This window comes from Cebidichthys violaceus, unplaced genomic scaffold (genome assembly GCF_023349555.1).
Source record: "Cebidichthys violaceus isolate CVI_PGR_0920_01 unplaced genomic scaffold, fCebVio1.0.p SCAF_138, whole genome shotgun sequence".
NCBI classification, from domain to species: Eukaryota; Metazoa; Chordata; class Actinopteri; order Perciformes; family Stichaeidae; genus Cebidichthys; species Cebidichthys violaceus.
Window position 1 is genome coordinate 249,823 of NW_027176305.1, and position 72,089 is coordinate 321,911.

Consider the following 72,089-nt stretch of genomic DNA (forward strand, 5'->3'; position numbering starts at 1 on the left):
ACCAAAAACATGTTGCAAGTAGCTCACACAACAGGAATTGTTTCCAGGGGTCAATAAAAAGTAATACACATGGCTGGGACACACTTGTTACCATGATTTTAGGATTATGAAGTTATTGACATTGTGATAGCATGATGATTGAATCTAGCGCTAGCCATTTGCTTGTTATTAACCATAGAATCTTACAAAATACACAACATGAATTGTGAAAAAGGCTAACATTATGTTCCTGTTAGCTGCTATAGTTACTTTCAGAATTGTCATCAAGTAACCTTCAAGGACAAAAAAAATGCAAATACTTTATTATTTGTTTAAAATAAGTCATAATAAGTTACAGTTTGACGACATGAATAATATTGTAAAATTCTTTATATTCCGAGCTCTTATAAAAAAACAAACCTAAGCTGATCACATTTCTAGCATCTTATGAATTATATCAAGGTTGTTTATTTCAAACGTGAGTCGGGCAGTCATTAATCTAACTGCCAGTTAATCAAAGGCTTAAGTAAAGACATTGTTCAAGGTTTGACCTTCTAGAGTCCAGGGTTCCTCCGAAATCACTATGCATTAAGCAGTTTTTTGGATGACTAACACTTGACCAATCCCAATGTTTCTCCTCAACAAGTGTCTCATTGGCTGTAGCTCCACTGTGTGTGGAGCTGAGCTTTACCCTTGGTGAAACACCGACACAGAGAGCAGAGTAGAGAATCAGGGGCCCAGATTTTTTTTTTAAACTGCATCAATATTCTGGAAAATTCCACGATATTCTACGTTACAGCTGATTCCATTTTTATCCTGAAGTTACAAAATTCACAATGTTGCCCTTCATTAAAAATGGCATAATCACACCTTGTCATCCGAGAAAAGGAGCTATTCGTCATTGTGAGAAGTTGAACACACTGGTTTTTGTGTTCATATTAGCCCAACAAATCTGCAAATATAGAATGGTGAGTATTTCAATGTAGTCCATGGTATTGCATGGAAGGCCTGTTCGGTATTTTCATATTAGGCCTCTACCGATCAGATGCCGTAAACCGACTCTTTCCAACAGCCGGTATTTATTTGTGAAGAACTACAGTAAGATGCTTCAATGCAAACAGATTAAGGTCATTGCTAGTGGTCCGCTGTGACTGTGAGTACACTGTGTATCAGGTCTGCCCCTATGCTGCACAGCTTTAAGAGAAGGCCATTGAATCATGGGACACCTGTGGGGGATTGCGAAAGGGCAGCTTCTGCATTGATTTTGACAGGAGCTGTGTTAGACATTTGCCTGCTGAGGCTCAGGTTTTCTGGCTGACAGACAGAAGATATCTATGCATTCTTCTGTAGATCACAAAACTATAAGTGCCAGCATGGCAGAACATTCCCAGGAGCATGTGAGCAAAGGACCACCATCCACCACTGCAGGAATTCACTCATGCCTTCTTTGGAGAGGACAGTATTGATAACTGTGGGGCTGGATCCTCTGAAGTCCACATTTCTAGACTGAAATGTCCCATTTCAAAGGCTGCTCCAAATGCAACTGATGAATATAGCCTTCTTTTGCCAGAATTGTCAGTTTATCCTTTGCAGGCTTCAGTATCCCACAATCCATTGTCACTGATTTAATTATTTTACTATCAAACACAGTTTCATAATACCTTACAAGCATGCTGTATTGGCCACATGTTTGCATTCAATTGGTAATCTGTCATCAGTAAATACATCATTTAAAGTAAACTAATGGAAAAGCAGGATGTCAATAATGGCATGCTTTAATATTTATTTTTGTTAAAGGCCTGGATATGCTGCTTATCTCACAGAGCATAAATGTAGTCTTCCAGGAGTCTTCAGTAAGTTGCCACAAACCAATTTATGGCAACTATCTAGCGATACACATTGAAATATTTCACTTTAAATGTTGAGGAAGGACATCACACTTAACACACTACTTGTGTTGGTCACTGCAGTTCCAGTGTAGACTTAGGGTCTTACAAAGGACCCACATATGGACTCAATTTTGTCTCCTGTGTCCATTGGAAGATCAAGTTCCTTTTGTTGTGACTCAGCATATGCAGCTTATCACAAGGGACATAAACAGCCAACTTTTTCTTCAAGGTTTTAGTCTTAATTGCATCTATAAAAGTATGACTGAAACAAAAGTGACATGCTGGAAACAAAGCACGTGAATATTTTAATCTTTTCCAAATCATAAAGCATTTGTCTTTTAGAGAGCTCTGCCTTTAAGGGGTGTCACTCGTAGACACAGTGACTGTCCTCTGAGATAGAGGCTACACAGCAACACTGTATGAATAAAAGACAGGACTTTATTCATACTTGATGAATACTATTTTGGAAAAATATGGTTTGATTCAATATTTCTACACTACATTTTTATACAATTATAAGTAATAGAAAAATGACACAAATTCTCCATAGCTATTTTCTCCATTGAAGGATAATTGGAATCGTATTGAGTTGAAGCCACAGAACCCAAAATGCACCAAAGCAGAGAAGTCACTGGACAAATTTTTTTCCCCAGGCGCAGCAACATGCCTCTAGCTGTATCTGATCCCTTCCAACTTGAATAAGCTGAGCTCAATAGTTATCTTTGCTGCTCCGTCAGACATTGAGAATGAATGATTGAATTGATGGAAGTGCTACCAAACAAGCCCCCTCAGGTTTATCAAACTCGAGAAAAAAAACAACAAACAGATCACCATCTGACTAGCTTTTATAATGAAACAGGACAGAGTGTCGTGCCAACCAGCAATGCAAGTTCATCTTGCCTGAAATCCATTTCCAAGCCAATAATTTGTCTCTAGTCCTAACAAACAAACTGGAAATGCTTGTTTTGCTGTTATTACTTTTGTCATAAAGAGGACTCAGTCGTTATTTCTTTATTTTTTTTTGTGCTGATCTATCTTGGCGGTGCACTGAATATGTGCTGTTGGCTTGTTTTGAAGGAACCAATTAAATAAATGTTAAATGTTTTTTTCAACATGCTAACGCCATTGGCTCTAGGGATGGCCATGTTGGTCAGTCCCCAGAAGATGAATCCTAATGACTTACCTAGTGAACCCCTGCCTGTTCCCCCAACACTACCCTGAGGTTGACATTTTGGGTTCAGAGTGAAATGTCTTGACAACAATAAGATGGATTGTCATGGAATTTACAACATATATTCATGGGCCCTAATTGATACATTCTGATACTTTAGTGAACCTCTGACTTTTCCTCTAGGGCCACCATGATTTTGACATTTTAGTCATTTATTGAAATATCTCTATAAGACGGTTTGCTGTGTAATTTGGTACACACATTCATGGTCCCCTGAGGATGACTTGTAAAAACTAGTTTTTGGTGCTAACAAGCTAAACAAACATGATGAGTATGGTAAGCATGATCTGCTAAACATCAACATGTTGCATTATCAATGTAGGAATGTTAACTTGCTGATGTTTGCATTTATATCAAGGACAGTCTCACAGAGCCGCAACCATGGCTGTAGACTCTTGGTTTAAACTTTAATTCACTGTTTGTGTATTCCTTATCAGGCATGAATTTTAATCTAAAATGTACATTAAAGTTATGTTTGGTAATCTTGAGAAACTGAAAAGAGTACTCTGAAAATAAATATTCAACTAAAAAAAAACGTTCCAATGAAAGTAGCTATCAGCACTAGCTTCAAAATCTGCTGAATGACAAAGTCACCAAATCGGCAAAGCCCACAGCCCGCCCCTTGAGGCCACCCTCCAAAGCCACTACCCAAAAATTATAGATAATATTTGATCCATTATGAACCCTGAAAATAAATATATTTAATGTGACATACAAGAAGAAATGGGTTCAAGCACAGGTATCTTAAGTATGATTAAATTGCAGGTACTTTTTCTAATTTTTAATCAAGCGGTATTAAAATCTGACATGCCTGAGGATGATCGACAATGTGCCCTTTGATTATTTTATTTTGCATTTTACTTTGTCAGAAACTGTTTGTTATGTCAGTGGGATTTTAATTGTTAATATAACAGCAAAAATAATACAGATTATTGTCACTGTTTGCACAGGAATATTGTGAAGAATTTAAGTTTAGAAACATGTTTAGTATGATTTAAAGCAAACCTTGAAGAACATGTTAAATATTACAATGTAGTAAAATATCACAAGGTATTGATTTATGGAATGTATTATATGTTTACAGTAGATTTACTTGAAGAAGATAGTATATGTGAAGAAGATAGTATATGTGATAGTATATGTTTGCCTATTGAATGTATTAAACTAAAGGTATAGTGTTGAGCTGTGATGGAGAGACAGGGATCTTTGAGATAGGCTTTTCAGATTCAAAAGCGACCATATGGTGATGACTTTGGAGCGGCCGGCTTCAGGAATGTGAGAAGGTGTGAACAGCGGGGGAAGGAGACGTATTGGACAAGCAGAGATGTTGGTGAATACAGCCCTATGGAACGAGGGGGGTTCACTCCAGATGAGGGGCGGACCAGGCCAAGGAGGTCAGCCGAGAATGGACACTGTCCGAAACCAGGAGGGGACAGTTAGATTTCAGCCAATCACAAAGCTATACATCTAAGTCTGTTTAAAAATGTACATATATGTCCCCAGAACCCTCTATGTGTCTTGAAATTATGCCTGAAATTATGTTCAGACGTGTTCCGTGGTCCATGATTAATGATACTGACAAATTATGCCACCAAAGACTGAACTAATTTAAATTTAGCAGGAGAGAAATCAGACAAGTGAAAAATATACAAGTTTAAGTATACGTTTTTTTTATGTATAAAATGTCACAAATAATTACTAGACAGCGGTATAAAGACATGTTTGCAATAACAACTTTAAATGTCCTATTAGCTATTACCTGTTACCTGTTGAGCTGATGAAGACAGGTGAAAGCAGGGCAAAACCTGTGGTCTGTCTGGAGTCTCTCGAAGCCCTTATGCTTCCATCTGGGATCCACCCGTGTGGCTGATGCTTTTACAGTGACTTTGACAGCAGAGCATGAACTGCAACCGGGCAGAGCCAGTCCTATAACTGTACAGATGGAAATGCATTTCAGTAGATAAGGCTAAGACTAGATCCAGTACAAGTCATTCTGCTATATAGTTTTGTACTTTGGATATTCACACATAGGTAGCCCAGACCATATGGCTGATGTTGTTTTGGTTGCTAGACTATAGAAGAACGGCAAGTTCACTGCAGCCACAAAGCTTTGTCCTCCAGTGGGAGCAGAAGAAATGGAGAGCTTTACTTCTCTCAATCAGACTTCCTGTTAAAAATTGTCAGTTGGCTAACAGGTCTGAGATCGCTGGCCTGTCGTTTCTAGGAGTCACACAGCACAAAGTTGGAGTACATTCTTGGGGATAGAAGCAGCAGAAGTTCTTGGTAGCAGCAGGTGAGAAAAGTCTATTACTTTGGCATGACCAGTTACTGTTTTCATCTGAAAGAGAATAACTAAATGTCCCCTGCTTGGTGGCACTATGAAAAGGTTAAACTGTTTTCATTATATGATCTCCTTACTGACTTTGGTCATAGTTTGCATCTCAAAGCAGGCATAATGTATTAAAACAAAGTAGCTTTAAATCCCATAAGAAATGTTTGTTTCAGTTTAAAGACAAAATATTAAGATTATATTCCAAGACATTCAGATAGATTTCTCTGCCGCGAAAGTCTCCCGGATGCCCCAAATAGAGTAAGGGTGCTTGAGTCTCACGTAAACAGAAACCTGTGTTTTTATAGTGTCTTTGCTGTTTCATCACATCTCAAGTTATTCTCTGTCATATTCATTTAAATGTTTCTGTTGAATAAGGTTGGGAGGTCAGGAAGCTAAATTCAAAAGAAAAGTCGAGCTAAGCATCATGCTACATGTAGGTTTACATATTGTCACCGAAATAGCATTGTAATATGGTAATGAGAATATGCACTCCAGCTCGTAAATTTCAACTGGTATACCATCAGTCAACTGCTGTACTGCTGTACTGCAGGTGCATACTGGCATTTTGTAATAACGCTAAGGCTCCTTGAACATTGTAAGACAAGGTCAGCAACCTTTTCTATGCTAAGAGACAATTTATTTAATATCAATGTATGCAATGATACTTTAGTTATCATTGGTAGTTTGACCTTGTATATAATATCAACAGAGTTGTAGGCCTATTATTTTTGCAGGATCTCCTCCGTCAGTTACTCATTCACACATGCAAAAACATGTTGCGATGTAAGCTACTAAAAATAAGTCAAATGTAAACTGGGGGTGCCAATTTTTGTACTCTGTGTCTCTGCCTTCTCCTGCATAGTTGCCCTATGTCTGGTCCGCTGATACTTTGATGATACTAGCGGCACACATGCCCCTGAATGGTCTGTTTGCAGCCAACTGCGAATTGTGGGATGTCATTGATGTCTACATACACTTTCATCCACAGCCATACTGAGCACTGGTGCATTTATCAGTTCAACAGTTTACTGGATGTGTACATTTCCCACCATTTCAGGAATGTGGCTCTCAACTTTTCTTGCAGACAAAGGCAAGTCTTTAATTCTGGTTATGATGATGTCTTTATTCAACAGTCCATCTAACACACCTGAGGAAAGCTGTTGAGAAGGGCCTCCTTTATATAATCATTGTCTGTGAATGGTTTCCCTCGTTTAGCTATGCAGGACAAAATGTTATTGCTGCTCTCTGTAGCCTGATTTTTGGAGGCACAGTGTTTTAAATGTGCTGAGCATATTTTGACACTGCCCTCAAGGACCACTCAGTATCAATTGTATGCTCTTTGTAAATGCAGATTGTACATATTATCATGTCAACATGAATTCATCATTATGATTTAATTAGTTTTATCCCAAAATGTATTTCGCAACTTGCACGTTTTGGACCACATTAATGCAATATCTAATAAGAGGTGACATACAATATTGCTCTTTATTATTTACTTTATAATGTGCCACTGAAATTGGCTTTTTGTGCCCACGCTGGCATGCGTGTCATAGGCTGCCAACCCCTGCTGTAGGATATTGCCAATGCCAGACTAAGGATAGAATTATGTTTGTTCATGTACAGATAAAAACCAACATGAGTTTGTCAACATCCATTGATAAGTGATTGTTAAAGGCTTTTGCACATACAATTTGAAGCAATCAGAAGGGGTGTAATATTACTGCCAGCTCCGTCAGCTAAATCATGTTACTCTTAAGTCTGCCTGGAATTAAGACTGATCTCCTTCCTGATAAAATTCCTATCAATATCAGATGATATGACATAATTCATTTTTTTTTGCATTAAAATAAGACATATGGTTACATCTAAAGGCGACATAGAGTAATAATGAATGTCTGTTACTAATTTGTGCAGATACTTTGTCACACAATGCAGTGATTTGTAATCAAATTAGATCAGAAAGTGGATATCATCTGTGTGCACAAACATCTGTGTCACTAATGTTCATCAATTTATCCATCAAACAATTAACCCCCATGGATCATATCTTTCGTAATCACCACTTAGATGCACACACTCTGTGACATTATCTCTATAATGTACCTTACTTCTTCAACAAGCCCTAGCAGTGTCCACATCATTGTTTCAATGATTCTTCTATGATGTATGATCAATGTTTGACATTGATCATACATCAAATACAACAGCGTAGGTAACAAAAAAGAGGATGCTAGGCATGTCCTACTTTATAAAATGAATCACAACCCATTATGTGACTTAGCTAAGCTTTGTACTGCTTGTGATTTGTATATGTCCTTTCCATTACTCATAAAATAATTAAAAGAGGAATGTCATTTGTGATTGCCTGGTTCCAGCTTATTGTGAATTAGTCCTATACGTTGGCTTAGATGAGCCCTGAAGTAAGATGTGAACCCTGTGTAGCTGGAGTGTGAAAGCGTACTTTAGCTCCAGTAGTAAACATAAAACTAGGCAATCATAGAGTCTTGCAGCTGTGTCCCATAATGCCATGTTTAATAAAGTGCTTCTGAATTCTCTGGACCCCCTGACCAAATGACAGAGGGACTTATACTGGCTGCTGGTCTCAACTAAAAAAAAGATTTTTGTTCCCTCTCTACCCTTTTGTTTGCAGTCAAATCTCCCCTTCCAGCTTATTACTTCTGGGCAATGTTGTCTGAAGTTTCTGTTCCACTTCATTTCTCTTCCAAGTATGTGCCTCTTCCAGTAATAATTGCCCCAGCCAAATCTTTTTAAATTCATAGATCAGTGAAAAGTGTAGAGATTAAGTCTGGTGTTGGTGCAGTCAAACCATGCATGATGCCTGGAAAAGCCATTTTACAGCATTTCTGTAAAAGCTATGATAACATATCATGTTCAAGCCCATCATTGTGGATGCTATTTCAAATCTTGCAGTTGTACATAGAAATGATAAAATAAACTAGAGACCATCTGGCGACTGGATCACACCAGACACAACGCCAAATCAGGCCAGGGGCATAATCGGGGGCCAATAGCCCATTCCCCACTTCCTGACCCTCTACCTCCGGCGCCCTTGCTCCGACCACACCTATCTTTAAAATCTTCCTTCATTTGATCCCAGCTACACACTTGTAAAGTTTCATGGTTGCATCTTGCACGGTTCTGGTGCTGTCACAGCGACAAAATCTGTCCAAAGACCAATAAAATAAACTTCTGGCAAAAAACCCAAAGCGGCTTTTATAGTAGTTTCCACCACAGTAGGTGTCTCCAGGATCATATACCACACAGGTGAAAACAGTACTAGCATCACTTTTAGTGACAAACTTGTGCTAAAAGTGTGCCCTCTGAATAAGTCAAAACTGGAGACGGCATGTATGACACAGTGACACAATGTCTGTATTAATGGGCAAGCTTAGTGATGCTTTCATGGACCTCATTGCCAGCTCAGCCTTTTCCATGTACTGTTACAACGCAGAGTGGTCAGGGTTTCAACGCTGGGGAGAGGAAAAGAAGCTAGAACTCCTGTCCTGTGAAGTTGGGTCTATTCTCTTTCCTTTGTGAGTGTGTCTCCCAAGCCTTTAGACAAGCTGGAAGTGACCATCTCACTGTGGTCTGTACATACTCCACACTCTGCATCATAGTGCCGGAGGCTTTGTTCAGTGTGGTGCTAAGGAGTTATGTACGTTGGGCTCCTTTTTAGGGTCTGTGCTCTCTGGAACAAGATAGGACTGGTGAAAATGATTGGGTGTGTATCAGTTGTGGTGCACCTAGATGACCCAGGTAATGTGGTGTGCAGTGTAGTTGGGTCCATTTTATGACGCGGCACGGCATGCATTCATTGGGCTCCACCCTGTGTAACCATAGAGTCCAGTATAGGGCTGAACCTGTTAGAATAAAGGTTACAATATTGTAACCCTAGTTTTAAAGCACAGGTAGAGCCCTATACCAAGGGGGACCTGCCGCTCCTACGCCGCTCGCTGAAGAGGGTGTAGGAATATCAGGTAGCAAGTTGTGCTGCCTCATATACGTTGGGGTCGGCATGTATTCAGGGCAAGTCCTAGTTGGCAGGCTACAAATTTTCAGTTGGCGAAGACGTGCACGTGATTCAAATAGAGTATTACCCATAGAGTCCAGTAGAGGGCTCTGCCTGTGCTTATAGAACTAGGGTTACAATTTCATAACCTTCACTGCAAGCCCCCTGTTTACATGTGTTAACGCTTTCACACAGCATCTCACTTCATTGGAAGAAATATAGGGATTTTAGCATATCAGACAAGTACACAGCTGAAGAAACATTCTGCAAGGGTTTGCCTCTACTTGGATGTGTTTTGCTGCCCAAGGCAACAATTTTAGTGCCCGGTGTTCATTTGCTGGAGAAAGATGGACACATTTGTATGCAGTGAATATCATAAGTGATTATGATAGTAGAGTTTTGTCTAAAATGTTTTCTTTATGTTTTTGACATTTTAAATATGGCTTTGAAAGATCTATTATGCCCTCATATTTTGTGCTCTCTTTTGACATGTGTACAAGTTTTCTTTTATGATGAAGCGTAATATCTTGTCATATTTGAAACATCTAAATAAAAACTACAAGACAAAGGATGATAGGGCAAAAATTTATTTTTGTCCTATCATCGCCTACAGTTGAAACCATAAGTTTACATACACTGTGCAAAAAGACACATAACACTTTTTTTCTCACTGTCTGAAGTTAAATCAGACTAAACCTCTCCTGTTTCAGGTCCGTTAGGATTACCAAAATTATTTAACTTTTGCTAAATGTCACAATAATGAGAATTTCTTAGAGAATTTTATATTACTTTCTTTGAGGTCAAAAGTTTACATACACCAAAAGTACTATGTCGTTAAACAACGTGGGCAAGCCCAGATGATGATGTCATGGCTTTTGAAGCTCCTGATAGGTTAACTGACAACATGTGAGTTAATTGAAGGCACACCTGGGGATGTATTTTAAGGCCACACCTCAAACACTCTGCTTCCTTGTTTGAAATCATGGGAAAGTCAAAAGAAATCAGCTAAGAAATCAGGGAGAGAATCGTGGAGCTCCACAAGTCTGGTTCATCCTTGGGTGCAATTTCCAGATGCTTGAAGGTGCCACGTTCATCTGGACAAACATCATGGGAATGTCCAGCCATCACACCGCTCAGGAAGGAGACGGGCTCTGTGTCCCAGAGATTAACGTGTTTTGGTCCGACATGTGCAAATCAACCCCAGAACAAAAGCTAAAGACCTTGTGAAGATGATGGCTGAAGCTGGTAAGAAAGTGTCATTATCCACAGTAAAACGAGTCCTGCACCGACATGGGCTGAAAGGCTACTCAGCAAGAAGGAAGCCATTACTCCTAAAGAAACATAAAAAAACCAGATTACAGTTTGCAAAAAGACACCAAGACAAAGACCTTAACTTCTGGAGACATGTCCTGTGGTCTGATGAAACTAAAGTGGAGCTGTTTGGCCATAATGACCACCGTTACATTTGGAGGAAAAAGGGGGAAGCTTGTAGACCTGAAAACACCATCCCAACTGTGAAGCATGGAGGTGGCAGCATCATGTTGTGGGGCTGTTTTTTGCTGCAGCAGGAACTGGAGCTCTTCATAAAATAGACGGCATCATGAAGAAAGAACATTACCTGGAAATATTAAGGCAACATCTCAGGACATCAGCCAGGAAGCTAAAACTTGGGCGCAAATGGGTCTTCCAAATGGACAATGACCCTAAGCATACTGCCAAAATAGTTAAAAAGTGGCTTGAGGACAACAAAGTCAATGTCTTGGAGTGGCCATCACAAAGCCCTGACCTGAATCCCATCGAAAATTTGTGGGCAGATCTGAAAAGGCGTGTGCGAGCGAGGCGGCCAACAAACCTGACTCAGTTACACCAGTTCTGTCAGGAGGAATGGGCCAGAATTCCAGCAGAGTACTGTAAGAAGCTTGTGGAAGGATACCCAAAACGTTTGACCCAAGTCATGCAGTTCAAAGGCAATGCTATTAAATACTAAGGAAATGTATGTAAACTTTTGACCTCAAAGAAAGTAATATAAAATTCTCTAAGAAATTCTCTTTCTCATTATTGTGACATTTAGCAAAAGTTAAATAATTTTGGTAATCCTAACGGACCTGAAACAGGAGAGGTTTAGTCTGATTTAACTTCAGACAGTGAGAAAAAAAGTGTTATGTGTCTTTTTGCACAGTGTATGTAAACTTCTGGTTTCAACAGTATATGTCATATTATGGTTGCATAAATTGAAGAAGCACCTGAACAATGATCAATGTGTGCCGGTGATAGTGCCTTGGATCTCTAAACAAACACACTGTTTCATTGTTTATTGAAACAATATCAATATTAGTCAATGCCCTAGGTTTCAGCTCAGGCCTACATCATGGGCATTAAAATGTGAGGGGTCTTATGTGTTTTTTGTGATAAAGGAAGGTATATATTTCATGGTTTCTGTGAATGAATGGACTGCATCAGCATACAAGCGAGAAAATAAAATAAAAGATACAAATCTTTTTCAAAAAACAGCGATACTCTTGGTGCTCTGACATTGCTTGGTTCCTCACAATGATACACAAATATAACATTGGCTTTGCTATGAAAAGTCTATCTGTAGAGCAAATTGTGGTCCTGCGTATTTTCATATAATTGCAAATTAAGTTTATATATATAATATACATTCTGAAAAAAAATATATATATTTTATATATATATATATATATATATATATATAATTTTTTTTCAGAATATACATCTTCATACTAGAGATGTATGGCTATAATACGCAACCTGGTTTTGTGTAAGCCTCATACATACCATCTGCTGTGGTTTTAACCTGCATGTCTGGAGAAGAGAGGTAGAAGTGTCTCACGTCTTTGATGGCATCTGTTGCAGGATTTCTGACACTCCCTGCATTACCCCTCTCCTCTAAATCCGCCAGTATACTGCTTTTCCTGTGCAAAAGTTGGAGAGAAATTGAGGAATAGTATCTTCAACTTTACATCCTCTTCTTGGCTGCCATGTGTTGTGGATGCCTCAGCAAGTGTTGAGTCCAAAGCAGAAACAATGAGGCAGAGTCAAGCTGCCAAGTATGTGCTCTTTTCTTGGATGAGAGTGTAGGATTCAAAGGCAGCTTAAAGGCATGTTCGGTCAGGGCTACAGAATAATGTCACCTGTCAGAGGGCTCAGTTGATTTAAGACGGCACAGTTGAGTCTTGATGATAGGTCAAAACATCATTAAACATAGGTGTGCTTTCACAACTTTGAGGCATTTCACTGTGTATTGCTAACCAACAAACAGACTATAATTTATGATTCATGATGGTGGCGGTCTCCAAACCGACAGCTTTGCTGCTGCTGCAAGACCTTCTTACTACATGTAGTTTGCCTTTCATAATGGCCAACATTTTTAATTTCACAATATGATTTATGTTTATTTCAAACAGAAAAAAATGGTGTGTGCTCATTTATAAATAATAATTTACAATTAAAAGCATGTAATTTATTGATGGTGCAAGTCAATGCATTTTCCACAACACTGTGCTTGAATGAAGGGCTTCCATTAACAGAAAGATGCTAGATGGCTTTATTTTGAACTGGAAAGAGGAAATGTTGAATTCAAAATGTCTACAAAATGGACAATAGAAGATTGGAAACATGTTGCCTGCTCTCTGGAGATGATGTGGTTGTTTTGGCTCTATCCTATTGTGACATTCAGTACTCACTGGGGCAGTTTGCAGCAGAGTGTGAAACAGTTGGAATGAGAGTCAGTACCTCCAAGTCAGAGGCCATAGGTTCTGCTGAAAAATGCTGGATTGCCCCCTGCGGGTTGTGAGTGAGTTACTGCTCAAAGTGATGTAGTTCAAATATCATAACGTCTCGTTCATGAGTGAGCGTAAAATGGATGAAGAGATGCACAAGTGCTTCGGTGTGACGTCAGCAGTGATGCAGGCATTGTACCGGACCTTTGTGGTGAAAAGGGAGTTGAGTCGGAAGACAAAGCTCTCGATTTACCAGTCCATCTACGTTCTGCCCCTTACCTATGGTCATGAGCTTTGGGTAGTGACCGAAACAGTTAGATCACAGTAACAAGCGACTAAAATGAGCCTCCTTCTTTGGGTTGCTGGACTCAGCCTTAGAGAAAAGGTGATGAGCTCAGACATCCAGAAGGAGCTCAGAATAGATCCGCTGCTCCTTTGTGTCAAGGGAGCAGAAGCCCCATCGAAAGAGCTGGAAAACATTGCTGGGGAGAGGGATGTCCTGAATACCATTCTAAGCCTGCTGCCTTGTGATGGTAGGGTCAAAGGTAGGCATAAACAACATGAAACCATGGAAAGATCCTGAATTGTTTCCGCGGTTCAGGCTGCTGCTTGTAGTGGTGGTGATGTAATGGTGTAAAATGTTATTTTCTTGGCCCACTTTGGGCCCCCTAGTACCAATTGAGCATCGTTTAAATGCTACAGCCTACCTGAGTATTGTCGGTTACCATTAATGTGCCATTTCACAGAGCTGAAATAATTTCAAATTGGTTTCCTGAACATGACATTGAGTTGACTGTACTCAAATGGCTTCTACCAGATCTCAATCCAATAGACTACCTTTGGATGTGGTTGAAAGGTGCTCAATTGGTACTAAAGGGCCAAAAGTGTTCTTTGATGTTGTTTATGATAACTTCTTACCTACCAGAAATGGAAACTCATCAGACCAGGCAACATTTTGTCTTTGTTGTAATGAGTGGTTATTTGAGTTACTGTTGCCTTTCTATCAGCTTGAACCAGTCTGGCCATTCTCATCTGACCTCTGCCATTAACCTTGTCACCTAGATAATTGCTATTTTCACTTTTTTGACCATGCTCTTCAAACCCTAGAGATGGTCGTGTGTGAAAATCCCATACTCAAACAAGCCCGTCTAGTACCGACAACCGTGCCACGTTCAAAGTCACTTAAATCACTTTTCTTCCCCATTCTGATGTTTGGTTTGAATTTTAGCTGATCGTCTAAAAATGTCTATGCATTTTCCATGAAAATTTGTAAAAACAATGATTGTTTATTTCAAATGATTACTAATGACACTCATCCAGTGGCTGATCAGCACCTGTAACAGATCAAGCACAACAGGGACACCTAGTGTATGGGAGGGTCATCACACCCTCAAAAAGAACAAAGAGGACTACCAGATATCCAATTCTGGTAGGCTGCAGTTTCACCATACTCACGAATTCTTAACCCTCCTGTCGTGTTCGTTTCTCCCCCATTACTTTAGTGTTCCCGGTCAAATTTGACCGGTCTGTTTTAACTGCTCTTACATTAACACAAAAACCATTAATCATCACCAAATTTTATTTAACACCTTTTTAAGCTGTAAACAATGTCTCAAACTAGTGGTTTACATGAATAACTGCTGTGAATATCCAAAGACTAGACACTAAAAATGTATCACTAAATTAAATGAAACTCTTGTAAGGACATTGTTGACCAGAATATAGGCCTCCGCATCCCACAGACGTTTTGTAGCCTCATTGTTTGACCGATATACTCCTGCTAGAATCAACAGACCCACGTAGGCTTGGAGGTCTACCTGGTCTAATGCTCTCCACGTGTTCAAAAATTAGGTCCAGAGCCTCTTTGACAGAAAATCTCCTAATCAGTCGCCTACTCATTGTGCTCACAGAGTAAAATGAGAGCAAGGCACAAATAAAGGTTTTTATAGGGGGAAAGTGAGAATGTATGAAACATTGTTTAGTCTGGAAGGTGTGGTTCATGTGGGGGGATGGGCACATAAGCGCGGGATAGAGATGGGTTCCCATAACAAACACCTTATTTTTTTGTTTGAAGTTTGAAATGTGTACAACTTTATATATGGGGCTGTGAACAGGTGTTCACACAAGTGCGTGTGCGCGCGTGTGTGCGTGCGTGCGTGTGTGTGTGTGGGAAGGGGGGGTTGTGGATGTGTGGGTGTGTATGGGGCTGTTTTTCATCTGATGAATGGACATAATCTAGTGTTTCCCATTCATTTCCTATGGCGGTCACTTTTGACCGGGAACACCATGGGTGTTACAAAGTTGACTAAACCACAAAACATTCAATGAAAGTGGTCATCAGCAATTTTATATGTTTTACATCTGATGCAATCAGATGTAAAACATAATATTTATTTGATTAATGTTGTAAATCGGTCAGATTTGACCCGAACACGACAGGAGGGTTGGACCCCCCCATCCCAGTCAGTTAACCAATCTCCAATCTCCATCCTGCAACCCAGCAACCACTGCATTTGTAGAAGTAACTTTAAGAGTAGCAGAGAAGAAAAACAGGAGACCAGGAACTACACAGAAAAAGCATGCCCACGTGAAGCTGACCAATGTAACCAAACAAATACAATGACAATCCCGAACTCTGACCACTCTGAATTCCCTCTGGAACTCCAGAGATGGTACTGAACCGCAAAGGGCATAAAGCCAGATACACCTTGCTCCGACACACCACTGAAAGCAAGTAACCATTTGTGACACTCTTCCCATCATCAATGGTTAGAACTCTCTCCATCTGCTGGCTCAGAGAGGGATCAGCTCTCTGCTCTCCCACCAGGTCACTGCCAGAAACTGACAGGATTTAGTCAGGAACAGCCACAGAGGACACCTCTCCCTCCTCTGCGCCATCTCTCTCAAGTGTGGACTCCGGCTTCAACTCTGCATCGTACTTAGCCTGCGTCTCCACACAAGGAACATCAGGGAAACACTGCACACTCAGGTATCACTGCAAAAGAGGGAGAAAATGTTACCACCGGAGGTGGTGGACTACCAGCCAACACGTGACTACCAGCCAGGTCGTTCTCTAGAATGATGTGCAGGTCTCTAATTGGCAATGCGGGACGCACGCCCATAGCAACCTCACCCTGAACCAAATCACAGTTAAGTTCCAATTTATGCACTGGAACAGGCAACACATTTAAACCCATCCCCTGGGTTTAGGGGGGATGCAATCTCCAGTATCAGTATACTCTGAGAAAGGCAACACAGAACTCACAATGAACGAATCAAAGGTCCCCACAAATCACCAGCATAACAGCTCGGCGACAAACACAAAACAAATCAGCCTACTTACCAGATTCAAATGTCTCCCAATCAACCCAATTGCGCAACGGATTGAAAACAAGGCATACAGCCTATCATGTTATAGCTGTTTCTGATATTACAGCTGATCTCTGACATCAATGCCGACACCGGGTCAACCAGGAATGGACGAGCCCCCATATGTCACTGCCCGGCTCAAAGACTGAGACAAAACAGGGAGACAACAAGCTGGCTGCTAAAAAGAAGCAATTTATTTTTAGCAAACATCAGCAAACCAATTTAAACAGCACTCAAACATCAACAGAAACAACTTTGTTTAGCCAGTGACACCAATGATCTTCCTCACCGAGAGCAAGCCTGCCAACTGAAGAGGGTATTTAAGGCAGAGCCACACCGGCTCAGGCTCATCCAGCTGACGACCCTCCAATGAGCAGCTGTAACAGATCATCAAACACAACAGGGACACCTAGTGTATGGGAGGACAAGGGTCGTCAGGATTTTACTATGGTTGCAAGGTGTTTTATATGAATAGATGCTTAGTTTATGCTCCTAATGACCTGAAGTGTCTTGTTTAGATTACCATTACAATCATACAGAAACAGGCTGAAAGTACAGATTAGCCCATCCATCTTATTACAAATCTATAGCTTTCACCATTAATAGGCTTAACTCAGTATAATCCTGATTTTTCATCTCTGCTTCTTAAAACATGCAAATCCTGTTTTTGACTGACGAAACAACTAGGGTGAAGTGAGGACCCTTGTAGACATGGAATACATTTTTGTTTTCCAAAGGTATAGGATAAAGTGACTACCGCTTTGTACTTTTTCTAGTGGAGTACAGACCTTACTGTGCTGCCATTTCAGATGTCCTCAACTGGCTTCAGCACAGATCAAGTTAAAGCGTTCTTCATAAAGCCAAATAATGATAATGACACTCTCCTTTGGTTTCAGGGAGAATATAAGGATAAACCTTTCTTTGCTTCTTTACTCATTGACACATTCCCAGCATTTCCCCTTGAGCTGTGTGGTTGAGCTGTTGGCTCACCGATAAGGAGTTGTGAAAAAATAAATTAATAAATGAATGAAAATTATCTATTCAGAGCCAGAGGCTCTCCAGGACTTTAATTTACACGAGTACTGTATTTTGTTTGTCCCCCAGAGTGTGATGGATGGATCCCCAGACCCTGATGAAATGGAATGCATCACTTAATTAGTTTTCCTTGGACAATGCCATGGACTCTACCGTAAACTCATCAGAACAAGATTCCATAGTGAGCATCTATAACACCTGTATTCACTGTCTGGTATGATACATGTATTATCAAAAGTGTGTCTACTACATGACACTTTAACATATACTGTATTGTATTAGCACTCATGCAGCCAATACCTGAACATCTAGCCTGAGCCATGGCAGAATCCCAGACCATTTGCGTTTTGATTAACAGCATACAATCTTTTACACAAACCTGACAGTAAATATTATTCACATACAGTAAAATATTGTCACCCATCTGTAGGTCTGTTTGGCCTCTAACTTGACATTGCACTGCAGCAAATAGGCAAACTAAAGGGAAGCACTTGCTGTGAGGAGGACATTTAGCAAATAAGTTAAGATCTTTGGGCAAAAGCAGTTTGCCCTCAGAAGGACATTTCAGAATAGCATTTACCTATTATTTCTGTGTCCACTGATATCTACTTTGATTACTAAATTGCAGTGTCTTACAGTTTCTTACATTCATGTGTAAAAAATGTTAATTTAACTCGCCAAACATCTGGTTTAATCAAAGGTCCTGCCTCTGACCAGGCAGACAGCCAATCATAGTTTAGAATAATGGGGTGGCACCTGGGGAGGCCAATCAGATTTCACGGGTAGTCCGTGCTTCTCTAGACTGCATGTCTTCGAGTCAAAGGACAAAAAACAATTGTGCTGTCTTTGCACATCCATGATAAATATAGTAAAACAATAACTTTTTCCTGAAGTGTGTAGTTGTCAGTGATGCAACCTCTTCAGGAGTTCTTTACTTTGGAAGTTTTTTTTTTCTTTCCTGGATTTCAAAGTTGTATTTACTTAAGGAAGTGCACTTGCACAGAGAAAAGGCAGTGTGCGGGTAGGGTGTGCATTCCCTGTTACATTTTTGGGAGCTTGTTGTGGCTGTGTGTTTGGATTTTGTAGTGTCTTGTATGATGTAATGTGTTATTACATGTATTGTGCAGTGTGTCTCTGTGGGTTGTATTATAAAAATGTAGACCCAGCTACAGCTAACAAGAATTTCTGCAAACTACAGTTATGGCAAAAAACGTGTTTCCCCAAGAAATGAGTAACTTACCGTATTTTCAGGGAGTAATCATTGAAGCCATTGGGGAAATATGTATTCCTACACTACACTTAGTGTCCATGTTCACAATTTGCAACGAGCCTGTGCGAGACGTCTCAAGTGTTGTGGGAACAATGTAATGTATCTCATTCAGTAATTGTAATCACTGCTGTGAAATGTATTTCTCATATGGTCTTGCGATAACTGTGCTGTCCAGCCTAAATGGCCAACAAAGTGTTTTAATCAAGCCTTACCTGAGAGCTTCACTATCAATCAAAATCAGAATAATGAAATTGAATATTAATGTCAGAACATGAATTCTTACAGAACTTTGTATAAAGAGCAGAAGAATACATTCCTTTGCTTTTATGATCAGTACAAAGTGTGATGTATTTCATACTATCAAACCCACTGTGAACACAGATACAGATAAGCAGGACCTTCTTAACTTAGCAATAATCCTTAGTGTCTCTAAACTCTTTGCTCAACTAGAGACTGAAGACAATTTCCGTGGATTTGTTGCTAAAACTAGGCAGAGTCTTTAGGGCAGCCCTTCATATTGGGGTGGTGACATGCATTAGTTGTGTACTTTTGAACACTGTCGTTGCAGAAACACATGCACAGACCTGTTGTTGGTACAGCTGCTCTGCTAACATGCGGCTGCAGAATGTGACTTGCGGTAGCGTGTTTTATTCCTGAATATCTGCGTCCCAGCTCTCTCCCACAGACCCGTCCGTCCAGCTGCTGAGCTGTAGCTCTTCCTCCCTCCCCCGCCTCGTGCAGTCATTGAAGAAAACGTCCTCAAAGTTGTGTTGATGTTTGTTGCGTATATGGTGAAACATATTCATCAAACAAAACCATCTTACTATGGAGGAAAATGGGGACAGAGGCATAAACTGCTGTGATTGGCCAGTGTGAATCCAGGACATGTAAGAGGCGTGGGTTGGTTAGTGTCTCTTTTGTTGCCAACGTTTCACTATCAACTTTGCATTGAGAAATCCAGAGACGATTGGTATGCAGAGATCTCTGTCTGGTATCGAGAGACTATCTGTTTGCTAACATGTTTGTCATTCAACTTTAACGCTGAAAATATGTCAACATCGTGGCAACAGCTTGTTTCCAATGCCCATAAACTCTGCAAAGTGTCTCCCCCACTGAGTTTTGAGACACTCAGTCATTAAACATTACATCTCCTGCAGCGCCCATATTGTAGTATTAATGAAGTTGACTCCATCAGTTATAATTGCATTGCATTTTGATGTTGACCAGTTATACAGTAGTGTGAAGGAACCCCCATGTGTTCAATTGAAACTTATTCTTTGGCCTCTTTTTGCCATTCCCTGGCTTTTCCTCTCACTCTTCCATCTAATGAAGGCAACATGCCAGGAGAATTATACATTCAGATTTAGGGCCTTTTGTGATATATGGATTATTCACATTTTTCTTTTGACTGTCCCAGCTGCCAGAAAACACATTTGTAACTATTCAAATGAGAGTACGTGTCATTCCTTTGCACCTGATATTTCATCTCTGTTGCCAATTCACAGAGATGCAAGACAATGGCTCTTGGGAATTTGAAGTTTCTCATTTGACAGTCATCATCATAGGCCATAAAATAAAATAAAAATCAACACAATCTCTTTGCTAGTATCCCACCTTAGTCTTGCATTGGCAATAAGCTCCAACAGTATCAAATCACTCAATGTGTATCATTATGCAAGAGCATTATGCACACATCTGAGAACCATTTAAGTTGAATTTATTATATTTGAATTATTCATCACTGTAAAATGGTCATTATATTTGGTGTACATTACTCAAAAGATTTCAATGACTAATTCATTCATATTTATCAGTCACATTAGTGGAGTATTCTAAAGACTGCATATTTTCTACCACACTTAACACAGCCCTACATATAATCCTGGAATTTCATGACTATCTAATAAAACAATCCGAAAATAAATTAGATATACTGAAAAAAAGCGCAAACACAGTAAGAATTTGTACACAAAGTAAATAGAATGAGTGTAATGGATAAAAGCAGATGCTTACTCACTCTAGCCAATGCTCTGTAAGCTGTCTGGGAATCCAATTCATTTATGTGATGCCTAATCAGTGCAATAATTGAATGATCCATGAGGGTGAGAGAGCACACCGATCTGTATGGGTGAGAGAGTAGGATGTCCAGTAGTTCTGTTTCACAAGCAGTGCATCCATGCCAAGCCATCCGTGTTTTTGTGTAAATTGATGGTCGTGTAAATTAATCTGTGTTCGCATACTTTTTCTTTTTCTTTTACTACATACTGCAGCAGATATTACATAGTGTGTGTTGTTGCATGCAGTATGCATGTAATTGGGACTACTTCGTCATAACATTGCACCTTGTTCTTTGACCCTCTTGCACATACAGTATATCCACTGTGCAGAGGACCCTGTGGACCAGAAGAGGGCCAACCCACATTTGTATCCAACGTGGGATAAGCAAGAATAATTTGATTTACTTTATTTGTTTCTAGGGTTTCATGCTCAAGCATCAACTACCCATTTAAGTTACATTTTGAATGTACATCTACATTTGCAAGCAATGATGAAGAATAAATCGCTTTGTTCATGGAACTACCAGGATGAGGATGACTGCCTTACCAGCCCTGCACATACACAGTATATTACACAGTAAACTAGGGAAGATGGGAGTTATTTGTATGGAATCTATGACTTTGCTGAAACCTCTTTTAACTGGATATGAGGTGGCACACATTTAGCCATCATTTTTTTGTGAATAACGATAAATTCATGTATACTAGTATATATAATTTCATTCAAAATATATCGATTTACATATATGACATTGCTGTGCAATAATGTTCTAACAGCGATTTTGCTATAGGCAGTGTATCTTGGCTTTGGTCAATGCTTCCCAGAAGGTATGGGTTATATTCAAGATCATGGTGCAGTCAGAAATTCCAAATATGAATAATCTGATTTAGCTTTAATTCAATATGTTTAATATCCACCTGACAGAATCAATGTTTTAACCATTCCTTTCCTGCAATGACCCATTTACACTACATGACTATCAATTTCTCAAGGTTTCCCCACAATACCTGCACATTTCCTCAAGAGGCCCTAGTAAATTCTAAATTCAGTGTGAACCCCATTTCGAAGAACAGGTCACTTTGAAAATGCACATATTTGCAAAACTGTGAATGTTGTTGTAAAGGGCCTCAAAGTAATTCACAGCCACCGTCTCCTTCATCAAACAGTCCTCTTGGTTGAATAAATACTGGATTTTTAGACATACATATCTGCAGGAAATGATTGGGAATGGTTTAGCCATGCTAGAGATTTTCTTGCCAAGGTATATTGCAATACAAGACGAAAACTATTTTTCAGTAGTGTAAAGGAGTGAGTCACTTCTATTATAACATCATTCACAACATAGTTACCCTGAGATTTGTGTGACAGAACAAAGATACCACCAACAAACTTATAATCACCTGATTAGTGACAGGGGTGTATTATAGCTCCCTCGCTGTGACCAGGGCATTGATTGATCAATGCAGCTGTGCATTTCCATACCACCCAAAGATGTCAACCCTAAGTGGTTTACTGCATTGATCACATCAACTTGTGAATGTCACAGAAGCTGCACAGAGGAAAGACACTAATTGTTTCAATAGCTGCAATCCAGAAAGAAATGTCCGTCTACAACATTTGGATACAAAGCTTGGAGCCTTGAAGCCAATTCTGAGTCTGATGAGTCTTGATGTGCACATAAGAGTTAACATCATTTCATCATCACTATTTTGGGAATGTTGCCAGAGTACACCATTAGCCCCTCCAAGCAGACTCTGAATGACTACATGCCTTCGTCACCGACAGACTTACTTACTGTAAGATAACTGCAATTTATCTAAAAACCATCCGCATGATTTACTATTGACCAAGACCAGAGGAGCACAAAGCACACCTGTTGCTTACTGGCTTATGGCTTCACTGGTTCCCAAAGCAGATCACAGCGGATGTGTCAGTACTCACTGGGCATATGAGCTGAGCATTTCACTCACACGGCAGGCACAGCTCTATGCTCCATTTTCTTTACACTAGCCCCCAGTTTTTATTACTGTTTATATTATTTCTAGTTTAGAATTTACTGTAAAATATCTATCAGACCAACTCCAAGGACTGTATTTCCTTTAATAATTCTATTCCCATTTTTATTGCCTTCATTATCTTTTGATTGGTTTCCTTTTTTATTGACCCACCTGTAAGTTTTTACATTACAGTAATTTTCCCTGAAAGGTGCGATTAATAAAATCAAGTTAAACAAATCTAAACAAGGTAGTTGGAGTTAAAGGTCGCAAGAGGTGCCAATTTTAAAGCAATGACTTTCGTGCATGGCTAACTCTTGGCATTCCAAACAGGGTCAGTCAGTGCATCCTACTATCACAGTTTCCACGGGAACACAGACACAGAGCACTGCAGCAGCCGACGCCGCCTCCAGTGATCGCCCACACAGAACAAAGCCCGGCCATTACCACGGTGTTTTGTGTATTTGTGGGTATATGAGGACAAAGACAGACAGTGGGTCCATGTTTATATGGCTGGTCGTCCACATTTACAGTATGCAGCTGTGTGGTTGCTTTACTGCATTGCTGGTAAGTTCAAACATGGTGAACACACCCCCAGGAAGTAACTCTCCTTATAAGGACGGGGAGCTCTATGATGGAGAGCGGGGTTTTTTAGATACTGCAGCACTCCTGGAGAGCAGGAGTATGACAGTGGGTGCACTGTGACTCTGCTCTACTATGTTATCCTCAAAGAGATGTGTCTTGGTTGTAGGACAGAAGCTGCTGTCAGACGTATCCATTGCCTGCCCTGGTCGCAATGTCTTAAGCTACTAAAAAGTTGTGAGGACCTCAGCTTTGCCTGCTATGCTGTCACACTGCCAGTGACACTGTCACACGTCTCAGTGTTCCAACCATATACTACTGAACTTACTACTACTACCACTAGTACTGAATACTTGCCATCTGACATAATAACGTGGGGTCTTGTAAAGTATGCTCTGCCCCTACTTTGCTCTCCTGTAGGCCAGCCACACTCTGGCAATGAGCTTGAAATTAAAGTTGTCTTAGGGCAACATAGTACTTTTCAATATACCATATTTAATCTAATCAAAAATCTCTCAGATGCTTTATCTTAGAGTAAGAAAAAAAGATAATTAAGTAGTTTTTTTCATTCAATTGTCTGGGCTTTGTGGATTTTAATTCGACAAATACATGTTAATGGATATTTCTCAGGGACATCTGGTACATTTTTTTCTCATGTTAATTTGGAATTGCATATACAGTTGTGGTCAAAAGTTTACATACGCTTGTAAAGAACATAATGTCATGGCTCTCTTGAGTTTCCAGTTATTTCTACAACTCTGATTTTTCTCTGATAGAGTGATTGGAACAGATACTTCTTTGTCACAAAAAACATTCATGAAGTTTGGTTCTTTCATGACTTTATTATGGGTTAACAGAAAAAGTGACAAAATCTGCTGGGTCAAAAATATACATACAGCAACATGAATTAGCAATTTTGGTGACTTAGAAAGTTGTGTCAATGAAATGAGCTTTATAGCATGGCCTCTTAACTTCTTGTGAGTGATTATGAGTGACTACAACTGGTGACTTCTCTGAGGCCATTTAAATAGGGCTCATTGGATACAAACGCCCACAAACGCTACAATGGGAAAGTCAAAGGAGCTCAGCATGGATCTGAAAAAGCAAATCATTGACTTGAACAAGTCAGGAAAGTCACTTGGAGCCATTTCAAAGCAGCTGCGGGTCCCAAGAGCAACAGTGCAAACAATTGTTTGTAAGTATAAAGTGCATGGCACTGTTTTGTCACTGCCACGATCAGGAAGAAAACGCAAGCTATCACCTGCTGCTGAGAGAAAATTGGTCAGGAGGGTGAAGAGTCAACCGAGAACCACCAAAAAGCAGATCTGCCAAGAATTAGAAGCTGCTGGAACACAGGTGTCAGTGTCCACAGTCAAGCGTGTTTTGCATCTCCATGGACTGAGAGGCTGCCGTGCAAGAAGGAAGCCCTTGCTCCAAAAGCGGCACCTTAAGGCTCGACTGAAGTTTGCTGCTGATCACATGGACAAAGATAAGACCTTCTGGAGGAAAGTTCTGTGGTCAGACGAAACAAAAATCGAGCTGTTTGGCCACAATGCCCAGCAATATGTTTGGAGGAGAAAAGGTGAGGCCTTTAACCCCAAGAACACCATGCCTACCGTCAAGCACGGTGGTGGTAGTATTATGCTGTGGGGCTGTTTTGCTGCCAATGGAACTGGTGCTTTACAGAGAGTAAATGGGATAATGAAGAAGGAGGATTACCTTCAAATTCTTCAAGATAACCTAAAATCATCAGCCCGAAAGTTGGGTCTTGGGCGCAGTTGGGTGTTCCAACAGGACAATGACCCCAAACACACATCAAAAGTGGTAATGGAATGGCTAAATCAGGCTAGAATTAGGGTTTTAGAATGGCCTTCCCAAAGTCCTGACTTAAAATCCCATTGAGAACATGTGGACAATGCTGAAGAAACAAGTCCATGTCAGAAAGCCATCAAATTGAACTGAACTGCACCAATTCTGTCAAGAGGAGTGGTCAAAGATTCAACGAGAAGCTTGCCAGAAGCTTGTGGATGGCTACCAAAAGCGCCTAATTGAAGTGAAAATGGCCAAGGGACATGTAACTAAATATTAGCACTGCTGTATGTATATTTTTGACCCAGCAGATTTGATCACTTTTTCTGTTAACCCATAATAAAGTCATGAAAGAACCAAACTTCATGAATGTTTTTTGTGACAAAGAAGTATCTGTTCCAATCACTCTATCAGAGAAAAATCAGAGTTGTAGAAATAACTGGAAACTCAAGAGAGCCATGACATTATGTTCTTTACAAGTGTATGTAAACTTTTGACCACAACTGTATCTATGCAGAATGGAACAGCATATTTGCCATTGCTTTCAGATGGTTAGGTCCTAGTAGTAAAGATCACTTGGCATAACCCACCAAAAATGTTACGACATACACAAGTACATTTCATTCATCCAGACATTACATCAAGTGAATTAAATTATTAAATTATTATGTATTAAATTATTCTTATGAATTTATTTTAATTTGACGCAAATTCTCCATCATTTTGATCCAATGACTGCAGTGTCATAGAGTTTAATACATACATTCTAATTTTAATGACGTTTTCCCTAATGTCATACCACTGTGTTAGTGAAAGATTACTTTTAGATCTACGATAGTGTTTCATATCTGAATCACTCTTTTTACTTCATGATTTGATATCTCAAATACAGGCATTGCTTTTTTTTACTGAACATTCTCTTTTGCAGTTTAATTTGCTCCTAAGTACAATGATGGCTGCTACCTTATGAGACTTGTACTGTGTATAAAAAAAATACAAAAACAAATTACACACATTTTATATCACACAGGCTTCAGGTGCTAACTGGCTCTGCAGACTTGCTCACTCACCCCTGTGGAGCAGTAACAACTGAAATGTGTACTGTATGTACTAATTAAGTCACAATGAAAACCCCTACAACTGTACAAGCTGTATAAATTGCCATAACGTGACATCCACTGTCTTTAAGTGACTTGAGTAAAGTGGTACAGATTGGAATAACCTGCTCACAAACAAGCCTTGTGCCCTTGTTCTCTGAAGTGATTCCACCCCTCTAGTCCCAGTCTCACTGCAGTGTTGGATCCTTTACTGCCACAAAGTAAAGCTTGCTGCCGACATCCAGCCTCCAGAATCCACTCCAGATTGCATCCCTCTCATGCCTTATCTGATGATCTAGGCTTGAGAATCCAGGAGTATGGGGCTCTCCCTCTCCTTAATTAAGTGGTGACCATTTCTACAGTGTGTGGGAGAACATTGTCATTAAGTGACTATGATGTCATCAGTCCATAGAGAATACGTAACATCTGATCTGCAAAAACTCCTCATCTGAATTTGTACAAAGATCAGACTCTTTTTCCACTTGATATGTTAATATTATCTTAGCCTCATATACTGGTTCAGGATACAACGTGTAACCTTCGCAGTACATGTTACTTTAGTTATTTAAAAGATAATAGAGAACACATTTTTCTTTCATCTTAATTTGAGCTTGTCTGCCATGATGCAGTACTTGAAGGAAAAGGGCAGTTACTGACCTCAAAAGAGGAACTGTCATCACAGGGCATATGGCTGCTTGAAGTCCCAGGGCAGCAGAGACTGTGAATAAGGGCACATCATCAAATAAATAAACTTTTTCTCTCTTTTTCTAGGTTTTGGCATATATGTTTAGAAATCTAGAGCTTGCCTCAGTGTAAAAAACTTACCAGCAAACTTGTAAAGCATTCTGGTCTCCTGTGAGATTTGTGCTTTTGGTTTACACATGCTTCCTTATTTCCTATTCAAGGTGATTTTCATTCCAATTATATGTTTGGGGCTAAACTTTCATATGTATCTGTACCTGCTGCTTGGTGACTTTAAAGTTGATTTCATCGTTTGTGAATATGTTGGACAAACTCAAGTCCTTAGGCTGGATGTCTGACCGTATGTTGAAGGTTGTCAGAAATATACAGCTGCTCAGGATCTGTGCAACATCTTTGCAAAAATATGTTTTTTTGCATGTCCTGCCAGCACTTGCAAGACAGCATCGATAGTCTGCCATTGCTAATATAGACTACTTTTGCTTTGTGGGTCTAAAGAAGACAAATTCTGACTTTAGGGCAGTAGTTTGAATACAACTGTGGGAAAGCAGTGAGGCAGCTTTTGGTGGTGATTTTTGAATATTTTTAAATGAGATCCCTGAATATATTCCGATTCACCTCAAGTGCTTTAGTAAAAAACTGCATGACCTGCTTTAAACTTGTGTTTTCATCTCCAGCATACTAAACTACAGATAGCAAATTACAGGGTTTTATACATCAAAATAATATTGTACTATGAGAAAAAAAGCATTTTATTTTATGACATATGTTAACTATGTTTGATGTTTGTGTAAAACACAGTGTTGAATGTACAAGTCTGACAATGATGTGAACAGAGGCAATAGTATAACTAAATATCTAATTACTCCTCAACCTTTTCATATATTGTCATACCTTTTCCTCACAATTTTATTATACACATAAGTAAAATACGAGCATACCGAACACTGTGCTGGAATTAAGCCCCCATTAATTTATCTGAGCCCCAGGAGCAGAATAAATAAGAAAATTAGGAGTTTAATGGTGCGTTAGTGAGAAGCCAGTGGAAGAGGCCCTGTGTTTTAAATAGGCAACTATAATAAAAACCAACCTGTCATTTGCTTGAAAGAGCAGACCAGTTGGCATTATACAATATAATGCAATGTTTCCTCAAAGACAAGACTGCATGCTTTAGTTAACAAAAATGCGCAGACATTAACCATCATCTCAGAAAATAGCAATGTCATCGTCAAACCTCCATGTTTGTTTGGAGAACTCTACTTTCCTTAAAACTCTGTAATATCTGTTAGCAGCAAATGGTGCACGTTCCTTCTGGTTTCTGCTGTTCAAAACAGTCTGACATTGGTGGCAGGATTCAATCCTGCGAGGGGAAAGCCCAATGGATTTCTAGTCCATTGTTGTAGCAGCTGGTATAGGCCCTTACAAGCCTCCAGACTAACTTTTTTCACCACCGTCACGGAATATAATTCAGGCTAACCTAGCAACAGAAGGTTGGTGACTGTTGTGCCCACATCTTTACAGAGACCTATCTTCATCCCGGCATCGCTAATCAAGCTGCACTTAACGGGCGGACAGAAGGAGAGCGCAAGACTTTGGTGGGACGAGAGAAGGCAGACTCTGTTCACAACATTGATGCTTGGTGATAAAACATAGTCAAAGTTGATGATGGACAGTGTTTCCCTGATTTCTGATTTTAAACTTTTGCACCCTAGCCCTATTTTTAGGCTTATGATATCGACTACTGTTTTTGTATTGTTGTTTGTAATGTTTTTCTTATTCATGACAATCATGATATCATTCATAACAATACATGATTTCTTGAAACCTTCATCCGAGCTGTATCTATTTAAGTTTCTCGCCATAGACAAAATGTTACAAGATTACATTTGAACACATCATGATGAATTTATAATTTACCTTTGTACAATATCCATTCTTACTGAATAGCGATTGAACGTATCATCATGTTACTCAATGTCATTTAGCCAAGCAGGACTGTGCTGACCACTGGCATGTTTTATTTTTTATTTAAGTTGTGTCATGCAAAGGTCATTATAGGTATTATAATTCATTGTAAAAAAATGTATTGTCTAGTATGCCATGAAAATGTCACAAAAGTAGTCATAACATAGTGTGTCATGAAAGTCATAGTATCGTAGAAATCATAGTGTAGATTGCCAGTTCATAGCATAAAATATCATACTATAACAGGCCATTAGAAATGTCTTAGTATGCTATGCAAAAAAAAAAAAATCATCATGACTTATACATAAATATTATACACCATAAAAATATCATGGTGTAGATTGCCATAAAAATGTCCAAGTCATATGGTATGCTATTATATATCATGAAAAAGTATAGTTTGACATACAATTCAATAAAAGAAGTTATAGTTTAGTCTCATGAAAAAAAGTGTTATCATATGTCATAATATAGTATATCACAGAAAACATCGTTAAAAAAATCATAAAAATGTCAAAGTATAGCATGCTATAAAAATTTCATAAAAGTATTATTGTAGTACTAAAAAACATTTTATAATATGTGATGCCATAAAAATGGCATGAAAAAATTATAGTTTATTTCATGAAATGATCATAAATAATGTCTTTCTATAGTGTGTCGTAAACAATGTTATAGTAAAGTATACCCAAAAAAAGTCAAACAAATGTCCTATATAGTATGTCCTATATATATATATATATATATATATATATATATATATTACATTCTTAACAATGTCTTTTTTACATACTATAGTATACCTTTTTTTTAACATGAATGACTCTTTATGATTTTTTTATTTTGACTTTTTAAAGGTACAAAACTATGATTTTTTTTCTACATACTATACTACACTATAGTATGACTTTTTTCTAAACATTTTTGACAAACTATACTGAGACTGTATACAACATACTACACTCTAACTTTTTTCCGACATACTTTCTTATGACTTTTTTTCAACATACCTACTATGACTTTTTATGACTTTTTTCAACAAACTATACAGACTTTTTTAGAAATACGATACTATGACTTTTGGATTACTTTTTAGAACACACTATTCTATGATTTTTTTCAACATAATATAGCATGGTTTTTATGACTTTTTTAACATAGTATAGTGTGACTTTTTTTGAGTACTATAACCTGTTTTTTCATCATGACAATCTATACTATGATTTTTTTGTTTCTTTTTTTGACTTACTTAAGAATTACTGTTTTCACCAAATCATTGAAATATCACACAGAACAAATGTGTCACCTATGATTTACTATACTATGACTTTTTTGACATACTAGACTTTGAATTTATTTAAAATATTCTATACCATCACTTTTGTAATGACTTGTTTCCACATATTAACTATGATTTTTTTTACGTACTTTCCAATGACTTTTCTTTCTACTTTTCAACATAAAATAGTATGTCTTTTTACGACATACATACTATGACTTTTTATTACTTTTTTCAACAAACTATAATATTTTAGAAATCCTATACAATGACTTTTTTCAACATAAAAACTCCAAACCAAGTACTATCATTATCATTTGAATTAAGTTGTAAGCCAGTCAGATCACCAAGTTATTTTCATAAAGATAAGAACACAACAAAATACAAGTGTATTTTCTGTATACCAATATGTGGGGTCTTGTATACTCTCATTGTAACACCCTGCAACGTCCCTGCAGCAATGGTATGTGTATGAATACCAGCTATGTTCTTTTACTTGCTAAACTGATTATGGTTTTACACTGATGCCATGTAACAACCTTTGAGATTGTGCGGCTATATTGATGTGAGCATTGTCACCATGAATCTACATTTTCATGAATACTGATGTAAAACATGACAGCCATGTATTCAAAATATAGATGAATCAAGCCCTCAAAGATCTGTATTTTTTCCCAATTTTGATGATGAGACAGTTGGAAATTAATAATTTTATTCAAATTTGTCAATAATAGTCAGTAGAAATTTAAATGAACAAATTACAGATTTAAAAGAGTTATCATTTTGATAAATATTGGCATTACAGATAAGTTAAAAATGTGTAAATGGAGGGGAAATACATGTTGGTACAACTTTACTTCAGCTTTGTATCTTAAAATATGAGACTTCCAATACTGTGTATATATATATATATATATATATATATATATATATATATATATATATATATCACACCTCTTATGGCACAGGATGAAAGCAAGAACCAGACAATACAGAAAAACAACAAGTTTATTTCACCATATTTTGTGTAACTACAAACTCTGGTCTCTATAATCAATCTTCATATCTTTTAAAGGTCTTGAAAGAATGCTTATATGAAAATCAATCTCTTATTCTTTTACAGCATGTTTCTCTTTTTCAATTTTAGAACAGGTTGTTGGCACATGTAAAATCAAAATGTATTTATTTTTTTATGTTTTATTCTGAAAATGTATTTTTATATAAATCTACCACTAGAACAGCATTCCCTCTCAGAAAAACGAATGTGGAAAAAAAAGAATATTGACCAAAAATATTTAGATATCTTACATACATGAGACAGCTTGACTAAAATGCAACAAATTTACCATTTAAATTTTCAGACGATTTACCTCCAACAAAAGGCAAAAGGGAGAATTGTTACACTCTCTTACGTAAACTGAGTAGAACTGTGATCATCCCACCACTAGGAACTTAAACACAGACAGATGGCACACACCCATGTCATTCTATGGTTTACAAATGTGCCAAACTCCACAGAAGTGCAATTATGGGATAAATTGTGTAAGGGGGTGACAAAAAAAAGCATGATATCAATCAATTATTTCATTCTGTCTGGACTAAAATTATCTGGCGACAGTGAATTCAAAGTGATAAATCAATTTACTTAACAACTTCAGAATTATCTTGATTATCAAATTATCAGATATAGATTCATTACTTTATTACATTTCAAAAAACGGAGCCCAGGTAATATTAGCCTCAGGGGATGGGGCTTTAGATTATTATCTTGTTGTAAAATTTGATTCTCTATTCATATCCTAGTCATCCTACTGTATCTCATTTATTTTCCCTTTTGGACAAATGCTGACATAATAGGTTATGGGAAGCAGCCTATTTGTCTTTTAGGTCACAAATCTGTCTTTTTTGAGAATAAAGCACACACCCCATCTATTGGCTTTAAAGGTGGCTGTAAAAGGTTTATTTTTACATCATTTTTTTTGTCTTTATTCTGGAATGTGGGTAGTGAACTCCTGGCAAATTTATATTGAGCTACTCTGCTTTGTTTAAGGAAGTTCAGAGGCTAGCTAATTTAGTTTAGAGTGAATTTGATCAGTGTAAGGGCAGGATGTGGGTGCTGTAACATGCATATACCTATACGCACAGCTTGTAAGCTTGAAATTGTTGTGTTTTAACCAAATGGTGAAATGTGACTGTTTAGAAAAACAGGAGCACACAGATGGACAGCAGAGATTTGGATTATGTAACAGTGGTGAAATCCAACCATTAATCCAAGCTGATCACAGTATCTGAAAAAAATGGCAAGTCATATACTTTTCACAGATACACCTCTGAAGTCTATAGAGGAGTGTTAGAAACTATTGCGAATTGTGGGCTTCAAGGTTAGGGGAGTGTATTGTGACTCCAAAGACAGTGCATGGCACTATCTGTAACAGTAGTTATTAATGATCCATTGTCCTTTCTATATTTCTTTACTGTAACACTTTGATATAATTAAACCACAAAACTGAATAAAGCAAGACAGTGGCCTAACTTTCATATATATTACCGTTAGGGGAGTGAAAATTGCCTTTATTTCCTAAAAATAAACTTGGGGGCATCTATCTAAGTGTTGGATCTGACAAATGTCTGCCTAACCACTGCATTTATGATGCCTGCTGCCATTTTTACAGCGGGGACTTTGAAATGGTTTCCAGGGTATGGCTGCCTGCAGAGCTGTGTTCATCCAAAGCTCATGAGCACATCAATTAAAATGGAAATTGAATTGTTTCAAAGGGAGAAGGAGAGAAGCAGGTGCAACCCAAACATCTGGTTGATGCCCGATCCCACACATTCACCCCTAAAGCCTCTCGCAGCATAATCCCCGGCACTCAGGGCCAAGTCCTGTGGTTGGCAGGGGCAGGGTGTGAATCAGGAGTTGCCAGGCACTGCCCATGTGGAAGTGTGGCACACAGATGACAGGCAATGTGCTCAGACAGCTGTATAAAGGGTTTAAGCTCTTTCTTCCGCTCATCAGTCTGCTTCTGACAGCACTCAGTCCTGCAGTATTGCAGATGAGGTAAGGGGTCCCAGCATGAAAAAGGTGGCTTCAAAGCAATCACCTTCATATGCCACACTACAAAGCCCTGTAAGGTAAAAGTGAGGTCGTGATACATTGGAAACATTTGGAGGCAGTGGACTTTTGCCATAATTTAAGATCATCTACATTCTTCACAAGACTCTCCTACATTTTCATTCACAATTATGCAGATTCTAAAGTACCCATTAATGCTGCTCCTGTATCATGACCCTCAGAATCTAAATTGGTCTTAATGCAATTAATGGAATGTTCTCTATAATAATTAGAAGACATCCCAGAGAAGCTGGTAACTTGAGTCAAAACAAGTGGAGATTAGGGATAACATTTTGCATATACATTAGGAACACAAAAACAAATGTAAGATTTTTTCAGAGTTAATCAATATAATTCAATTTAGCTAAAATGCACTTCTAATACTGAGCCTCTACTTTTACAACAGCAGAACGCAGGACATATTCCCCTCATTTAAGCTCCTCAGTCTTGTGATTGCAAAGCAAAGAGTGCCTAATGTGTATGTGACATATATAATAAAAACAGTGAATTATGATCAAATTCCGTCATTGACAGTTCTGTCACTCACTGTGAGATAATGAACATGAATGAAGTGTCCAATTAATCTCAGTTACATATGGTCACGAAGATTTCATCACTTTACCCACAGCTGAAGAAGATCACTAATGTGCTCTAGATTTTTCTGATACATGGGGGAAATTAGCTCTGATCCAAAGACTGCAGTTTATCCAGAACAAACAATAATTTGCTTCAGGAGTTTTTCTTCAACAGATATCTTCAAAGTTTGAAAGCATAAGTAAACCAATCCCATGAAATGAGAGGAAGGAGAAACAAAAAACATGAATTAAGTGTTGAAAAAATAATTGCAGAATACAGTTTTTTCTTGATTCAACCACAAGTTTTTTCTTAAATAAATAACTTCTGTTTTGTAAAGACACTTTTTGAAACAGTAGACATACCCTAATTCCCAAAGTCATTGAATAAACATCACCAGCCACTGATTTGCCAGACACACAAGTCTGTTCCTCCATGTCTGAGCCATAGTTCTCACAACCAATTGTCTGTTTTGTCGTGTCAGTAATGTCTTTATGTAATTCCATCTGTTTGATGTCTCATTTTGAAAAAAAAAAAATTAGATTTGGGTCTCTTGTACATTGTCTTTTGAGCTGGCTCGGATTAACAAAGGTTCGTGCGCTGAACTGTGTATGGAGTTGATAGTGGAGGCATGGTTGTATGCAGTCTTATAGGCGTTGTAGTGGTTGAGGTGCTCATGCTCAAGAGGAGGCAGGGTCAGGTGGCCTTCCATGCCCGGGCCTCCTGTTACACAGTCCTCATCCACATTGATGATCTCAATGGTGCGTGTTGGTGCGTGGTGGTTCTGCTGGTGGTGCTGTTTGCGCATCTTGTAGAAGATGATCAGCATGACTGCTGCCATGAGTGTGATTGCAACAAAGCAGCCAATGATGATCTTAGTTGTCTTCATGACCTCATCCAAGCCGTTCAGTGAGCCCTCTCCACCCAGCTCTGTGACGGGGATTGTGTAAGTCTTCTCTGTGGCGCGAGTGAAGAGCGGAGTCCGGACTGTTGTGGTAGTTGTAGAGGTGGGTGAAACAGACTCCCATGCACCAGCAGAAGGTGTGGGACCCACCTTCTGTTGCACAGCAGTGGTGAAGGCTTCATTATGTGGCGATTCTATGGTCTCCACCGTCACTGTGGTGAAGTAGCTGAAGCTGCTGTTCTCTGTAGAGGACACATTGAGCGTGGCAGATGCTGTTGTGTTTCCTGCAGAATTACTGACCATACATGTGTATGTGCCTGTGTCCTGCATGGTAACATTGGTGAAGTTCAGAGTGCCATCATTCAGCACAGAGATTCTGATCTTGTAAGCACCATGTGTCATGATGGAACCATTGGGTGTAATCCAGCTTACCGAGGTCAAGGAGCTAGCTCTGCATTTCAACTCTGCAGCACTTCCTTCTGTCACATTTAGGTCTGCAGGAGGCTCCACAATAACAGGAGCATAACAGTGAAAGTAGTTCTGGTCCAGCTCGCCAATATATCGTCCTTTATGGTGGGTTGGGGAGCTGCAGCGGGCACAGCAGCTGGTGTTAGCTGGTACCATCTCTTTTAGCCACCAGCTAAGCCAGAGGATGTCACAGTTACAATTCCACGGGTTGTGGTGCAAGTGCACCCTTTCCAGGTGATGTAAAGGAGTGAAGAGATCATGGGGCAAAAGGGTAAGGTTGTTATGGGCTAGATTGAGCTCCACTAGTGACTGCAGGTCATCAAAAGAGTTCCTTTCTATGGTCTGGATCTGGGCATGCATCATCCATAGCTTCTGCAAATGGATGAGCCCCTTAAAAGAGCCAGGTCGGATAACAGCTAGCTGGTTCCCCGACATCTCCAGTTCATCCAGCTTCACCAGGGGAATAAGATTGGGAATTTCCTTCAGATTGCACATTCCCAGATTTAGGTAGCGCAGATTGCTCAGCCCTTCAAAGGCCCCCTCAGATATGTAGGAGAGCCGTTTGAGCTCCCCAAGGTCCAACCGGCGTAATGAGGGCACTCTGTTGAAAGCATAAGAGGGAATGCTCTCTATGGGGTTATTTCTCAGCCAAAGCTCCTTTAGTTTGGACAGGTACTCAAATGCCCCGTTTGGAATAGTGGTGAGGCGGTTATCGAAAAGCTCCAAGGTATTGAGGCTGGCCAGTCCATTGAAGGCCCCCAGCTCAATTTTGCGTATGTGGTTTTTGCTCAGCTGCAGGATCTCCAGATGTCTTAGGTGCTTGAAGCTGTCCACCTTTATGACCTGAATTAGATTTTCTTGCAGATTCAGGTAGCGGGTGTTGGTAGAGATGCCATCAGGGACATCCCGCAGGCCTCGCCGGGTGCAGATGACTTTGCTGAACTGGTTACTGCAGGAGCAGGCAGAGGGGCATGTCTGAGCACGTACCAGCCCTGCCACCACCAGCAGCTGGAGGGCCAGAAGCAGCACAAAAAAAGGGTCGGACAAGGCCCGGTTCCACCTAGGACCTCGCATCATCTGCTGCTGCTGAGAGGTCATCTTGTTTAACATTCATAATTCATTGACTGGTTTTGCACTCGTTGGAATGAGGATTTGGGCTCGCTGGAATGAAATGAGAGACAGAAGAGATACATTAGATAATTGACCATTGTTAGATTCTCATATGCCACTTCACGCGCGCACACACACACACACACACACACACACACACACACACACACACACACACACACACACACACACACACACACACACACGCCACTATGATAGAGTGCCTTATATTCATCTGTGTTTCTGGGTACACTGTCCTCCATGCACCCTCAATCTCAGTCACATAAAATAAAATCACAATGAATATGACGACTTCTTTGCTGCATCTCTGTGGGAGGAGGACGGGAAGGGAAGAAAACCAGCTATGACTGCTGTGTTGTGTGAGTTCTATTTGAGACTCGAGAGACATAAATAATAAGGAAGCTTGCCACCCACCAGTCCTTCGAGTCGAGAAATCTGGGAATGTCTGATTACAACTCTGTTCCTCAAAGGCATGTATGTGACTGGAATGTCAAACAAGCAAGTCAAAATAGTACTGGGGAATTTGTTTGTGTAACTCTTTTTGTATTACACCAGAGGAAACTGTGGAAATATAAACAATGTATTCTTTGATTAAGATGCACTGTGTGCAAGAGAGATGATGCTATGGTAAGTATGGAGTGTGACTAAATATTAGGTGTTCATTTAATTGATTCAGGGTATTTTATCTTCTTGTTTTGTACTTGCTAATACCAGTATTCTTCAAAGTTGCTCATGTTTTTATAGTTGCACATAATGGTTAAAAAAGGTGCCATTCATACAATATAAATGACAAGGAAACACTGCAAGTGAAAGTAAAGCTAAACATAATACTTTCTACTGTAAAGCAAAAACTGGAATTCAAATTGTGAATTTTTAAAGTGATATGACAACATAATATGCATGTACATAGAATGATGGTGATACAATGTATCAAGACATAAAGTAGTCTTTATCATGAATCATTAGTAAGCAAACATCATACCATGGAGTAGTTATACATTATTGAGATGGTGCTATTGATTGAATTCAAATCCCAGCAGATACCTCTTTTGGCTTTGCGTAGAAAACCAAAAATAATTGGTTTCTAGAGCAAATTTGTAGAGGGGCTCAAGTATTAGATATCAAAATCTATCCCTACTAGAGATCCATTAAGCGATAGCTTGTTACACTACTAGCATGCTAATTATATTAGCTTCATGGTTCAGGTATGACAGCCCTGGGTGACTTTATAAATAGACTTAACAGTATAGAATATTTACAGTGAATGCTGCGATGGGCATGCGAACTGAAGATCATCACTACAGTGCATAAGCTGTCACAACAATGTTGTGCTTGTCGTAAAGCTGATCAAATTCATTCCAACATTATTTCGCATCATTGCCATAGAAAGCTTTTTTGTGTTTGCTCTACTAAGTGAAAAACAGGGAAACACAGGTCGGAAGTGAGTCACAGAGTCAACACAGATAAAGAGAAACATTTATAGCGCCTCTAATCTACCTGACCTGAATGCTTTTAAGTGTGGGAGGAAACTGGAGCATGCTCAGAAAATCAATGTGAACATGAAGAAAAAATGTAAACTTTATACCTGCAGTGAAAGGAAAGCAATGTGTTTTGGAGCTACAAATAGCACCAGTAAATATGTTTGACTGTCACACAAATAAGTTTTAATCTAGAAACAAAGTAATCATATGAGTTCTAAGAGACAAGGGTTCTTCTGGTATGTGTTTGATGAATAAAGTAAAACAGCTGTCATATTTGAATACGGTAATACAAAATAAACATTGTTATTCATTGTCTCTGAGTTAACTGTCACAACACTGTGGGTTTAGAAGACATATTAACAAAATTATAAAATTAAAAAATGGTGTATGACATTTTAAAAAGGATGATTGCTGCTACCTTTTCAGTGTTGATCTTTTCAATTCTGCAAATGAAGACATGCGTGAACATGAGACAGCTCAAAGGTGAATTGGAAACATTAAGGGACTGTTAAGCGGACACACACAGAGCGTGTAACAGTATTAGCATGACAGCTGATTTCTGAACAGAATCAAACAAATCAAATACATGAGCTGTTGTGGGATCACAGTATGCTTCTGCTTCTGTACAGTATGTTCAACAGAGCCTAATCTGCAACAGACGGCTCTTCACTTAAGAATGAGCAGGCTATTACTGTAACTACTGATTAATTGCTTGATTACTGACTCCATTTATTCTTCAATTACAAAATTTAAATTCCAAGTAGCAAAAGCCTGAGGGTTGAAAAAGAATGCGTTTCCAAGCAGGGGTCCAGGCAAATTTGACAGGGATCAGACACCAGACTGATAATCACATTTCTTCATCGCATTTTGAATTTGTTAGGAATGAAAGCCTTGCACTAAACAATTGACTATGGTACAATCCAGGGTACAATGATTTTTTGCTTCCATCTTCTACTGACCCTCTCAGAAGTGAATTATAATAAAAGTGAACACACTCACTTATTATTCTAAAGTAAGTACAATGCTTTTTCAAGGTGATATTCCATCAATATTATGACCAACTACAAAACACGATACAGTTTGTAAATAACTATCCCTCAGAAAAGGAATCCCTGTATCTCATCCCACTATTTACTCATCCTTCTTTTCAAGAAATCAAACCTCAAAAAGAAATAAACAATAAATCAGCAATCCAAATTATGGCAGCAGAATAGATGAAGTTGATTTACAAAGCAAAACGATGCATCCTCACACCAACAATGAAAGCAGCAAAATTGGATTTATGTAGCACAGTGAAGGAATTAGATTAAAAGAGATAAGGAAAATGAGATTAAGAAAAGAATGCATTTTCAAATTTTTGTCCTAACAGATTATGAACTGCCAACTGTCTCTTTGTCTGGTAGAGAACACAAAAACATGACCCAGATTAGCAAAACTGCAGACAATTGAAAAGCAAGATCTGCAACATTTCTGACTTAATTTCTGGTTTATGAAATGGAAACAATTCACACTGAATCCAACTATACAAATAAACTCTGTATGCGTCTATACTGCAGCATAGATGACAAAAAAGGATTACATCTTAAACATGTCTTATCAAAAGATGCAATGATGTACAGTAAATTCACATGATTCACATTCTATTATAGTAATCAGGACAATCTTTTAGCTTCCATTCACATTACATTATGAAAAATTTGTACTTGACTATAAGGTAGCATAGATTACCTTCAATTTAGCAACCCAGATGAAACCGAGCATACTCCTGTTTAGAGTACTCTATTTTCAGTCTCAGCTAGTGTTACTTGATGCTTAGCTAACGCTAGCTCTGTAGTGCACAGCTAAATTTTTTTGTGGGTGACGGTCTGGGTGCTGTGAAATAAAGTTAATGATTGTTAGGGGTATTCCTGTTGACTATCTAAAAGCAAGTGGCTGCAGTCATAAATCACACGGCTTGTGTTGAATTGACTGGCGCCACTCCCCATCAGCATGAACTGATTCTCACTACCATTTGAGGCGGCTACCTGTGCCAATAAGTGTAACTTGCTCCACTGACCAGCACCATTGTCTGATCGCCTCTAGAAAGGACACTGACAGGAGGCCGATGTAGCTATTATAGTAGAAGAAAAAAGTATGGGCGGCGTGCTGGTATTTGTACTAACTCTCGTAAAGCGAACACACCCGCAACAAAGCAGGGATCATTTCATTGGTCAACATTGGTTTTGACATGGTTATCGCACAAACAAATCCAAGAGCAAAGGAGAAATCAGAGAGCAGATGTTTCATGAACACACAAAAGCAGCCTGAGTATGAAAAGAAGAGCTGAAGCTGGAACGCAGGAAATCATTGCAAGCATCAGCAACTCTTCATTCCTTTTCCCAAAAACCCTCCCTTAGGATCTGCCATTGGGCAACTTAAAGGTAACCAACTTTGCCAGCCATAGAAACAAGATACTCATCTCTTTCCTTGACACAACTAATCAATACTCATACTGCATGAATACAGTGGCTGTCTTATTGATATTGGTCAGCTATCCTTCTCATCCAGAGTACGGACTTATTGTGTACAATGGCCACACTTCTAACAGAGTTGAATCTAACATCATATGATGTTAGATTCAACTCTGTTAGAAGATACATGTTTTGATTCCGTTCTAAGGAACAGAGTCTCACTTTTGATATTCTGTAAATCATAAATATAATTAAAGCTGCAAGCAGCGATGTACGGGCCCTCGCATCCTCTCGCACGCCGGGGGTACTGACGGGACCCCGGCAGACGCGACCATAAATATCTGCGACTATCAGACAGCGCACCCACAAGTTAGATGTATTTTGAATGCGTGGAGTGCGTGATGTTGGAAATCATATAGTGTACATATTCCACTAGTTCCTGTATCCACTATGTGGTGCTAGAGAACACGCGCAAACATGCATTATGTTGCTCTATATCAAGTGTAGACCACATCATGTAAATCGGATTTTGTTTTCCACATAACGCTGACTTCCTGTTGCCAGTATATGGCGCTATGACTATGAAGGAAAATTGGCTTGTAGACATCCTCAGGCCTTGACTGTTATCAAGCATGGCAAGTTTGGGACAGATTTGAGCAAGTCCAGTGGAGTTCAGCTTGTTGTTTAATGGCGAATCACGAAAAATGGCCGCCACACCACAGTCCATCAAACTTTAAGCTTTGATCAACTTCTAATTGCAAAGGTCTTTAGATTGTACTGACCAAATTTGAAGTGGATCTGACAAAGTCCCTAGGAGGATTTCGTTAAAGTATAGCAACTAGAATCAAAAATATAAATGGCCGACTTCCTGTTAATTTTAGAGCAAGGTCCCAGCCACTTTTTTTTAAGTCTTTATGGGATACATGTTCCTACCAAATTTCATACATGTAGGTCAAATGTAGCATTGGGGCTGCGTTGTTGAATATTTGTAGGGGGCGCTATCAAGGCAATTTGAAGCAGTCAAGCCAAAATAAATATTTATTTCCATCACCTATGACACCTGTGCAACGTTCCAGGTAAGCTTCCTTTTTCATGGTGAATGACACGTTGCCACGGCAACAGCGTTTAACTACAACTCACAATATTGATGATGAAGCATCATCAATGTCTTTACACATCAACGTATAAAACTTGTAATTTCCTTTTGCCAGTAGATGGCGCTATGACTTTGTGAAAATGTTGGCATGGAAATGTGCTGATGCCTGGAGCAGCATCATGCATAAGATATTTGGGGCAGATTGGATAAAGTACCTTGGAGTTACAACAACTTCCTCTTTCATGACGAATGGCACAAAATGGGCGTGCAATGGGTGCCACATAAAATCAAGTTGATCGCATGAATTCTGTGGGAGGAGTTTGTTAAAGTGCAATGCCTGAAAACATTGAAAATTGACAAAATAACGACTGTATCGCTCCCTAGTGGTTGAATGAAATGAAAATGTAAGTCTACATAACAGGATCAGATGCGCACATATGCAACAAATTTCGCGATTATAGGTTAAATGATTTTGAAGTTATCAGTATTGAAAAACAAAGCCACGCCCTATTAAGTTCATTGGTCCATATCTTCTAAACAAAATGAGGTATTAAAAAGCTTTTGATATTATTTTATGATATAGATCCAATACTGATCCACAGCAAATTTTGTAGCAATCAGACCCAGCGTGTAGGAAGAATTTTACAAAAATGTGTTTTTCACAAAGTTCAAAATGGTGGAACGTTTTGGAAGACGGAGCTTAGGGGTCCAAGAGGCTTTTTTGTAGTCCTCATTCTGTTTTATCTGTGTGTAAAATTTCAAGTTAATCGGACATACGGGATGAGGGGGCTACATTCTAGGTTGCGCTAGCGAGCAATTTTCTCATATTCGAGAGATTCTACCATATATAACCAATAACCTACCAATCTACAGGTAACTGAGAACATACCTTTTAACAATTTGTATGTGTAAAGTCAGCTGGTCTTATGTCTATAATTAGACTATCTGCATTAGGGGGGAACTGCATGTTATTACCTAAAGGCACTGACCCTATGGCATACCATAATTTCAAAAGTAGTGGACATCTATTCAGCTAGTGATGTGTGCCTCCACACTATTTATATTTGTAATGTATTTTATGCATGCATAAATCCCATGTTCCATCATACCATTCTTTTATTTTTTCAATCGTCAGAAAAGACAGAATTAATTATTTAGTACTGCTACGGGAAAATGTTCTGAGGCTAAAGGCCCCAAAAATAGGCCTAGTGACGCCACTGCTGGGTAAAAAGCACAGAGATTATCTGCTGCTCTCTTTCAGTGGTCAACAAACATTTCCTATCTTCAGTTTTACAGACACATTCATGGTTTCATTTGAAAGGTAAGGACACTGTGAGGGGACTCGGCCTGAGGCTTTCTACACTCACCTAATGCTTGAGAGCCCACTGATTATGAATTTAAGTGAGGAGTGACAGACAGAAGATTTGGCTTTAACACTGCATGACATAGAGACTGTAGAGTGAGAGATGTGTGTGACGGAGGAAGGTTGGCATACAGTATTATGGTGAGAGAGAGAGAGAGAGAGAGAGAGAGAGAGAGAGAGAGAGAGAGAGAGAGAGAGCGAGAGAGAGAGAGAGAGAGAGAGAGAGAGAGATTAATGAGATATTAATCAAATTAGGTCACTTCTTGATAATGCCAGCAATCTTGCAACAGCTCCAAATATAAACCAGAATCCTTTATGAATTCCAGTGTAGGAGGAATACCCTCCACATGCATGTAAGCCTTGTCCTCTTTTCCTTCTCTTTAGCCTTGCAGCATAAAGATGCAGAACATACTGTGACTAGTGCAATGAATGGATTGGATGAAGGTAGTTATCATATGGGAACATTTTTGTGTGCGGTCATATTTTATATACAGTGTTTTGTTACTGATTATCTTAAGCAGTGTTCAAATTTCACTATAGGTAAAAGCAGGACACAACATCCTCCCCTTGAGCCACTGTCAGGGACTGCTGTGTATCTAGTGAAACAGTTGTGTTAATATTTTGAAAGCTGAAAACAGTGTGTCACTCAGTATGAATCAACCACTTTCTATATTTGTAATAAATATATTTTTATTGTTTTGTTTTCTAGATGACACATTTGTTCTATCTTCTTTTCTAATTAGAAGTACGGATTAAATACACAATTTAACCATCATAGTGTGATATACAATTGTACTGCGGATCATTATCGGTCTATATTCGATAGAAATATCAAAAGATCATTCATGCTTTCTCGTAGCCAAGCCCAACTAATGCTACATTGTGAACAACAAATCTCTGTTGAAATCAGGAGGAAAGGTAGTAACGTTGGCAGCACCACAGCTAACAGCTAATGTACAGAGGTTCTATTGAGTTACATTATGATGCGTCCAGCTCTACTCAGGTGTTCAAATATAATCTTGTAAAATGTAGCTTTTGGCAAGAAACTTTAATAAATACGATTGTTTAAAGGAGATGTTTTCACAGCAATATGAAATAGATGTTAGAGAGGGAGTAGCTATGACCCATTTAACATCCTAACACTAGCTCTAAGCAGTTTATAATACACACAATCATTTATTTCGAAACTCAAAACAATGATACAATCCGAACCGTGCGTTTTGTGATCTGTAGCATCCCTGATACTGACCCGTTGTAAGCTACATGCAATTTATGTCGAACTACCTCTTGTGGCACTCTTCCAAAAACATAGCTAATGATTTCTTTATGTGGATTTCAGTCATTTATACACAGCGGAAAGCAGCAAGAATGCAGTGTTAACACAAGTCTTTCCCACAAAAAGCATATGTTAAGCTCTTTTCTCACACACACACACACACACACACACACACACACACACACACACACACACACACAAACAATTAATATTAAATTAAAGGGTTTCATCTGCAGATAACCTTTTGATCTCCAACCACTTACATGAATAACATCAACAAACTAGCTTAGCAGGCTGTATATTATCTGTAGATGAAAAAAAATGTGCATTTATTAGCCAGACTACTGCAACAGTTATTTTGGTCAGCTCTGAGTGTGGTTTCCAACAAATCACAAATCACTGCATGAAGCTGCACTATGGCGTTATGATTTGATATTGGCATTACACTGTGAGAGGGTCACATAAGAAAAATGCTTGTCTTTTCTTTTCATGTATCTTTATTTTATGCTAGTATACAGTATAATATGTGTGTGTGTGCATAGTAAAGCTTCAGAAAATGTCATATTTTCATAAATGTTTCCATATATTAATTTATTAACCTCTTAAGTTAAATTTTTGATATGACACAAATATGAAAAATAATTGAATTTCAAATGTAATAATACCAATATTTCAATCTTTTAGAGACATTCATGATTATTGTCTTCTGCAGGCACCAACCAGTGTAAAACTGAGATATATCGTCTGGCAAATCATCGTTTTGCACTGTCCACTTTGTATCCAATTATTATAGTGTCTGACTATTAATAGAGCTTCACAGTTGAATCAATGAAAATACTTATTATAGACACATCCAGTTTAACAGAGTTGAAAAAGCTAACTGTAACATTGTTTCAGTGTCATTATTTCTCAATCATTATTGCAGTCCATCACATACATACATATGAATCTATTTCATACATTGTACATTGCACAGTTGTAGCCATGTAAGTACAATATGTATTGTGTATGTAAATGGACACACTGAAATCTCATAATGCGTGGTTGTGTATAAATTGTGTACAACTGTACCCTGCTTTTCCACAGTTAGTAGTAAAAAAAAAAAGTAAAAACTAAAATGAAGATGGTCATACTGTAGCTCTTTTTCAGTGTCTTTTGTTTTAATCAGCCAAGTGAAACAGACAAGCCAAGTACTTTGAATTGGTGCTAACTAGCCAAGTGAGACAAACTGACAGCTGCTCCCCTGCCCACAGCCTGACATGCTTCCAGTCACAGCTTGTCTGTCTCATCTATAACAAGATGGTGAAATGAATTTGATTCATCTAACAAACCCCGATTTAATCATCAATCCATGCATGGAAATCTATTAGGGAGTTACTGTACAAATTAAGTAGCCCCCATTTAGAAGTTTCAATTACACTCACACTTATCAACAATTCTAATCCCATATGTGTGTGAATTTTCTCCTGTTTCTCGATGAACTTCTTGGTCCTCCAATTACATACATCGAGTCCATGCATCGTGTATATGTTAATGTCCTCTGGGACTCTGTGCTCTAGGTGCTTTGTTTCCTGTTATCTCAATTCACAGTGTGACCATTGAAGAAGCAGAAAAGGTTTTTGCCAGCTCTTTAACATCAGCACAAAGTGCTAGTTGGAGTAGTAGAGAAATGAGCTGTAACTGTAACTTCAGCTACAAGTAAGCATTTTGTAAATGTGTGGCAAGCTAACGCTATCACCTCACAGTCTCTTTCTTATTGTAAAAGCATGTGAACTGGCATTCAGAAACAGTTCTAGATCAGGACGTGACAGCAGGACTCACATGAACAAGGCATATTTTGGACCTTAGTTTCCTGTCTTTATTACAGTATATACAGAAAGGAAATGTGGAGAAGATGGGTATATACCATGCAATAAAGGTCTCCAGTCAGAATTGAACAGGGAAGGTTGCAGTTATGTGGCGTGTGTTTTAACTACATGGAAACCGGAGCAGTCTTACTTTTAATTATCACTGTACTCAGACAATAAGCTAATTTCCTACATACTGCGGTGTTTAGCCAACTGTTTGTCAGACTGTTAATTTAAAAACCTTAATTAACTTATTTGATTCTCAAGGGTTGAAAACACAAATCCATAAATCATTTGGAGACAAATGGTAGTAAGGATCCATTTGGTCATCACTCAATAACAAAACAATAGTACAGCAGTTCTGAACCTGAAAACATTTCTGGGATAAAGTGCAACCGTCAGAAATACTGAGCCCCATTACTACAAATACAGTAGGAAGGGCAGATTTTTTTTTGCTTCCCCTAGGAATATTAATATAACCTTAATGGAACTTTATTTGTATTTATGTGTTTGTCATATACCCCATAAAAAAAGGAAAAAAAGTCTTTTGCAAGTTTTGACAGGAGCAAAGGGAACCATTCAATGTATTAAAAATCCTTGTTTTAAGACATTCAAAAATATTCTCCTTGGAATAGTAACTTGTGTCTGATGTTTTCTTTTTCCACGATAAAGCCACAATAAAATATCTTCTCTTTCAATGTAAATTGTAGAATCTGTGAATACACCAGTATTGTTCATTTCCGCAGTTTATCAACTTCAGGTTTCTTCAAGTTTCCACAGTACACTTGTGTAAGTTGCATTTCGGACCACAGTTTGCTTCAAACTTGCCGTTGGTTAAGTTTTGATCGTGGGTAACAGTCTTTTGTCACCTCGTAATAAAAAGTGTTACCTGTCAGTTTCTGTTTCTATTCAAGTTTCACTGGTGCTTCTTTATGCAAACATAAAATATTGTGCTGTTTTCAATGATATATGTCTCTCTATTCTTGAATGAGGCCATTGTTGATGCTTTACTTGTGAGTCAATGTTCCAGTATATGCTATCGAGAGTGGTGTGTCACCAGAGCGTGATGGGGACGGTGTATCATTAATGCAGGGCATCACACTTGTTATTCAGGTGTGGGCCACTTCTATACAGAGCAATTGGCCTCCCCCTCAGTCATAGGATGGCCCACCGACTGACACTTTTTCCTGATAAATGAGCCGCAGTAATCTCAATTGGCCTCTTCGGACAGAAGTGCCCGACCAGGAGCTCGTTTAGCATGCAACGACACAAACACATGTGCAACTGCATGATCAGGTATAAACACACACACACCTAAGTATGGATATGCACAAGTTAAAATACGGAAATGCAAATGTGCACACATATACAGTATAGCTTGCACAATATTTTGCTTAATGTTATTCCTGAAGAAGAAAAGGAATTATACCAACTGCACAGACCCTATCAACAGAAGGTGTTTATCTACGTGCGTCTGTGGTGTATGCTTTTAGCATGTGAAAGTCCTTACAAGCTGTGTACATGAGAGCCTTTTTGTTTCACAGTGAGCAGTCTGTTGGCGGTGGGGGTTTATGGGTGACAATAGGTATTGATAAAATCATTCGTCACCCTGTGAGCATTTCAGTGAGGCTGTGGGCAGAAAATGGCTGTTACTCTTCAAGGACGTGGGATAAAGGAGTCTGTCTGTAATACTGCTGTCGTTCAGGTGTCCGGATAAGGTCAGGGTTAGCACGAATCACTTTTAGTCTGACCGAGCCGAGCAGAGGTCATTCTGAGGCTGCGAACCCAGACATCCAGGCAGTGCAGTCTCCCTGTGATTGACTTTAGGGCTTGAGAGGACATGTGAGATAAGAGGGAGAGTGTGAGCACACTGATGATATCTACAAACTAGAAGCAAAACCGGAGGCTATGGTGTCAGAAAATATAATAACATTAAGAGTATGTTAAGATTAAATGTATGATTTAATTAATTGTGACTCAAGTTTAATTATTGTACACTTATAATCCTTTTGGAGCACTTCACCTCTGTTCTCCTTCTGTGAACATATGATTTTAACATCTGCTCATTGTGGACATGTTTCAGGACATGTGCTTGTAATGTCTACTTGATTGATGTCAGGATACCTGTAAATTGGACTGAAGGTCAGCTGCTAAGAGAATGTTAGGTTATTGACAGTAAGAAAGTTATAATACAGTGTGGTTACAATAACGATTGTAATAATGGTAACAATGAGAGTGGGGGGACCTCTTGTGGTTTGGAAACACGTCATTACAATAAATAATTCTTTGCAACCAATAGATCTCCTTTGTCTTGATGCATCTCTATAAATGGATGCTTGAGGGGGGAAATTAGTATTTAATTATTATTTAATGATTTAAGTAAGAGATTTAGCTTTGAGATACATGTGTGATTCTTTGTGGGTGTGCTAAAACTGATTGCGTGCCTAATAAGGGTTTACGAAGTTTTACTTTGTACAGTGAATTTGTCATGCTGGAAGATTGTGGGATTTGTATACAACCCTTGTTTGGTTCACAACACCACTTTTGTTAGATACACGCAAGAAAGAGCAGAAACCTTCCAGTTTCTCAGCTCTGAATGCTGGATCTCAGTTTTTGTTGTGGAGGACAACACTGCTGTTAAAATGTTTCAACATGAAACTTGGACTTAGCAACAGGATAAAAGAAGAAAGGAAATCTAGAAATATCACCAGTCATACTACTGCATATTTGTATGACCACTACATACTACTTATATTTGTATTAAATCAACTTTATATTTTCATATATTATGTCGCAAAAAAAGTAATATTATTTAACAGTATATTAATGAAATCATAAGCTAATTAAATAAACAAGTGTGTTTGTTAACCTGCTCTCTTTACAACAATCTGCTTGATATTCACACCACACACACACACACACACACACACACACACACACACACACACTTTTGGGTAACTTCACAACCACATTTCAAAATTGACTTAACGACTTTATACATTTCAGCAGTTGTAAAGAAGTATATATTACGTAAAGAAGTATATATTACATAAAAAAAAACTATCAGGTTATTTTCTAATTGAATGATGCCAATATTAAATCAAAGGACAGTGAATCTCAGACTCACAAAACCAGTGAGGTATTCTGTGGGGAGGCGTATTACAAAATTACAATTGTGAGAGTCCTGTGATAAAGTAGGACTAATTATGATGTTTTTTATTGAACAGCACATCACCACATCTCAATACACATGTTTGGAAACATGTATGTCATGATGTTTTTAACGTGTTGCCAAAGGAAAAGGTGACATTTCAGAGGAAATAGGAAACATATGAATTGATTCTATTGCACCAATTACATATTTCCATGAAGAAGCACAATGTCCCGTCCCACTGGGACAGATTCAAAGGATGAATAAAATTAAATAAACAGTAAATTAAAGGGGGTTTGAAGTAAGTGAATCACAAAAAGCCACTACTCATGGGAGTCATTTCAAATAAGATGAATACAATTAAACCTTTAATTAATTGTATTCAATGAATTGCATATCACTCTTACATTTCCAAAGTAACATGACTGAACTAACAGACTATGAAAGATGCCAGATAGTCAGTGCCTGATTTGCTTCTGCATCAGCTGTAAAAAATTATTTACTGTGGCAGAAATAATAAACGCAAAAATTATGACAACATATGGCCAACACAGACAAACAGCATCATCAGCCTAGAGGAACAGTGGTTGCAAGTAAAAGCTCCCAGACACTGTGACAGTAGCTCACACCAAAAGTAGAACAGACGTGTAGTGGAAGTAACATGCATGAGTTGCAGCAGGGTTGTTCACACCAGAGGCTTATTTCTGTGTGCTGTCCAAAAGCACCTCTTTGTGAACAAAACAACAATAAAAAAAGGCCTGACACAAAGGTGCAATGTCTAGTGAAAATAGAATTTCTACAGTGTGAGCAGAGGTACCAGCAGAGACACTGCTTAGAGTCATAGCGTTCGTCTTATTTTTCCACTTCGGTAACTTTATATCATACTTTCTTTCCATCTCATCCACAGACTTACTCATGCGCCAAAGCAGCCATGTGTCATTTCTCATTCAGTGCAGTGCTTTGATTGGGTATAACCTACTATATAAGACCCACGAGTCTATCTCTATCCTTGTTTCTCAATCAATCATTTATAAACACTTAAACCCTTCACTAACATTTGTCATATTCATTTGCCATTTAATATTTCAGAAACACAATTAACAGTAAATGTCTTGTTTTTAAATTATGTTTTTCTCTATTGCACTGAGCATTGCCAAAACTACAGCTGGAGGTTTATGGGCTGCACCACATGTGGTTGACAAGCTTAAAATTATAAATAAAAAGTGAAAAGCTATTACCTCACTAATTAATCAACACAGTCATGACACAGACGTAAACAAATTATACAAGTTCTACTGTCCCTTAAAAAAGTTACTATACACAGTACTTAGTCAGTATTCTGGCCTTGGATAAATAATAACAAGATATTATTCCATAATAATGTCCTCATTTAAAAAAAAGAAAAGATTATTTCCATAGACAACCAGCACACCACTCAGTAGATCTACACATTATTCATTTGTTTTATGGCTTGAACAAACATGTTCAATAGTGCGGACTTGCAAAGTGTTCTAAAGTGAAGCCCAATCACTAACAATTAACAACATCCTTCAACTTCCTAGCTGACAATTAAAGACTCAAATATTTTGAGGGCTTACATTGTAGGAATATGCTGGTATTTTGGCAGATCCCTGAATATCATTTAGCAAACATATGATGATTTAAAAGGTATATAATGTAACTTGAAACATTTTCAGTGGCTCAGCCATGAAATAGCTAAAATAAACTGAGGGAAAAAGTAGAAATAGTGTGCAGCTCATTCATTTAGCCATTCATCTACTTTCCCCACTAAATCCTGTTTTATGATCACAGGGGGCTGGAAGCTAATCCCAGCATACATGGGGCAGAAGACAGAGAAACACGCTGGTGATTTATAGTTTCCAATGCACCGAGAATTAGACACCTTTGGACTGTGCAGTGTTCCCACACCTAAAGAAGTGTAGTTTGCTGAGGAAATAAGAGTGATTTATTTGAGCTGTAAAGGTGTTTCTTAGGGTGAGTGAATAAAAAGCCAGGTGTATCTATACCAAAGTAGTTACTTTCGCCCTCTGCAGCTCTTTTTAAAATGGCTGAATGAGATTTGATGAAAGGTATATGCATGATTTGACCTTATAATTAGAGTTAAGATTTATCAAACAAGTACAACATATGTCCTGGTGATCCAGGTATTGCTTCTGGCTTTGTCTAATTCAGTTCTTACCTGCCAATTTAATCACAGTTCCAAGGCGTTCTGGTCATCCTTTTGTTAACTTCCAATCCACTGTAAAGCTGTCCCTGAAAATACAAAAAGCAAAACATAAGAAAACTTTAAAAACAGATTTACAGTATGTGGCTACTCAGTTTCACGGGCTCTATAGAAGACAGCCGTGAAAAATGATCTGTTTTGGAAAGATTATGATGTAGTGACTCAACTATCAAAAATGCAAATTTTAAACCCCTAGGTTAAAGTACATCTAATTCAAAATTCTCTTTACTGTCTCTAAATAATCATTGAGTCATCTTGTTAGTTTTCTTCTCAACTGCTTCCTCAGCACTCTCTGCTGATGCTGATATTTTAGTGCCTTTGAGAACCTCTATCTAACAAGAGGCACTTTACAGTATGCTACAGTAAGTCGGAAGAGCTCATTCCCCAGGGACAAGGGGACAGTCAAATCCATAATGCCTCACAAACACACACATGTAGCCTGCACAAAAAAAAAGAAACACAGAGGACAGACCCTGCTGAATAAATTATGGGGGACAAAAGCAAACGAAGATAAGCTCTCCATCTCGTCCGCCATCCATTAGTGCAGAGCAGGAGCTATGAGAACAAATAAGTGCCTTTGATCCACTGGAACATTATTGTGTGAGCCTATCATGACCCTAACCTTTGTTTTAAGATAAGGGTTTGCCGTCTTTGTCTCACTGTCTCAGTGAGTACCATTTTCACATTACAGTTGCATTAATCCCGATGATCAGCAGCTAATAAAACACAGAAATTACATCTTCAGACGTCTAATGTGCTTCTGATGACGAAACGGAGTAGACAAGAATTAAAGAGAATATGCTTTTAGGGACAGTTGCTTATGAATTTGCCTTTTGGACTGGAAGGGTACAGTTCTGCAGGAGTTGTCTTGTTCCTTGGCCCAATAATTGAAAATTCAAGGAATATGATTATGCAAGGCCTGCCTGACTAACATCCAAAAAATATTTTTCTGTCTCTCAGTACTCAACATACCCAGCCTTTTAATGACAGCAATCCTGAACCACATTTGTTCCTGTTGAGGATGCAAATCTCTAAATTATATTTACTATATTTGAATTTTAAATAATGCTCTAAAACAGCTGTTGTTTTTGCAGATGTTAATGAAAATAATGCATTTAATCTAGACTATTTTCAGACACAGGTTTGGTGCTCTAGTAAGTATTTAGGGCAGCAGGACAGCATATGTGGGATGGATTCAAAATAAAGTATAGTGCTCAGTTTAATCGAAACAACAGAGCATGTTTCTCAGAGGGATGGCGTGGCGTTTTATTTTGTACTTTTGGACAATGGAGGTTTATGGCACAGGACAAAAAGTTATATCAGGCTTCAGCTACTCAGACAGTAATTTTTAGGAGGATCAATTCTTTGTTTTTGTTTTCATGAAATTTGTAAACATTGAGGAAAATTAAGAATATCCCCAGACTTACACGTCTTGCCAGTCTCAAGTGAGTTTTACAACTATGGTACATGAAAATATAATAACAGTAATGCATACAAATTGTCCATAAGGGGTACAGATATCATAATAGCAAGACCATGTCGAGCCGTCTTTTCAATGCTTCTTTTACAATCTGAGCATGCCAGAGTCTGTCAAGTCTGTATGCTCCAAGATTTGATTTTAGAATTTGAGAATTATAAAAATCCTGCTTTGGCAAAGGCATGACCCGCCCTACTGAGTCTCTGATTGGCTTGTACTCTTTGCCTTTGTTGGTTGGTTTGGTTTAGGTTTAGGCATGATTGAGATGGGTTCAGGTTAGGGTAAGAGTATCAGGGTAAGCCAATCAGAGGCAGAGTAGGGCGGAGCGAGCGTGAAGGGGAAAGAGGAGGAACACTGGGGCTGGAGCACAGCTGATACACGCTGTCTGAGTTGTGTTATGTTACTGCTGAGGAAAACCAAACATTTCCTGGTTTTGCTTTTCAAAATAATTTTTTTTTTTTTAAAACACGATAAGGGGGACTTTTATTGCGAAGAATTTATAGCAAATGAAATGTGTGTGTGTGTTATCTACCATTTTACAGCTGCTCTTTTTAAGATGAAATAAATATCCAATCAGTATCCAATCAGACAGGTCACATTGAAGTGTCAAGTGAGTACACACATATGCAGACACAGCTCAGTTCCAATCTGACACCTCTGATCACACATTAAAAAGACAAGTGTAACCACGGCCTCGGTGACATAACCGGTACATATTGTAAAACACCATGAAGAGCAGCACAGTAAGTTGAGGAAGAGCGCTCTAATTCTTTCTGGCTAGAAATTCACGAAGAATGACAAATTATGCCCACAGATAGCAATGATGGATATGGACTTTGCTGTTGTAATCATTATCATTGTTGTTATCAACATCAATATTTTGCCTCCCACAAAGACACACACAAACACAAACACACACACACACACACACACACACACACACACACATACACACACACACACACACACACACACACACACACACACACACACACACACACACACAAAACACCCCCTGGCTTTCCTCATCTTTGACAAAACACTGCATCATTGTATTTTTCAAAGGATGTCTCAAGTCAGTGTTTCAGAATGTATGATGTATGTTCTTTCTAAGTAAGAATGAAGAGCCAAGCTCAAACCCTAAACATACCAACAGTCTGGTCTGCCCGAGTCAGCTGCTGCTTCAATGGTGGTTGAGTCTTGGAAAGATATGGAACAAATTTGTAATACTTCTATAGTCTTTTTACATATATGTTTGTACATATGCAGTGTTTTGGGAGTGAAAACACTTTTTAGAGTGAACCGTCAGAATTACGCTTATCCAAAAGAATATCCAAATAAAAACATCACTAGTTCTTAAAAGTGTTGTTCTATCCAGTGTTATCCTTCAAATAAAAAAGCATATTCACACAAAATATTATGTGCTGCACCACAAAATTGAATAGCAGTTTGCTCATTTGCAGGTGTGTCATTTATCCTAGATTAAATGACAGCAATTTAAAGCTGCTGTCAGTCCAAATATTATCAGATTCCATCATTTCAACCATATTCAAAACATATGACTGTCATATCACTGCCACTGCCACCGATTTTTGAAAGTCACACCCAACGCAGATAGATCCCCGTCTGGACGGGGCAGATCTCGGTAGATTCACAGCCTTTCAAAACTCTCATTGCACGTGTTCACTTGAAACGTTTATTACCACCTCATAATTTGCATAGACACCAGAGGATTATTTATCATCTCATCACATCTTCAACATCAGTCAGTTCAATAAACTTCTGGTTGTATCTTAGGAGGTCTGCAGCACATCAAAGATCAGCTCAGCCATTTTTTCTTCACTCTTTATCTCCCATAAACTCACAGAGATAAAGACCCTCTCTGGAAGAGAAGTATAGTCCAACAAATCTAGACTAGTGTCAGTGCCTTATGCTCCAGATCGCAGCATATTTTGAACCACAGGTCACACTACATCATCCACTGGAAATGACCAGAAATGCATGTCAGGCTGAATCAATTGGCTGCACAGCCACTCGTTCAATTAAGATCTTGGGTGGGGGTGGTCAGTGTGGTTTGAAGTGTGGTGAGTACAGGCTCCCAAAGGAGCCGTAAGTGCTGAAAACAGCTCAGCCTCGCCTGCCATTTGTCATTATCTAATGGTAAATCCATCTGTGTCTGGTAGAGGACCCTCGCCAGGCCAGACAGTAAGGGAAAAGGAAGGCTAGATACATACGTACAAATGGGTCGAGTGCTGAAATATATACTCTTGATGTTAAATGACTACAGCATGGCTCTATTCCATCTGAGTTTGCCGGTAAAGGCAGAGAGATTATATCAATAAGTTTAAAAAAGATCCATGAAATCTCTAAGGGTTGCTTTGACATGATATAAATGCACACAGAGATTCCAAGCCATATTTTCCTTTAAAAAAGTCTAAGGGAGATGATGGCGACAAGATAAAACAAATTAACGGACTTTAAAGCAGGCATTAAGATGGAATAAAATTATCCGTAACAAAGAATGCAATTTTGTAATTCTCTCAATTACATGATCTGTGACTTAATTAAATTAGAATGTAGCTAAATCAGGACTTTAATATGATTTTAATTAATACACGTCTCAGCTATGTACACCATTTGTCAGTAGACAATATGAGAGCTTACAGGCTTCTCAAGCATATTCTGTTTATCTCTGTGTGCTAGTACGCGTGTGTGTGTGTGTGTGTGTGTGTGTGTGTGTGTGTGTGTGTGTGTGTTTGTACAGGAATGCTTATGTCTGCCAGTATTGTGAATTTACTGTCAATAACCACTGCCACTGATGACCAGACTTTCTTGAAATGCAGACAAATATGCCGCCATATTATGCTGTTTATTCAAAGTGATTTAGAAGCAGTGGACGGTGTTGCAAGATTTTCTTATTTGTAATTGGCAAACTAGTGCAAGATGAGGTCTATTTACTTTAATTGGATAGCTTCATGTACTTCTTTCCAGGATGACAAAACATAGCTATCTACAATTGAATCGAAATGGTTGTATAGGGCTGAAAGATAACAGCAAAGCATTATACAACATGAACTGCAGGATGTAGCGTCATGCTTAACATATCGCCCATGCCATACATTCGTTGTCAACACATAAAGTTTCTATAAAAAATGCTTTTACTGACCACAGTTGGCACTGTAGTAAAAACCTTCTGATGCAAAGAAACTCATTGCAGAGCGGAATTATGGCAATCAGGGGAGATATGGAATTAATATGTCTGATTAACTGCCTGAATTAGCATTTGGAGTCCAACGAGAGTTCAAGCAGGAGGGGAGGAATGAGATATGTTCTGCAGGGAGGAAGAAATGCTGACAGGGCTAAAGGAAGGTAAATGGAGTAACAAAGACAAAAAGTGGAGGGGAACAGGTAAATGACTGTGATATAGAGCATTCCTTTGGCTCTTGGTTTCACTCAGACCAGTCTTGTGTCTTTGATTAATTATTTTTGACAAGAAAATATTCCTTCTCTTCATCTGCCTGTGAAATGGACCCATAGTCACACTGCTGTCTTAGGTTTTCACCAGCTATCAGTTGTTCATGATGGGAGAGGTAATTGGTTTGGCCCCATCAAAAATGTTAGACTTAGAACACATTGTGATCTGTTTTCATGAAGACCCTGTCATTAGGGATGAGAGAACTACACGGAGATGCTTTCATGGAGAAGAACATTTTAAGGATGGCACATAGAGGGAAATATTCAGAGGGAGGCAAATAGGGACACAATACCAACACTCAAAAGGCAGAGGGAAAAGTCAGGCAAAAGGTAGTTTGAGGAGAAGCAGGGAAGATGAAAGACATAGACTGCATGGTTAGCCCCAGAGAGAGAGAGAGAGAGAAAAAAAAAGAGTAAATTACCAATATGAAATCTCTGCCTCGAAATGTCTGACTCTCATATGAAAGGCTGGCAGAAGCCTGTGAAGAAAAATGCATGAGAAAGGATGCCATGCTACCACAGAGTGATACAGGAGGCATATCACACTAAGCCAATAAGCATATGTAATGCAAATTAATGTGAAGGCAACCTGTGATTTTACAATAGGAAGCTAACGGAATGTGCGGTTTAAGACTGAAATTGACCAAAAAGGAGACAAGATCACTCTTAAAAAATAGTGAATAAGAAACATGTAGTGAGGTAGTGGAGGCAGTAAAATATATATATATATATATATATATATATATATATATATACATACATACATACATACATACATACATACATACATACATACATACATACATATATATATATATATATATATATATATATATATATATATATATATATATATATATTATTTTTTTTATTTTATTTTGTATTATTATTATAATTTCCTGGTGTGAGGACATCATGGTGAGTCACTGGGTGTCTTTCTCCAGGAAGAGATGAGAGCAGTAGCAGAAGTGTCTAGCATGCTGGACTATAAAAGGCAAAAAAAATTAGAGAGGTATTTTCTCGTTTTCCCCTTATGTTCTTTCTTCAGATTTCACTAATATGGATTGGAACGGACTTCTTGGTACAGGCATATTAAGCTGTTTTATGATGAAAGGCCTGCTTCTAACTATGCTACAAAAAAACAACTGAAAATCTGGATCAGTAACCTGGAGAGAACACGGGATGAAGCTTATTAGTTTTGCTGTGTTTAGGCAATTAGAGCATGCAGACTAAATTGCATAAAACTTTTAATAGTTTGTTGTGCTAACACAAGCATGGTCACTTGAGTTAGAATTTGTGCTCTGTTATCGACAATGGTGACAGATGTTAAAGTTGGTTGGTTGATCAAGACCAGTATTCTGATAACCACTGGCTTGATTGCTGTGATATTTACTATGGATAATCCAAATAATGGTTTAACTTGATTTTGGTGACCTCTCGTCACCTGTTATGTAGCACTACTGTCAGGTCAAACTTAGCTGTGGAGCACAGAGGGTGAATCCTAATTGTAACATTTCTTCAAACATCAACGTTATGCTAAAGTGTCATTTACAACAAATCCCAAAATATAATTCACAAATTGCCATGAAATTTACAAAGCATATTTATGCGCATGAGGATGAACCCGTTCCACGCCCCCTTTTTACTGCATGAATTTTCATCTGGTGCTACAATCCCATTTTTCAACTTCACACTTAAGAACTTTAAAACACATTGATTATTCTGATGTAATCTACTTTCAATAAGTGTGATCTGTGATACCATGATTTCCTTTTAATAGACAAAACTGAACAGAATGTTGTTCCCAGCTGCTACCAGGTAAATATTCCCAAATGTACACAGGAACTATTAAATCCTAATATGCAGATTGCAACATTTACTTTGCATATCTGTGATACCCGGAGGATGAACGCTTTTGACTTTAGTGACCTCCTAACATTTCCTGTTGTGTCACTCTGTGCATGACTTAACTTTGCAAATAAGAAATCTTTGAGGCATACCGCAAAAAAATGCTAAACATATTGTTGGTTCCAAGGAGATACAGCTATTTGATTTGTATGACCCCATGACCCTTCCGGTCACGTTACCCTTTAGGGGAATTCGACAGTACATTTTTTTCTTCATCAAATACTTTGAAATAGCATGGTGTAATGAACATTACATACTCTAGAGACAGCTGCAGGGCTTGAGATGCCAGTGTTTGTTTTATGTGTGCACTGGTGTGTTAATTTTTGTCTACTCCATTGTCTATACAGCATGCATGCATGATCAAATATTTTTTTGCAATAAAAGCCACAGTTTTGCTTTGAAAAATCTTACCTTTTTCTTAGCCTAGAATGTGGGAACCCAGTTCACAAACAAGCCAGCATAACACCCTCATTTTGTTTCCACAAACTGAGACAATTCTTCAACCGGCTTTCTGTAAATCCATGTGGACACATTTCATTGTGATGTGCAAAATCACACAAAACACTTGTCATCAGGCTTCAGCAATGAACATGCAAGAGAGTGAGCATACAGGAGAGCAGCTACCCCACTCCCAGTTGGATTCAACGCTTGGGATCCTAAGCGGATTTACATTGCGATATCAGCACTAAGCAGAGCGTTCATTACAGGTATCAGGAGTTGAAGTTGATAGTAGAGTTAAGAAAGGAAATGCTGACATGATACCAGAGAAAGGATGTAATATGAAGGTCAGATTATAAAGCTGAGCATTATCCTCCTAAAGGGAGGCAGTGGAATAGAGAAAAAGTAAGAGCGAAGAAGACAGAAAGTGGGCATCTGTATATTAGTGTTAATAGGTGTCTTCCTAGAGCCAAATTATGAAACTAATGTGATGAAAGGTGCAGGTGAGCAAAATGTTTGATTGAGATGTTCACAATGTTAACATGCGAACTGACATGCCATGTGGCAGCAAGCAAAGCAAAGTTACTGCTGAATTATTAATACTGCTGTATGTACAATTATTTGTGTTTACAAGAACAAAGTTGACAATCAAAACCCAGCATACACATGGGAGACATCCTTTCCTCTACTCAGCTTTTTGCATGAAAGCCCAGGGAGAAGCATCAGATAGCAGGGAGCCCTCGTCATGCACAATCGGCCATGAGTCTCTCTCTTGACGAGGCCATCAGCCTTACAGAGCTTTTCAGAACAATCTCGCGCCAGACTAGCCTTTAGCTTCAGTGCCTGGCAGCACCAGCTGCCATGCTCTGCCAGTCGTGCTTGCACAGGAAGAAAATGCTCCATTGCCGAAGAAAAGAAAGTTTCTTTTTCCGTATTGTACCTTGACACAGGCTGATAACATAGGCTTGAAGTAGACAGCACTTAAAGGGTAGGAGGTAGAATGATGCATCAAATACGGAGATAAGAGATAATACTACATAATTGCACTGGTCTGTAACTGGAAATGATTTCAAATATGTATGTAGTGAATCAATCATGCTCACTTTACTGTTAGCGTGGGTACATGTCCAAAAATGTAATGTGTGTTAACATTTTAAAAGTTGTTTCCTTATGCAACATGAACATGCTGTGGTCATCTACATGTACAATATATATTGAGTGAACATGTGACAGTGTGTGAAGAAGGACTGAGTTAAAGAGGGAAGACAGAGAGATAACTACATGGAAAGTGAAGACTGCTCTTGGGAAACCTCTTCTTCTCTCTCAGAGGAGAGGGAGGCCGTCTGAAGAGGTTATTTATTTTTCATCTGGAGATGGAAACTGAAGAGCAGTGGGGAGAGCCCCAGTGGAATTACTGACTGGAGATGTACCCTCCTGGGGCTACTGTCTCTCTCTTTTCCCTCTTTCTCCCACTCCCGCTCACTTTCCATCTCCCACCTTTCTGATCTTCACCAGAGAGCTGCCACTGTCTCTCTGGGAGATGGGGGAAGAGGAGAAGAAAAAGAGGAGCTGCTCATTCTCGATGCCATCTTTGCCTGCCTCACAGTCAAACTCTATTCATCCCACACGCCTGTGGTCTGCAGAGCTCTGCTTGGCTTTGCTCAGCTGTAACTGCATCGAGCATGCTGAGCCGAGTTCTTCTTCAGGCTCCTCCCAGGCTTGTATCTCTACGTGGGAAGCAACGCTTTTTATCCCAGCCCTCCTCATTAACAGCATTCCCATCACACACCAGAGTCATTAAAAAAAGCCACTTGTCCTCCCCCATCCCCTCTGGTGTTTTCCTTTCATCATTCCATTTCTCCGTTTGGATGAACCAGCGGTGTGAATGTCTTGGCTGACACCTTTACTCCACCAGGACCAGAGTGAATTATTGGGAGGCAGAGAATCTTTGTAAGGCTGCCTCTCCATGGCCTGTTCCAGGCATTCTTGTGTTGTCATGGGAGCCCATGAAAGGCTGACTTTCTGCTCCCTATTTTTCTTAATGAACAAAGGTGTCAAATGCATCCTTGCATTTAGGCCATTTGGGAGGTTCCCCATAGCTGCAAAAAGTCAAGATGCTAAAAATAAGAGTGCTGCATGTATGCAAGGGAGCTCATACTTTCAGACTGATATGAGGCAATCCCTTCACCTTTCTACCATCTAGGGAGGGATCCAGGCCTTGTGTCAGTGCAGATTTTCAGCAAGCACATAATGAAGATGACATTGTTGCTACAGTACAGTAAAGTGCTCCTCAGCAGCAAAGCTCCTCTGTAAGAATTTTCACCTCAGGAGTTTTCCATTTCCAAATGGCATGTTTCCACATTCTGATGCCATGCCACAAACCCACTCTGCTATCTTATTTTGATGGATAAAAACATGAAGTAGGCTTTGTATAGAGACACACTCTTCAATATTCCTCAAATAGAAACAAGCCCAGCCTCTCTCTGCTAATCTCCCTCACAACAGTAACGAGAAAATGGACTCTGCTTCCGCTGCCTCTCAAAGCCATGAGCTAACAATGGATGTAGAAGAAATCAAATTTGCACCCCCCACGCGATAGCCTCCTTATTTTCTTCCTCTTCCCTTTGCCTGTCCCTCCATTCGTCTTTCTCCCTCCCCTCTTTCTTCCTCTGCACTCCATCCTGCGCCTAGTTAACTTCATTGGTTGGAGAGGAAGAATGCTGAGGATGCAGGACTAAGGAGAAACCAGCATCAATTAGACTCTAAAGTGCACTTTATTTTTTTTGTCCCCCCCATGCCAAATTAAATTACGCTATAAATAAAAAAAGAAGCGCAATGGAAAAGCAATGAACTTTAATTATCGAAGCAGATCCTCAGTGTGGGTCACTGCTCACTACACTCCAGTTCACAGTGTGCTCTCACACTGCACATGTGCTGGCTTGGGGCCACTGTTTAGATCGGCTTAGAGACGTAAATTTCACAAAATCCGTCTCACGTATAATGATCAAACCTATCTGGTCAGGTATCGCAGTATTTGTCCACATCATTGCAAACAGCCTTTAATTACACACAACGTGCATAGAAGAAGAAATCATACCCCTTTTATAAAGTGATATTCTAACAGGTTCAGAGGAAATTGAGTAATTATTTAACAATACATTAAAGCTAATCATTTTCTTCACATGTTCTTTTTCACACTTGATTAGCATACACACTGTATGCAACAAAAGAGATCAAAACACTTTGGTAATTCAGCTGAGAACACTAGAGACACAGTGGGAAACAAATTAAACATGATAACTAAGACTGTGCTTCCCCCCCCATGTGGATTGGATAGATGGTGTAGTGCCTGTCTGAGAAAAAGCGAGACACAGAGAGGGGAGAGAAAGTGTGAGACAGCAGCTGTGATTCCCCTCTATTTCTTTTTTGGGAGGACTGCCAGGTCAGATGGCATGGCACGAAGTGACCTGTGTAAAATGTTACTGCCATTTGCCAAAGTTTTATCTTTCTATTCTGAGTGTGCAGTGTAAATTCTGACCTGTACTAAATGTGGAAGGTCTGCATTGAATGCCAACAGTAGCCTTTTGTTTAAATCCACTCATCTCTCCTGCTACTAGGGCTGTCCTAGTAAAATGGCTGAGAGTAAAATGGCTGACAGCATCTCACGATTGAAAAAGGTGCATACAGTTGTGTAACAGCCCAGTACCACTGAATAAGTCTTCCAGGGTTGTCCTGTAAATATTTTTTTTTGCTGCGTGTGATAACACAACATTGTACAGTGATTATAAATGTGCATGCAATGATGTGGGATTCTAAAATAATTTAGATACTCTGATTACATTTATTGACTCAATAGAGAGCACTTGAGGATATTGAGGACATCAAGCAAACAAATTAAAGAGGAAATGAGATGAGAGGATAAAGGAGGTCATCAGTTTAGTGTTACAGTTGTTAGATGCTGCTGTTTTTTATTTCATAATTGGGATCAAACACCAAACTTTAGTTATGAATTACTCATGTAGGCTGGGGGGTAGACAACAATACCTTATAATGCAGTGTAATACTGAAACTTCACTGACTGTGGCCAAGAAAATTAAGGTTGATTTAAAACTTCTGACAAACTATTTTATTGCAGGGGTATTGGGTTAGACTGGGTTTAGTTGACCTCAACAAACTAAATAGTAAAATGGAATTCTAAAGTGAGATTTGGAGGCATTACAACATGGTTGTGTGACATAAATATACTTCTCCAAACAAATTATTGATGATTTGGATGTATGCTGGCTCTCTTGTCATTCTATCTGATGAATGTTACTGACCCAAATTCAGAAAAACAAATTTGTTATTGTACGAGTGTAAAATTGGACACCCTTTACTCTCCTGATACCTGAATGACACCATTGGTCATAGTTATTAAACACTTTGAAATACATTCAGAGGAGGGTGTGGTGTGATGTTTTCCAAATGTAGCGATGTGGATGTTGCGGCTGACGGTTGGGTATACAATGCAAGTGACTTGAAAACAACAGACCAAGACTAAAATCAGGTCAAATTAACCACCATTATCTACTAATATCAGACTAAATTCAATACACCCAGAACAGACCTACAAAGGTTGATTTGATTGTTTATGAATTAAACTTTTTAATTTGTATAATAATTGATATGCTAATTATTCTATCAAAAGTTACCTTGTCTGGCTCCCTTAATCATTGCAACATAGGCAAATGATACTGTCAACTGATATGTTATAGCTTGCACCGGCTATATTTTGACAATTTGTTTTCAAGATACAGATTTTGATTGTGAATGGGTAAGAACTATACCAGACTGAAATCCATTTTTTTGTCACAAAGGATGTCTGTATGACTCAATTTGGAACTGAAGAGAAATGAAGACCCTCACAATTCCACCATCAGCCACTGAGACACTTAGATTACCTTAGAAAACATGTTTCCATTAAAACTAACAGTCACTAAAGAAACTGTTTCAATGAGCAGGAAATGAATCAACCAATGCAGTCCTCCCCTTGCATTTTCACACTCACGCACCGCCTCTGATTTCCTTGTCGAAATAGGCCTGTTATACAATTGAATTTTGGTGAATCATTATTCGTTGGTGTCGTCTCCTGGTGGTTTACATAACCAGGATGTAATAATAGAACAAGTGCGCGAATGCTCTCCCACAATACTACTGGTGCTCCCTGACCAAGAAACGGTTCTCAGGATGTAGCGCTATTTTGAGAATGAGTCAAGCAGGGAGACAGAGACAAAGAAACAGAGAAACAGAGAGAGAGAGAGGGAGAGAGAGAGAGAGACAGAGAGAGAGAGAGAGAGAGAGAGAGAGAGAAAGAGAGAGGAAATGAACCGGATAAGTACATATCCCCTGCCACATGCCCGCCTTTCACCCTGCCGAGTCACAGGCGTCGTGGCCTCTGCGGTTTTACAGATGCAGAAATGTCTCAAGGGCATGTGTATTTAATTTGGCATCAAAAAGATCCAAACAGCAGCGTACAGAGCTTTGTTTCAGATTTGCTCATGAGACATGGTACTGTTTCAGTTTGAACTCAAACACACATCCCATTACGGGGGAGGCTGGAGCACTCTACAAGTGCTACAAGCTGTAGACAGCATCGTCAGAGAGTGTGACTTCAGCCAGTAATGAATTATTACAAGCTGCATGTGTGAAGAGACCCAACAGACACAACCACACACACAGTAAGACTATGTTATGTGACTGGTTATGAAATGGACAGAGAAGCATTATAGATTCTAGAGCGCTTCAGATCTCTGCACAGAGGCTGCTTAAAATACATATCTCATTTGCATTTTTTTTACCTTCTTTCAAAAATACAAGCGTTGTAAAATGTAAGATGATAAAAATGTTTTCATCTTTTGCCAACCTAAATCTTTATTCTGGACAAATAACAGAGCTTCAGCTGGAGACGAACAAAAGCCTGACTGAGGGACATGCCCTGTGTGTGTGTTTGTGAGTGAGAGAGAGAGAGAGACCCTCATGTTAGCAGTCACATCACATCACAGTTTGCAACCACATTGATTAAGAGAGTCACCATGCAGACTAATTTGGACATGGAGCAGACAGAACAATTACTAGCAACGGCTAATTTCATGTGAAGACATCAGAAGACTTGAATGGTTGTTGCACTTATATATCACTATACTCTTTAAGTATTTTAAAAACATTTTGAATGCAGCTTTCAATTATTTTATTCATGTCCATCTTTTGCAGGCACTGGTGAATAATGTATTCTCTATGCACATATGTGATTCTACGTATGGAGACATGTGTTATCTTTTCTTTTGTGTGTGTGCGCATATGTGTGGTGAGAGTAAGGGAATTGAATGTCAGTATGTTGTATACTGTATGTGTGTGGGTGTGTCTTATTTATCCCTCTCTATTGAAGATAGGCCCTTTGAGAGACTCAAGGCAAATTTTATTGTAAACCTAGAGCTACTGAGGGACTGCGAGAGCCAAAGCCATCCATCAGCGCTGGACATATCCCCCATATGCAAACAAATGAATTAGAGCACTCGCCTCCCACCGGGCCCACGACACAGCAGAGCAAAATAAGGTGTTGTGCTAGGAGAGGTGAAGGGATGGCATATAATAAACTGGAGATTAGAAAACCCTCTTGTGGCGCCAAAGCAAAAGGACAGGCAAATATAAGGATAAATGAGTGAGTCAATTGGTTCTGTGAAAATTAGAGGAGGCCAAGAGAGAGCATTAAAACTCTTCACCTCTTTTGAAGTGTATGGTGCTGAAAACAGTGTAGCTGTAAGATCTGTGGTTATCCTTCAAAGGGTCTGTAATCACTGGAAGTGGGTGCATAAGAACCCGACTGCACACAGCTGTGTGTCGCTTTTTGCGGCACTGTGGTGCTGCTGTCCTCTAGGAATGATTAACCCAGAATATCTTAATATAGAAAGAGAGGAAGAAATAGATGGGAGAGAGGGATGAGAGGGAAAGAGAGAGAGAGAGAGAGAGAGAGACAGGAGGGCAGATATGACATTATTGTATTCCATTGAGTCTACTCTTTACCTCTGTACATCAAACCGTGTTCACCACCGTTTAGCAATCTGTCTGCAAATTAATCGTGCACTGTAATCAGTCAGAAGCACTGAAATATGCTGCGTGTGTGGCTGTGGGTGTGTATGGGTAAACAAGTACGTACTACGAATAATAGAGGCAGACTGCTTGTCATTTTCTGCTGCACTGTTCCTGTCTATGTCCATGCAATCAGGCTCATTTAGGGTATGCACTTAGGTTAAAATGTCTATACTGCTCTGGAAAATAAAGTAAGGATTTCAATTTCCTCTGTGTTATTATTGTAAACCTCAGAAATCAGAGCACAGAACAATGGATAGTGAATGTTCTGATTGTAGCAAAGCATGTAATCTACTAGGTGAAAACGGGTGCAGTATTCATGATGCAGATAATGATCTGCAGAGTGGTGATATCACAATGATTGGGGATGGATTGGCTGCATTGCCACCAGGGCAAGCAATCATGTCTGCAGCTATTCTGGCTAATTGTGACATGGTGGCAGTGGCAGCAGGGGTGGGCTGGGTTAGCATCCAACACAGAACACCAGCCAAGCCTGCTAGCTCACATACAGCCATCAGCGCTAATCTCCCGCTATGTGCTAACAATAGCGCTGATGTGCTTTCTGGAGAAGCTTTGCTCCCCCCAAGCCTGCCTTGTTTGTGCGATGCCCCAGCAGCCAGCCGTCTTCAGCTTTTTCATTACCGAGGGAACAGTAAAGCTGAAATCAGCCGGGGTATTGTCGCTCCCCTGGAATGGCTGAGTGATTGAAGGCAGACAGGTTACCAGATTCGGCATCGCACGAGCTTGGAAATGTGGAGGATGTGGATAAACAGTTCTCTATACCCTTAGCAAAAAGACCAAAAATTGTGGACATCGGAGAGGAAGATACCACGGTGTTTAACATAGTGGACAGGATAAGAGAGTTTGGAGAGAGAGCGAGACAGAGAGAGAGAGAGAGAGGGAGAGAGAGAGAGAGTCAGCAGAAAATTGTGATAGTGACACATGTGGAAAGAAATATTTCTTCAACATTAACTTCTATGGAAAGACAGATGAACGTTCATGTATCAATGCTCTGCTTTATAATTAGTAGTTCTACTCGTATATGCCCCATACCATACAGCCCTCTCCTATTTGCTAATGAGCAGCTCCACCATTGGGGGAATACTGCCTTTCTAGGATACCTTAACTGACAATAACTGTTGAATAACAAGTACGGCTCATTGTTTTCAGTTTTTACAATTAATCAAGACATTATAACAATAAACACAATAACCGTTTTTACCTGACCTTTCTGTCTCGTCTACATCAATATGTTGTTTCCTACTACCAGAAGATACTGATCTCAAAAGTTTACAGTAAGTAGAATCTACATCACAACCTATTTTGTTTGTAGGAATGGGCTGTAATATGTGTGCACTTTTCTGAGTGTGAAAAGTGTAATCCTCTATTTTAACACACTCCCTCAAGCTTTCCTTATTTATTCTCTGTCTTTTTCTTTTTTTGCACCTTGATTTTTCTCAAAGACATAAATGGTGGCAAATGTCTGAGATGTGGTGTCTTTCTGCAAGCAGAAGCATCATTGCAACAGACACTTCCTTGATTGAGAAGAGAGAACGAGAGAAGGTTTCCCAAAACTCGCTAAGCTGAATGACAGCCAAAGACACAGTTCGAGAAAGTGGGACTGCAATGTCACACATGACAGCAGCCTAGTAGGCATCTGGCAAGTGGACATGACCTTGCTGTCTGAGTTCATGAACAGGTCTGACACACCAAAATCCAGATCAACCACGATCCGTTCACAGGACGTTTGGAGCACACGGCACTCTTCTTGGCCCTTTACACATTTTCAAGGTGAGGGAGGCATCAAACTAAATCGCTGATACATTTCACAATCAAATCAAGTAGATAATTATGTGCTTGTAGCGAATTCTATTCATGCATCTTTTCAGTGCCAAAATACAATATGCTGACCCAGTTCCTCAAATGTGAATTGTGGTACATTGTGGTACTTAAATCTGTTTTTGCCTGAACACATTCCAAGTTTTTATAATTTGGTACTGTTTGATTCACTTCATGATGCTTGAAATGGTATGGTACTTACCCCTGAAATCACACAATACACAAAAATAGTTTTTGATCTACTTACCGTGGTATTACCCTATCACCTTGATACAGCCCAATCCCTATAGCTGACAGCTGAGTGAAATACCTTTATGATTCATTTATCATTATTTTGTAACTGCCATTTGTGGCCACAACTCAGCAAACGTTTTTTTTTATGTCCACTATCATTTTAATTGAATTGAGATTGCAATACCAATCTCTTTTTTTAAGATAAATGGCTCATAAAGCAATATTATCCTTAGAGCTTCACAAGGTATTTGCCATTCATTTACCTATTCACGCACACAAACACACAACAAGATTCTGACCGGACCATCAGGAAGATTTGGGGGTCAAAGTGTCTTTGACATGTGGACAGGACGAGGTGGGGATCAAACCGCAAACCTTGTAATCAGTATACAATCTGCTCTACCTTCTATAAATATATATATATATATAAACTCATAGGCCCCTTTTGGTGAAAAATGTTCACCTTTAAATTAATATTCTTAGACACTAAAGCTTGTATGTACTGGGTTTTTTCTCAGTCATCAGGATTACAGAGGTATAGTAACCATTGTGCTATTGATGCACAACATGTCTCCTCTTTAATTCAAAATGTATGTCAATATTTCCAATAGATCTATGTGCCAAGGTGATACTTTACAGAAATGAATGTGTCCATGAGCCAAGGGGCACAAGGCTATATTTCCCAACAATGTACTTATCAAAAATAAAACAAAAAATTAACCGTTTGGAACTTTCTTATTGATGCAGACAAAACAATACAGTGCTTGTAAGGATGTTCCAACATTGCTCCATCAATTAATGTGGGTGATGCAGCCAATCCTTTGATGTTGGAGCAAATGAGTACAAAAATGGCAGAACGGTCTTATGGAGCTTTGTTCCCTTATTTCACCACAGAGTACACTCGATCTCCCCAAAGTCAGTACATTTATTTTCCCCAGTACAATGATGAAGTTGTCCATTGACACGTCAAATAAGACGACGACAGAGGATCTTGGCTATTTGGGCTGAAAAGAAAAGAAAAAAACCTCCTCTACACTTTTCCTGTTTGCTTAACCATCCATTGAAGTCTATTTGCATTTTTGACATTTATGGGTGTGCTCCCTACACTTCCAGTATAATTTATATGACTTATCCAGCTCATTTACAGATTGATAGCTGCCATTCTTAACTGGCTATAATGAATGCCTCATTACTGCATAAAATCTAGTGTGCTAGATCTGACATTATGCCAGGGAGTCCACAGAGTCACTTTTGTTCTTCATTAAAGTCAGATTTAAAAGCCAGCATAACACCCTCTGGGTTTTTTTATGCGTTCATATCATATATTGAAATCGTTTTACTCTGTACAAGGAAACACAACTTGCCATGAAGGTTCTTCTTTCAAAACTGAACAATGAAATGAAACAAAAATAAGAATTTCAATTAGGGAAGAGTCCCAGAGAGAGTCAGGAACAGGGTGAAGTTTGTGGCTGGTTCTGCTCAATTGACACAGCGATAAGGAGATGGTGAGGCAGAAGTTCCTAACTTATACATCCCACAATCAGGACATGCCACTCATTTGTCTTTCAAAAGACCTTGTCCTTTCTTATCAGTCCACTCATGTCCATTGTGATCTTGTCCTGGCAACAACAAGAATAACTTGTTTCTGTTCTGCCTCCATACTGAAGTGGTTTAGCCTTTTTAGCCGTAAGGGGAACCTCACATTCACATGACCTCTTTTAACTACAAAACTCCACATTCTAATTCAAGCATTGCAAAAAGAAATAGCACAGCAGAATTGTGCCTTAGATCAGAGAAATGTGAAATATAATGGCCTGGACATGATCGGAGCCTTTACAGAATAAAGAAACACCTAGAGATGAAGCTAATAAATACAGAAATAATCTGACTCTCTTTTATGCTCCGATTAGTGTTATGCAAATGCAGAGCACACCGGTGGGGGGAGAAAGAGGAAGGATTGTGTGCCAGTGACTGTCGGGGTCCCACCTGTTTCATCAGGCACTTTTAACCTGTCCACACTGCCCTAAAAAAGTCTCCCAAACTGCTTTGTCATCCTCTGTGAAAACAGCCCATTTATGATTTGCTTTTAAACAGATGATTTAACATGATTTTGAGCCTGTTTTTTCCAATCTCTTTTTCAACATAATGTAAAACATAGAGAGCCAATTACCCTGCGCTTGTCTGCACATCAGATGCAGATTTAAATCAACACACACCTTTTCATATCAATGGCACTGAAAAAAGGGGGAAACCCACATCACAGACACAAGACTACAAACGCTGTAACTGTTTTTCAGGAACACAAAACGATAAATTGAAGAACAGCTGTACACAGTGATCCACCTTTGTTCCCTACACTCATGCGCGCATTCACATCAACATACAAACCATTGTTGTCTCTCGCTCTCTCTCACACTCACACACACATACAAACCTCTGCACCATGCAGTCCCACAGAGAGAAAAGGCAGTCCTCACAACTTATAAATATTACAATGAGCTGGATCTGGGTCATTAACATGACACAGCCGTTACACTGGAGCCCAATTAGCAGTCAACATAGAGCCTAGAATGTTCCATTGTTACTATACATAATAATAACTATATCACTGCGACAGACTACAGCGCTGCGAAGGATCAAACCACACAATCATATTCAAGAAATATCAAGGACACTACAGATAGCTTGACTAGATGAGGAGGTCACAGTTGCTTGAGAGTGTTCACTCATCAACATTTAGAAAAAGTATACCTGATCAACTGACTTCCACACTGGAAAACAACCTAATAATGATGTAATTTTGTGAAGTCTGCCTCATTTGTTCAATGTCCCCACAGCCAGTAAGCCATCAAGCAAACAACCACCCAATGGGGTACACCACAATGACTGCACACAGTTCCTGTGATATCTGCAAATATAAAAATCCAGGTCCTAAACACAATATGACATAGAACCAGAAAAAAAGCTGACTTTTTAACTTGGAATAAGCGATAAAACTTCACAAATTCAAGTTACTAGAAATGTGATTATTTGACCTATTTTAGGAGTTAATAGTTCGTCAGGCAAGGGAAAATCGGAAAAATTAAAAAGTAAGATACTAATTCCTTCACTCTTTGATCTCACACTCCTATGTGCAGTCACCCTAATCAGGGACAGAAACGATATGTATTGATCTACCTCGTTGAGAAAATCATTGTAAAATGTTGATTTCAATTAGAAACTCTTTCACCTAATCTTACTTTGCAGATTCGTAGAATCTTTCGGAGCTCAATAAAAGACAAAATGACTTGTTAAGACATATCTTTTTGCTGTGGTAGCTTTTTAGTGTTTTTTAATCAAACAAGTCCCCTTTTAAATTGAACCCAAAGAAAGATTGTAGTCAAGACTAGGATGACACATTTATTTGAATTCAGTCAGCTAGTATTGCATAGTCATCATAATACTTTTATACGCAAAACAACTGGATTTTGAATCTTAATATAGTGTAAAATGATTTTACTTTCTTAGAGCAATTTTGTACATACATTTGATACAGTGTACTTACGTATGTTTAGATTGAAACAGCCAATGGTTAAACTATGTTAATTTATTCACTAAAAGGAAATTAAATATGACAAGGCCTTGAATGTTATGTGACTGTTTTCTCTCCTCAGTGACAGACGGGCTGCAGCCAAATGCTGAGGAGTCTGGCACGGGCTGCAGGAGGCTAGCCATTGGGCTGCAGGCACACACACACACACACACACACACACACACACACACACACACACTTCCCACTTCCCATCAAGCATGATGCCTGTCTTGACTACTTATATCCATCAAATGAATTTGTTGTTTTCATTCATGACAAAGTTTACCTGCTGACATATGGATTACCATACGTCATTGATTAAGAAACCTTTAGCAGTTTCTGTTGAGTTTTACTTGATTACGTTTGTTTGTTTTGTTTTTTTATTCATAATTTATTATTAGTTTATTGCAGCCTTGTGACATTCACATTTTCTAATCGAGTTATCATAAATGAAAAAAGGAACCATTTTTGGTGTTTTAAAAACAAAGACAAGCTGCCTGTTTGGAAACAAGTTTCATTGTGTGAGGTGGAATCTGCTCAGGATTCATTCTTGTTGTGTATG

The 72,089-nt window shown here is 38.9% G+C and overlaps 1 protein-coding gene across 1 annotated transcript; it reads right to left on the reverse strand.

Moving 5' to 3' along the window:
* Positions 1-31,382: 31,382 nt before the first annotated feature.
* On the reverse strand, positions 31,383-51,493 carry lrrc4ca (leucine rich repeat containing 4C, genome duplicate a). Its single transcript, XM_068708186.1, has 2 exons — positions 51,417-51,493; positions 31,383-36,582 (listed from the first exon to the last, which is right to left on the reverse strand). Exon 2 carries the CDS (start codon positions 36,529-36,531, stop codon positions 34,588-34,590), a length of 1,944 nt encoding a protein of 647 aa, XP_068564287.1. The 5' UTR covers positions 36,532-36,582; positions 51,417-51,493; the 3' UTR covers positions 31,383-34,587.
* Positions 51,494-72,089: the final 20,596 nt, after the last annotated feature.

What these genes read in the sequence shown, in the direction of transcription:
- lrrc4ca (XM_068708186.1), bottom strand. Translation starts at nt 36,531, where the DNA reads ATGTTAAACAAGATGACCTCTCAGCAGCAGCAGATGATGCGAGGTCCT.